General features: G+C 39.1%; 3 protein-coding genes across 6 annotated transcripts; 1 reads left to right on the top strand and 2 right to left on the bottom strand.

Moving 5' to 3' along the window:
* Positions 1-5,838: 5,838 nt before the first annotated feature.
* CNIH4 (cornichon family member 4) lies at positions 5,839-14,006 on the bottom strand. Of its 2 annotated transcripts, XM_066993701.1 has the most exons (5): positions 13,283-13,417; positions 12,004-12,072; positions 10,857-10,969; positions 6,596-6,736; positions 5,839-6,041 (listed from the first exon to the last, which is right to left on the bottom strand). In XM_066993701.1, the coding sequence occupies exons 1-5, from the start codon at positions 13,349-13,351 to the stop codon at positions 6,014-6,016; spliced, it is 420 nt and encodes a 139-aa protein (XP_066849802.1). In that variant the 5' UTR covers positions 13,352-13,417; the 3' UTR covers positions 5,839-6,013. The 2 variants fall into 2 exon arrangements, with proteins under 2 accessions (XP_066849802.1, XP_047913668.2); XM_048057711.2 differs by lacking the exons at positions 12,004-12,072; positions 13,283-13,417 and adding an exon at positions 13,644-14,006.
* Positions 13,410-54,488, top strand: NVL (nuclear VCP like). Of its 2 annotated transcripts, none has more exons than XM_066993694.1 (23): positions 13,410-13,540; positions 14,725-14,798; positions 15,919-15,971; positions 16,057-16,156; positions 17,002-17,062; positions 17,606-17,872; positions 19,303-19,429; positions 19,710-19,786; positions 20,092-20,226; positions 21,835-21,936; positions 23,931-24,048; positions 24,498-24,642; positions 26,472-26,742; positions 28,829-29,047; positions 29,680-29,784; positions 30,555-30,617; positions 32,643-32,762; positions 36,071-36,170; positions 43,892-43,998; positions 47,270-47,346; positions 48,864-48,952; positions 53,023-53,093; positions 54,198-54,488. In XM_066993694.1, exons 1-23 carry the CDS (start codon positions 13,481-13,483, stop codon positions 54,240-54,242), a joined length of 2,586 nt encoding a protein of 861 aa, XP_066849795.1. In that variant the 5' UTR covers positions 13,410-13,480; the 3' UTR covers positions 54,243-54,488. The 2 variants fall into 2 exon arrangements, with proteins under 2 accessions (XP_066849795.1, XP_013029400.3); XM_013173946.3 differs by lacking the exon at positions 13,410-13,540 and adding an exon at positions 13,990-14,022.
* Positions 54,489-55,843: 1,355 nt separating this feature from the next.
* Positions 55,844-63,531, bottom strand: DEGS1 (delta 4-desaturase, sphingolipid 1). 2 transcript variants are annotated; one of them, XM_048057710.2, is made up of 3 exons: positions 63,372-63,531; positions 61,849-62,591; positions 55,844-59,773 (listed from the first exon to the last, which is right to left on the bottom strand). In XM_048057710.2, the coding sequence occupies exons 1-3, from the start codon at positions 63,451-63,453 to the stop codon at positions 59,627-59,629; spliced, it is 972 nt and encodes a 323-aa protein (XP_047913667.1). In that variant the 5' UTR covers positions 63,454-63,531; the 3' UTR covers positions 55,844-59,626. The 2 variants fall into 2 exon arrangements, with proteins under 2 accessions (XP_047913667.1, XP_066849801.1); XM_066993700.1 differs by lacking the exon at positions 63,372-63,531 and adding an exon at positions 62,805-62,923.
* Between the last annotated feature and the right edge of the window lie 497 nt (positions 63,532-64,028).

The raw sequence follows: 64,028 nt of genomic DNA, 5'->3' as shown, positions 1-64,028 counted from the left end.
CCTCCTTTTTACTTCACCCTGTCTTTTCCACATTGGCTCGAGACCATTTTCAGCTGCCATACTTAATTTTGAAAACTGCTACTTTTAACGATATTTAGAAAACAAAAAGATTAACTCTGACACTTTTTTAAACAGGGTGGACTTAATTGAAGTGTGCAGTGTTGAACTACTGCTGCGGTAGCTGCCTCTAGTTGTTGAAATAAACTGTAGACAAGTTTTCTGTTTATCAATCCGGATTATCTGGATTCAATAAAAAGTTTGTGAGAGTGTTCCTCCCATCTGGTATGAATGTGTGTGTGCATGTGTTACATAAACAGGCATAGAACCAAATGTTCTAGGTACTTGTCATGTTTTATTGCATACTTTAAGTCGTGTGTATGTGAAGTGTCCTTTGACCTGAAGGTTTTGGTTAATATCAGTATATTTTTATAAATTTGAAATTCATTGTGCCCCATCTTTTTCTTAAACATTTTTCATTGTTAGGGTATATGTGGTAGATATGAATCTTAACATTTTTAGGCACAGATGGAAAAAGCTATTGGCTCCTTGAAAAAATATGGGACAAAATGGATCCTCAAAGCATGTATGTACTTACAAACCAAGCTGTAGAGATCAAGAAAAGAACGTTATTGTTGATCTCAAGATTTCTAAGTTGTCAAGATTTATATGGAGTTGTGGTGGAACTAGTTTAACACTTAGAGCTTTTGGTATGTAATGACTATTTGCTATGGACTGATATTAAATGTTTCAAAGGATTGCATTCTTAAAACTTTCTGGATTTTTGTTACTCTCCTTGGATTATATTAAGTAGTTAAAATTTCTTTGCTATATTACATTAAAAACATAAGAACTTTGGGTCTCGTATTTATTTTCACTTGTTTTACTAATTATTTACAGAACACCGTTTTAACTTTTTTATTTTATAAATGTGTAGTATTTTAAACATATCTTTACAAATTGTTCAATTGGAACTACATTAACTTCTGATTTGTTTTTATTAGGATTTTTAAAAAAGAATACACTTTTTCCATGTTGGTGCACAGCACTTAACAGAAATGTTTGTATTCCCTTTCTTTCAATTCAATAAACAGAATAAATAACTGGAATGAATAGTTCTTAGTTTCCTAAACTTCACTTACGTGACTATCACTGGAATGTTCATTTCTTGATCACTAATTGTGGAATTCTTCCATGTTTGTAGCATTTTATTTCCTTGAGATGAAAAATCATTTGTGGCAGTTCAGCTGAAGGTGAGCTCCCTCCTGTTGCGTGCAGGCTTTCTGGTTTTTGATGCCTGGCTCTAATCTACCCAACACTTCTGTTTTGACTGTACATTTATGCCATTTAGCACACTACTTGCCTGTGTCCCATTCTGTGCTTATCTGCATTGTTGACCGTCTGCTCCTTTGAGGCTCAGTGAGAACCTTGATTCTTTAATGCTGGAGCTGGCTTAGGTATCTTACGCAGGTTGTTAACTGTAACTCAGTTATACCTACAAAATTCTCTTCCATAATTAACAAGGTGCTTTTAAAGTACTTCCATTTCTTGCTCAGATGTTTCTCGCCAACTACCAGTAACTAGGAATCAGGGACCTCTTTCATCTGAAGTTGACCTAAGCAGCTCTTGCAGCTAATTCTCAGCTGTTGCTTTTTTTGTTCCATCTAACCTTGTCTCTCCTCCTTGTGCAGTAGAATGGAATCTCATCTTTGTCCTGCATTTTGCATATACTGGTGTTGTAGGCATTTTTATTAGCTGATGTTCTGCTAAATGAAAGCTGTGCCTAAATTTGCTTTCAGGTAGGTTTTCCAAACTCAGACCTTTTGGTGAAATGCATTCAGTTCTTTTCAGCTTCTGCATTTGTTTAGAAAAAGGTCTTTATGGCCTCCAGTAGCACCTTTCTATCAACTTTTATTCCCTCCAAGTTATGCAGTGTTTTCATAACCGTGCCTTAAATGCAGCTGCAAACAAGATGGTCATGCCATATCCCTTTCCACATACCTGTTCTTGCTCTTTCCCTCGGGTACTAGTATTTGTAGAAGGGTTGTTAGATTGCAGACCCAATTCAGCCAAAAATTATCCATATAGCAGATAAAGGAAATTTGCTTTTTTGGCTTGAGAAAGGTAAGAAGGTAAGTACATTCACTAATAAAACTAGCTAAATAATCAACAGTCCACAATTGTATTGATTGATTAGCACACTTTCCCCTATCTTAATTAATCCTCCACTCCCAACTGCAGTACTACAACAGCTATCCAATCACTGTAAGCAGTTGAAGTACTGACACTGTAGCAAGCTAATTAGGCTCTAGCCTGTGAGTGTGGAAAAGAGCTTAACAACCTTGCTCAAAAGTTAGAATCTCAATAGTTCAAGGTTTTTTTAGCAATTACATTTTTCTTGTTGTTGACTCTGAGCTCTGTGAAGGTCACTGTTAAGGCAGAAAATGACTTATACAGCAAGGCAGGCTCAAAAATTAGTAGTGTAATGACTCAGCAGAATTGTGGTCTCTAGAATCTGCATCTAAGGTTTTTACAGCAATTGGAAAAAGTTGTTAGAGATGAATGAACAGAGAATTTATTAAAAAAACACAATGGAAAACTTGTATTCATCTAAAAGTATAGTTTGCTTAATGTTTGACAGCATACATAGACGTAAGGCTGTGGCTGTGGACGTGGTCTCAAAGGCTGTGGACGTGGTCTACCTTGACCTCAGTAAGGCTTTTGACACCGTTCCCCACAACATTCTCCTCGAGAAACTGGCTGCTCGGGGCTTGGACTGGCGTACGCTTCGCTGGGTTAGAAACTGGCTGGATGGCCGGGCCCAGAGAGTTGTGGTGAATGGAGTCAAATCTGGTTGGAGGCCGGTCACTAGTGGAGTCCCCCAGGGCTCGGTACTGGGGCCGGTCCTCTTTAATATCTTTATTGATGATCTGGATGAGGGCGTCCAGTGCACCCTCAGTAAGTTTGCAGACGACACCAAGCTAAGTGCGTGTGTCGATCTGCTCGAGGGCAGGAAGGCTCTGCATGAGGATCTGGATAGGCTGGACCGATGGGCTGAGGTCAACTGCATGAAGTTCAGCAAGGCCAAGTGCCGGGTCCTGCACCTGGGCTGCAACAACCCCAAGCAGAGCTACAGGCTGGGAGATGAGTGGTTGGAAAGCTGCCTGGCCGAGAAGGACCTGGGAGTATTGGTGGATAGTCGGCTGAATACGAGCCAGCAGTGTGCTCAGGTGGCCAAGAAGGCCAACGGCATCCAGGCCTGTATAAGAAGCAGTGTGGCCAGCAGGTCGAGGGAAGTGATTGTGCCCCTGTACTCGGCTCTGGTGAGGCCGCACCTCGAGTACTGTGTTCAGTTTTGGGCCCCTCGCTACAGGAAGGACATGGACGTGCTCGAGCGAGTCCAGAGAAGGGCGACCAAGCTGGTGAGGGGTCTGGAGTACAAGTCTTACGAGGAGCGGCTGAGGGAGCTGGGCTTGTTCAGCCTGGAGAAGAGGAGGCTCAGGGGCGACCTCATCGCTCTCTACAGTTACCTGAAAGGAGGCTGTAGCGAGGTGGGGGTTGGTCTATTCTCCCACGTGCCTGGTGACAGGACGAGGGGGAATGGGCTAAAGTTGCGCCAGGGGAGTTTTAGGTTGGATGTTAGGAAGTACTTCTTTACCGAAAGGGTTGTTAGGCATTGGAACGGGCTGCCCAGGGAGGTGGTGGAGTCACCATCCCTGGAGGTCTTTAAAAGACGTTTAGATGTAGAGCTTAGGGATATGGTTTAGTGGAGTACTTAGTGTTAGGTCGGAGGTTGGACTCGATGATCTTGAGGTCTCTTCCAACCTAGAGAAATCTGTGAATCTGTGAATCTGTAATTCTTGTTCTGTGGTGGTTAGCAATTCATTCTTGAGGGAAGCAGAGAAGAATCCACAATAACATCCCTTAAGGTCAGGCATCTGAATTAAGATGCATGCTACCCCTTTTTTTTTCCCCCCAGATATTGCTCTTTTCCTTTACCTTTCCATGTCCCACTCCCATCTCTGAAGAAACATTTCATGAAGTAGCGGGGGATAGGAGCTTTTCAGAGTGAGAGAGAAATCTTTTACTGGTTCCACGGGGGAAGGCGTCTGCCCTAGCTAATGTCATTATTGTAATTGTCTTCAATGATTTCTAACCACTGTATCTTAGAAATATTTTAATTACTAATAAAGTTCTTATCTCAGAATCCATCTTTAGAATAAGATTAAAAAAACCTGCTAGTTTAAGTGAGGGGACTGCAGGTTACTTGTCATGGTTCTCAGTGTGGAACTTATGTTTCATTAATGAAGTTTATGTATCTACTGCTGGCACTACAGCAAGGACTTAACCAGCTTACTGACTTTGCCCTTCTAATACATAAAACAGTGTAGATACGCGGTGGTTTTTTTTCCTCACAGGAATATACAAAAGGCTATAAGTCAATTAAGTTAAATTGTCTTCACCTACAAATAAGATATTTGCCTACCATGTAAGCTGCTACAAACGTTGGTGACTTTTCTCTTTTGAAGTTTTATTTGTTCTCTCCTTTTTACAGACCTACGTCCTGTCTGGAGTAAAGGCAATGTTTGCTGTAGTCTTGTTTTGCAGTGGTGTCAGGTAGTCACTTGCATGCAGCTGTGGTAGCTGTTTTCTAATGAGCATGCTTTTCAGTAGTTTTTGGTCTTTACAACAGCTGAACATGGACTCCATCTATCATAAATTTAAGACCAAACGTATCCTAGAACAAATACTGAGTGCAAGATAGCTACAGAAATCAAGCTTCAGCGCCGTCTTTTTACCACCTGGTCACAAAAGCAAGCTGTTGCACACAGATACCACGTTAAGACCAATACAATATGCTAACTATAGCCGTACAGTAAAGTATGACAAGTTCTTAAAATCTGAGTTTTTCCTTCTTAGGACTTCAATTAAGGATTTGGATTTTTAAGTACTTCACTTGATACATCTGTTTAAAAAAAATCTGTTTTTATGCTCATATAAAAAAGTTGGATAGTGAGGGTACTAACTCAGGTTTGTGTACTTAACAGTGATGTAAGAGCTGCACAAAAAGAACTTAAATGTCTTGGTGCCTTTGAAGCAGAATCACATCAGAAATGTGGGGATATCTGGGTTATGGTTTAACAGATCACCTCTCCTAAGTAGACATTCTTGATTCCCCTCACTGGATATGATTAAAGCAGGTTCATGGAGTAGTGACTATAGATGGTCTTTTGTTCCATTACTGACTCCAACCCTGATGCACTATTTACTCTACAGGGAGGTCTATGATGTATTTCAATGACAAAACAGGAGTTGAAGGGAAAAAAAAAAAACAAGTATTACTTGCTTTACAAGTGTTACATTTATCTGCAGCAACACGTTTTTCCACTCTTACAAGTGTCACAGTGACCTTAATTCTGCCATACACTAGACTTTATACAGGTTGGGGTGGGGGGGAGAGAGAATGGAAAATGAGAAAAAGCACAACTTTTATTCCATTGCTTTTTAGCTGAGAACAAAACAACACAAAGATGCAAGTTGTGCTAGTGTTCTGCTTTGAAATCGATGTTCCAAGGACAGCTTCAAACCAGGCTACTTGGACAGCTTGACTGCCAGAGGCATATCCTGACACTTTCGGTAAGAAATAGGCATTAAGAACTGCTCTTAAATTTGTTCTAGAACTAGTACTATTGTCAGCCTAAGCTGTTGAAATGAGTTTCCCTCTCATCTTTTCATTCCCATAAGATCGGTTCTGTAAGCAAGGATTTCACTTTACAAAAGCAGCAGCTACAGCCATTTGGGTTTTAAGAAGGAACAAAAACAACTGCTACACAAATCCAATGTCTTTTGAAAATATTTTATGTTAAAAATACAGAAAAATATTTCTTGTTCAAAAAGGAAAAAATATACTGCATGACGACACTGGTCTAGGTATATTCAGAAGGTGTCTGTGGCTCCACAACCAGTCACTGGAGTGATGACGCAATTTGGCAGCTAATGGTTCTTTTTCAACTTCTCAATCATTTATCAAAGCCAGAATCATACTGTGACAAAACAGAAAACATGAGACCCAGTGTATTACTGAAGCCTATGCAAGTAGGAACAGCTATCACTTTTAGTAAATTGCACTTGATTCTGAAATAGAAAGTCAAGGCAACTGCTACTTGCGTTACTTATTAAGACAAGGACTGCAGAAGGAATATTGCAGTAGAAGAACAATAGTAGTTCTACCTTGTAGTAAGTGCCCCCATCACAGAACTTAACCAGACCACTTTTATTTCACAAATTCTGTTTTAGGAAATAACTTAGTCCTCAAGATTAGCCCTTGTCTAAATAGGCTGCTTACTCTAGGTGCTAAAATCATGTAACTTTATATTTTTTTATAGTAGTTTTGAGATTAAGTAGTAGTCTGAGTTTTCAAACAATGTTTGATCAGAAAGCATAAAAGCATATAATAAGCATGCAGTTAGCTGTCAAAATCTATTACTGAAGGCTAGCAGAAGAAAAGAATTATGAATACCAGCACAAGCAGAACAGGGGAAATAAAAATAGCGGCAGACAATTCCTTTGTTCCTTGGGAGCAATTTTTGAAACTAACCTGTACAGGTACATGAAGAAACAGAGCAGGTGAAAGCCTAGTTTAATCATGGCTTCCTTCATGTGCGATTTCAGTTGTCCTTGGTTATGGATTTCTGTGGGATCAAATACCCCCATGTTTCCGCTTGGCACCATAATGAACCTGAAAGTTTAAGGAAAAAAAAACAACACAAGTATAATCATCAAAACATTAAGAAGTGTCAGGAGGAGGGGAGAAGAAGAATTTGCACAGAAGTGACTTTTATCTAAAGTGTTGTTTCCTAGTTAAATGTAAGTGAGCTTTTTTTAGATTCTATTTCAGTCTCAGGACATATCAGTACATATCTCTGCCACCACAATCCACAATGAAAATCCAGAGGTCAAGCAGTATTAAAACTGTTAGCTCAGCTTCCCAGGTATAAATGGGAGAATTTCCAGTTTAAAGCCAATTACAGATCATTTTAATTGCTGTTGGTGATTACTCAGTGTTGGGAAGAAAACCTCTACCCACACTGGAAAGATGTTTTAAATGAAAGAGATTGGAAAAAAAAACTTAAGAATTGGTGTTTTCATTACGAAAATTTATATAATCACAAACTCCACTGGTCAAAAGGAGATAGGATAAGACAAAGGATACATGTATTATTTCCATTTTTAGCAAAACTATCCTGTGTTATCACAGAAAATAACACAGCTTTCCTACAGCTGACAGGTTGAAAGACTGGGCAGAACTTGAGTACTTGTTGTCTAAACCCACATAAGAACAGAAGCTGAGTAAAACAAAGTGAAATGTCAGCAAAAGGAAGAATAAAACCAGCACAGTAAATGTTTGTGTCTTGTGAAAATTAAAGCAACAGCATAATCATTCATCATAAGCATTTCTCAAGAGAAGAAATGCAAGCACTTGAAGTTGTCACTCCAGCTGAGCCCAGTCTAGAACAGTATTATTAGTATTATTTCACTTAAATCTCATACAGTTTCCACCTTCCTGGAAGAATGCTCTTTTTCTACAACGCAATTTAACTCCTAGTCCTAGACCTGGAGCAAGAGCAAGGTCTCTGAACAGAACAGATTTTCTTTATATACTTGAAGAATGTCACCAAGCAAAAGAAAAAGCACCCCCCAATATCTTGCAACATTCACTGCAGTAACAGGAGCAATAGAAGGGGAAGAGAGGTTCTATAGCAGCAGAAATAAATACATAAATAAATCCAAAGTATTTTTCTTATTTTCACAGGAACATTAAAAAGTACTGACACATATTTAACTAATAACAAAGACAATTACGTCCCATTAAGAATAGCTCATGAAATAATTACAGTTTCGAAGTCTCTTCTAAATTTGAAGCTTTAAGTGACTGATCTATTGTTAGAATTATAACATCAATTTCCATTTTAGTGGAAATGTAATACATTTTATAGGAATAAAATGAAGTATACAAGTTTCCTGTATCAATTGACCCTAGAAATAAGATATATAGTGCAGTTTTCTTACATCTCTAGGATATGAGTACCATAAAGATAGTATTTATTCAATTTGTGTTTTAAGAGCAGTGACACTTAAATGATACAAATTAAAGCTTCCAGAACTCAGGAGTTATTTTTCCCAAGAGGCCCACAATCTAGTATAGTTTATGTTACACATTCAAGGAACTGTAGTCATGGACACAATGATGCTAGATGCTGACAAACACAAGTCAGTGGGATGCCACCCACTACATCGGGTTGACCAGGGCATTGTCCAACCTGGCCTTAAACACCTCCAGTTATGAGGCATCCACAACCTCTATGGGCAACCTGTTCCGGTGCCTCACCACCCTCTGAGGGAAGAATTTCCTCCTAACATCTAAATCTCCCCTCTTTTAGTTTAAAACCATTCCCCCTTGTCCTATCACTATCTACCCATGTAAAAAGTCACTCTCCATCTTTTTTATAAGTGCCCTGTAAGTATTGAAAAGCTGCAATGAGGTCTCCCTGGAGCCTCCTCTTCTTCAGGCTGAACACCCCCAGCTCTCTCAGCCTTTCCTCATAGGAGAGGTGCTCCATCATCTTCGTGGCCCTCCTCAGGAACCTCTCTAACAGCCCCACATCCTTCTGGTGCTGGGTGCCCCAGACCTGGATGCAGCACTCCAGGTGGGGCCTCTCAAGGGCAGAGCAGAGGGGGACAGTCATCTCCCTCACCCTGCTGCCCACTCCTCTGTTGATGCAGCCCAGGATGCAGTTCGCCTTCTAGGATGCAAGCTTGCACTGTTGGCTCACGCCAAGCTTTTTGTCCACCAGAACCCCCAAGTCCTTCTCTGCAGGGCTGCTCTCAATGAGTTCTTCGCCCAGCCTGTACTCATGTCTGGGATTGCCGTGACCCAGGTGCAGCACCTTGCGCTTAGACCTGTTGCAGAAATTCACTCCAGAAATTATTTCTTGAAATACTGTGACATATGAAGACAATTCAAACACACCCACCTGATGCTGGAAGTTTGCAGCTCTCAGTAACAGGTTTGCACAATCTGTTCCCACTTGATTGTAATTTAGCCATTGACACTTCCTCTCTTCACTTTATTCAAACTACTTTACAATCCACCATTTTTCTGGCTACCATACCCTTTGTCCATTAAATGACTGGGTCAAATATAAGTTCTATCCCACATCATCAGATTCCCTTAATAATACTAAACATACTTGCTTTTGCCAACTTCTAGCTCCTTCACCATGAATGGGATACTCCAGGCTACCAATATGGGTGAAAGTCCCTGATCCTCAGAAATGAGGCAGGATTAACAGTACAGTCTTAACATTCTGACTTCTTGTGGCAGAAAAGGCGAAGTATTATACTGTCATATTCATTTATTACATGCATTGCACATCTAAATTTGAGGAAACGTCAGGATTTTAGGGTATTCTAAATGACAAATACAAAATGAGAGCTGTCAGTTCAAAACATTCAAAGCTTACTGCCTGAAGCATGGAAACATAAATCAATAGCTTTTGAAATTCCTTCTGATCAGATTGAGAAGAGAAAGCAAGTGGCTACTTTAATTTAACATTCCGTTAATATTTATGTTGCTTTAACATATTAGAAGGAAGCAAAGGGGAAAGTCAGGTAAGAAATCCTCAAAATTTCAAAGAAAATACATTCTCTCTCTCTCTCTCCCCCCTCCTCCCCTCAATGTCTCTGTAGAAACGGTCTAACCACGAAAGAAATAGCAAATACTAATACTACACTCACCAGCTACCAAAGGGAACATCACTCATTTTGTGCAACTGTGTTGCACAAACACACATTTGTACATACAGGTGACCAAGCAAAACTACCCCACCTGTGCATCTAGGCAATATGCAGCCATTAACTGTAAAAGTTACACTGTCTCATGTTTCTCCAACTGAGAAACATTTGAAGGCTTTACTAGAAGTTTTGTAGAAAACAAAAGACGTAAGTACATAGTTATTTTGCTGAAGAACAATCAATATCAGGAAAGGAGTCTTCTCTTTCATGAGCTATGAAACCTCTTGTATTTAAAAAACAACTAATCCCTGCAAATAGTTAGTGTTAACAAGGTACAGAGAAAAAAGAATTGTAGCTAACTTTTTATGCCTTAAGTGATATCAAATATTTCACAATTACACAAAATAAAACACACAAGTTTGAACCAACAGTTCCAGTGTTACCTCATGCAAACCTCTAGTGGAAAGCAAACCATTTCAAAGTGGAGGACAGCCCAGGGTGAAAAGACCAGTAACACTGACAGGTATCATAACATGAAAAGTCTGGAAACCTTTCCAAAAATAAACAGGCAAGATGGTGGACCCAAAGGGGGTCCAAACACGCAAGGGGGAGAAACAGGACTGCACACAAAGGAGGGTGTTTGGGATAACACCACAGTCTGATGGCTTTACAACCATCGCTCAGGCTGGTCTAAATGCTTTTGTGCTGGTAACGCTATCAGGCACGTAGGCACAGAATGAAAAACATTAGCGACTGTGTCTGCAGTGCTACCTCAAAATCCCAACTAACATGCCATTATTTCCTACAAACCCAGGAATGACTCACAAATCAAGATTCCTGGGCATTGAGAGAACGCAAGGAAAGGCCAAAAGCTTTATATCATTTACTCCACTGGGTTTCTTCTAACTTTAATTGCAAGGAGAGGAGAGCTTTGTTAACTAGAAGACTGTTAGGAACTGAAGAACACAACTGAAACATCTCAGTATGACATATTATCTTCGTACTACACTTAAAGCTAAACTAGCAACAGGGAATGAAAAGCACACAAAACCCTTCACACTTACCTATATATATTCCATGTTGCTATTGGCAAATTAAGGAGAAAGATGAACCAGTGCAATGAAATAAGCATTAATACAGTTACAACAGCATGGCCAATCACCTCTGGGATGACCCACTGTAAAAAGGGAAGAAAAAAAAAAGGTTATGTGGATAAATATAAATTTCTTTCTAAAAAAAAAATCTATATGGAGTTATCATCTGATTCTAATCACATCAAACTGACAAAGCTCACAGATGCATGTGATTTCATCACAGTGCAGGGAAATTAATACCTTCAGACAGACTGCACATGAGCAAGCCAGAAATCATGCCCTAAGGTATTAAAACAGAGGTACTGTGTTTAACACAGCAATTTCCAGAAAGAAACACAATATGGTTTAAACACAGTTATATTACACACGCACTTAAGAGAGCGAGTTAAGACAGAATACAGTGCGCATTTGAAGTCACTGCAGAGAACATTTAATGTAGGAATGAAAGAAGCACATAAGTCTGCACAGACACAGAACGTATAAACACCCTCAGACTTGGTATGGATAAGAAAACTGATCAATATTAAAATTGACATTGGTAAACCGGGTCAGCCCAAGAGGACGTTTTTGGCTTGAGAGCATCCTGTACTGTTCTCTCTTACATTAAGAAAGAAAAGACCTTTAAATCAAAGGGAACACCCACGTGGGTAGGTCACATGGATTTAAGAACAGCTTCAAGCAGATTTGATTAAAATGGAACTTTTCCTTATCACAGCAAAACTCTCTACTGTTCAGGATGGTAAGAATTATATACAAGTATCAGGGAAAGTAGCTAGAAAGAGTTGAGTTCAGCCAGGAGTAGACATCGCTACTTAATGGCACACATAGAAAAAAAAAAACTTGAGAGCTCTGGGAAGAGTTAAGTGTCAGTCCCACAAATTCAGAGAAGCAGCCCATCTCAGAGCACCAACGATCAGCAGAACAGCCTTTTGTGGCTCATTTTCTGGAAGACAGGAGCCCAAAAAAGACAAGTGGACTGAGGTAAAAGATAAATGCTTTGAATAAGTACTGCCAATCCAAGCTCTTCAGATATACATTAAACTCCCATTATTTGTGATGCTGAGATGATGGATTGTTTTTTTTTAAACCCCGTTAAATGCAAAGAACAATCATTTACTTTATTGAGCTTTGAGCAGCAAGATCTCGCGTTAATATAGTCACATTCCAAATCTGATAGCGTAATTATCTGAAGTTCATGATAAGGAAAAAATTGTATAGGAAGTCAAAATAATCTAAGCTTTATTTTCATCCAGTATGTTGGGGTGAGCACTCTGCTGTCAGCACAGGCTGTCTTGTTCTACAAATCTGCCAAAGGCATGTTTCAGTTAGCCGCTACTCAGTCCTACTTTAGGTGGAAAGACAGGCCATATTTTATTATCAGGCTAAATGATTTTATGGTACTTTTTCCAGCAGCAACTGTTGCACAAGTGCTAAAGTTCAGTTCAACACTAAAAACAGACCAGGAAGGCAAATTCAATATTTTTGGTATCATGATCTTTACTACAGTGCTTGGAGCAAAACCTTAAAAGGAGGAAAAAGTTAATGCACTTTTTAAACTCTCACAGTAAAGCTGGCTATTGCAGCTTCAAGAACCAGATCTCCTTATTTTACATTTAGAGTAGCATTGATTGGGTTATTTCACATTTTGCTACGAAACAAGAGGCCAATATTGTTATCACATGAACTTTCAGCACCTCAAATACAAAGGTTTCAGAGAGTTCTACCAAAAAACGCTTAACATGCAACACGTGCACATTGTCATGTTATAGCCTGTAAGGCTCGTGTTCCTTTTCTTCAAGGAAAGCATGCGATTTTTCTTCCGTTCTTAAGAAGTAGGTGAAAGCTTTCAACTTTAACAAATGACCTATCCGTCTAAGGTGAAATTCTTTCAGGTGCTTCTGTGCTTCTTTCTGCTAGGACAACCAGGTAAATTCTGAAACAGCGCCAGGATTGGAGCACGAGAGCAGATCCCCTTTTAATCCGGAACACATAAATAGATGCATCAGCGCTGTCACGTTCTAACAACACCCGCCAGCGAAGACCGCAGGCGCTTTTGTAGGAATAACGCAGAAATCCTGCTTCAGCCGCTCGGCGTGCCCTTGCCGCGATCCCCCCCCTCAACCAGCAAGTTACCCACCATAATCAGAGGGCACGGCAGCAATTTTTAGGCCCGTGCGGGCATGAAACGTGCTCCCTCCCCCCCCCCCCCAGCAGAGCCGGGTACCCACCACCGCCCCCACCCATGCACAACCCGTTCCTCCCCGCGCCGGGCCGCGGCCACCCGGCCGAACGGGCCCTGGCAGCCCCCACAGCGCCCCCGCCGCCGGGCCCCGGCCCGGCCCGGCCCGCTCCAGCCGCAGCCCCCCCCCCCCCCCCGTGCCGCACGGCGAGGATACGAAGTAGACGGCGAGGAAGATGAGCGCGCAGCAGTCGATGAGCGAGAAGATGAAGACCACCGACTCCATCGCGGCCCGGCCGCCGCCCGCCCCGCCCCGCCCCGCCGGTGTCGCCGCGCAGCACGCCGGGACGTCGAGGCCCCGCGGCCGCCTTCCCGCACGGGGCGGCTGGGACGGGGCCGGCGGCGGGCGGCGGCGATGCGGGTGCGGGTGCGGCCGCGGGCGGCGGACCCGCGGCTGAAGCAGCGCGTGAAGCAGGTGCGGGGCGCCGGGGGGCGGCGGGGGACGGGCCCGCACCTCCCTCCCTCCCTCCCTCCCTCCCTCCGCTCCCGGTGCTGGAGCGGGAAGCGGCCGGCCCTACCATCCGGGCTCGGCGGCGTGAGGAGGCCGCCTCGGTGCGGTTCTCGCTTTCTGCCCCCCTCCCGCTGCCGAGCGTGAGGCGAGTCGCGCGGGGGAGACGCGCGCGGGGCGCGCGCGGCAAGATGGCAGCGCCGGCCCTCCCAAACGCGTGAGGCAGCCGCCGCTCGGCTCCAGGCCGCACAGCCCCGGCTCTCAGCCTCTCCTCGCAGGAGAGGTGCTCCAGCCCTCTGATCGTCCTCATGGCCCTCCTCGGGACCTGTTCCAGCAGGTCCACAGCCTGCTTGGGGGTGGCATCTGCGTTCCGTACCCACCAAATGGCCCACCCTTCACATCCCTCTCTCTCCAGGCTGTCACACGGGACCATGTCGAAGGCCTCACAGGTGTGCAGGTGGATGACATCGGTCGGTCTTCCCTTGCCAGCTGATGCAGTCACTCCATCACAGAAGGAAACTGATTCTCCTTGGCCTTTTTTTTTTTTTTTTCTGACCAATGCACCTGTAGAAACAGTTCTTGTTATTCTTTGCACCCCTTGCCAAGCTCAGTTCCATCTGTGCCTTGGCTTTCCTGATCCCATCCCTGCACATCCAGACAGCATCCCTGTGCTCTTCCCAGGCCCCATGTCCCTGCTTCCCTGCCTGTGTGTTTCCTTCTCTCCTGTGCCTCATTTTGCCCAGCAGGTCCTTGCTCATCCATCCCACTTTTCCTGCCTTCCCTGGTCTCTTTCTTACACAGGGGAAAGAGAACTCTTGTGCTCTAAGAAGAGTTGCCAGCTCTGTTAATTTCTTTGTTCCTAAGGACAGAGTTTCAGGGGATCTCTCATCCACTAAGTCTTTAAACAGGTGGAAGTTCACTCTTCGGAAGTTCAGGGTCCTGACTTGACTCTTTGCCAGGCCCACGTTCCTCAAGTTCACAAACTCAAACAGGATGTTGAGTCTGAAACTGGCGTACTTGAATTTTATTGTTGAATATATGTATGTTTTATATTAAGAATTTGAAACAGGCATATTTGATCTAGATGATATTTGATTCTGATGAAGTTATTGACAAAGATTTTATTTGCTTCTTAAAATTTTTCATTTTAGTACCTTGCAAGTAGTAGATGTGGCCAGTATGTTGACATTGGGATTCTAGCATCTGATTTGCAGAAAACATACAGGTGAGCAAAGATTTGTATCCTTATATTCTACATTCAGAATATGGAATATATTATTTTGCTTTTTTGTATTTGCATAGTGTCAAAATTTTAATTTTGTTACCTTCTTTACTGGCTGTTGAGGTTAACTGAAGCAATAAGATCATTTCCACTCCAATGTTTTCCTCTGATGATATATCTAGTAATTTATCTTTTAAGATCGCATCAGTACTGTGAGATCTAGTTGCTAATTGTTGTTGCAGTTAAACAGCTACAGATACATTATAGCGTTTTGGTCCTTATACAAGTGATGAGTTTAAAATATGAGAGAAAATAACACTTGGATGCAGGCAAATGGGGTGGATAACAGGATTCAGTAAGACACTAAATCTTGCTCAGTTGCTTAGGAAGACAGTCTACCTCACCTAATTATTTGAAGGCTTTCTTTGTGGGTAGAAAGGTTGTGTTTCAGCAGATCATTGATGGATGTGAGAGTAAAGGAACGGAGAGAAGTATATTCATTAATGTTTTCACAATCTATTTTTTTTGTGCATTGTTAGAGAAAAGGTCCCAAACTCTTGCTGTGGATTTTTATGGGTCTCAGGGTTATGTTTTGTTTTTCCTCTGTCATCTGTTGCATAAAAGCAAACAAAATGTTTTCTCGCTAACTGAAAGTGAAAGGTTGATGATGTTTGTTTGCAGGTAAGGGTGCTCATTGAATCAGATTTTCTCATATTGGTTTGTTATTCTTTATTGCAGTTGTTCCTTACTGGACTGTACTTTTTAGACCATACTCTTGTGTCCATATGTTCTTGTTTGAATTAAAATAAGAAAATCGGTGTTGTTGTGCAATAGAATTCATTTGTACATCGCTGCTTCTCCATAACTGCAGAGAGGACCTTAATAATGTTTAGTAAACATCCCTTTAGAGATGAGTAAATTTTAGTGTTTTTTCATCCCAGCTATAGAGGTGTTGTAGGGTTAAGAAAAAACAATCATGTTTTCAAGTTGGTTCTTTATAAGAACTTATATAAAAGCTTGAGTATCAACTTGCGATGTATTTTTTTCACTGTGAATAACAATATGGTGGGAGAAAAGCACCTGGTGTAACCTGCTACTTTGTGTTTTGTTTTTTTTTTTTCAGTGCCGAATATGGACGAAGAAAAAGAAATGCTTTTAGAATACAAGTTGAAAAAGGTAGTTCTATTAGTACTGTGTCCAAGATGCCAAATTCTTTGATTATATTTTGGCTGTTCTGTTAACGTTTGAACTTTTTCTTCAGTGTTTGGAATAATCAGTAATGAAAAAGAACATGAAGATTTAACAGTTTTAGAAGCTGAACATGTGGCAAAAAAAGCAAGACGTGGAGAAGAGAAAAATGAGTAAGAATTTCTACCATTAGCTGACTTCAGTAATGCCATTAATGTTTAACATTTCTTTAAATCTTTCTGTCTTCATATTATTAAATTTTAGTAGTTTTAAGTTTACTGGCATGTCCTTGATTTTCCATACACTTGTCTTCCTCAGGAGTTACCTGTAGTTAATTGAAACATTCTTTTTTTTCAGTTAAGACAAGCAGATATTAAAGAGTATATTGTAATTCCTCTGCTGCGGTGAATGCACAGCCCTGAGTTAGTGGATATCCTTTTGGTTTCCATGATGGTTTTCCATATAAGGCCACAGTCCTGCAAATGGTTCAGTTCCTTTGTTTTGTTCTTAATCTTTCTTGGGTGTGATGGATATTACCTAAATGTGGTGAATAAGACTACAGGACAGGCTATTCAGAGAAAGTCACCACTAGGTATGAGGTCGGAATTAAGATTTCTTAACTCCTAAAGCTATGTGCAGTCTCATGGACCATTCTGGTTTCTCACCTGTGATAGATATCAAGAATCTCATGGGAAGTTAAGACATTGTAAACAGAAGGATTTAGTATAGCTCAGCAGTGAAACAACACAATCAAGTTGGTCCAACATCACTTTTTTTAGGCCTGTCTTTTAGCCAGGTTGTCAAGTTGATCCAACTCATTGCAGCCTTGGAAAGAATTTTAAAACTCTTCATAGCAATAAGTTTAGAGCATGCCAGTTGGGAGTTTGTTTCCAGTTTTATGCCGCATTGCGTGGTTGTGAGGAACCATGTTGTGGAAATTGCATTTGTTCTGTTTTGTGTGTGTTTCACTTGCAGTTTTGTGATACATTAATAGTTTTTGTCTCCCTTCCATGTAAAGGACTGCAGGAAGTACCACAGATATCTCTGATGATGATGATGATGATTATCCAGAAGATCTAGTAAGCTCTATTTTATTATGATTGCTTGTATTTGTGTAACGCGTGATTATGTCTTGTAAAATTGCAGTGCACTTGAAAAGTTTAAACTTGGAGATGCAGATAAGTTACAGACAGCGTTGGCCGTTCCAACTGAGAATCTGTAGTATTTCTGAAAGGTGGATATTTCTGGCATAAAAGGAAGAACCTGTGGTGGGGAATCACTTTCGAGGAAAGAATGCTGGGTACCCAAAAGACTTGGCTAGCAATTGAATGAAGTGATTGAAGGAACTGACACATCTGACTATTACTAAAATGATAACTGTCAGTTAACAGGGGTTATTTTAGGGTAAATCATAAAGGCTGTTGCCTATTGAACCAGCAGATATAGTTTTGTCTGCAGTTATTTGATATGCAGAAGGGTGGGGTAGAAGATAAGTGATTACTTTTTCCAGTGAGGTTGTATTTTCATAACTGACGTTCATGAAATATTTTTCATTGGTATCTTTATACAAATAACCCAAGTTATAACTTGTATACTTTCTTTTAAAATGCATGAATTTGCAGTCTACAAATCATATGAACAATTCCCTGCTGACGTTATACAAGAAAGGAAATCCTGATTCTGTTCCAGCCACTCCAAAAAATGAACCAGTGGAAACCTCTTCTCCTGTGCAAACAGCACCTCAGAGAAGCACCCTTTCATCAGGATCCTGTGCTGAAACTCGGATCTCTGAAGGTGGCTGGTTCATTGATAAAACTCCATGTGGAAAAGACTTTTTCATTGACCTTTCTGAGGATGGAGAAGGAGATGAGAAGAAATTGACTTCTGAGGTATTGTGTTTTTCAAACACAACGTGTTTTAGGTAGCAAGTATGAATATCATTTCCTATGTAATTTAACAGGCTTTTGAAGGCTGATATTATGACCAAAAAGACTGTCTGTTCTTTCTGGATGTTTAAAGTATATCATTTTTATTACCGATATGCATGCTATATTAAATACAGCAAAAATGTTAAATAGAAAAAAAAAAGATTGGCCTAAGCCCAGTAGAGTGCTAACTTTTAGCTTGATTTCTGAAGATGACAAGGCTTAGCCCGTTGTTCTGCCCTATCAGAAGTGATTTTTGAACCTTCTGGTGAATTTCAAGCATGTTTGTCTGAAAGTTAAAAAGTCTTTCTTGTACGTTTTCTTGGGAAAATGTAGTGCTCAGTAGCAGGCCAACCCCAGAGTAGTGCCCCTACTGAGAGAAGGGTAAGTGGAACTTAGCTGTTATTTATTGTTTGCCAGTGATCAGCCTAACTAGTCAACAAACACGTAGCTTGTTGTTGCCATAGCATGTAGTCTCCCTTAGTGGTTAAGTCTCAGTGAACCTGGGGAAAGCTGAAATTTTTTGGGGTGGATAGGGGATAGGGGCTAGGGAAATTGAAAGGCTTGGAAATTGCATTGGTTTATAAACTATTTAAAAATAAGTGTTATCCCCCCCATCCAGATGAATGCCCACTTTTTTTTTGGGGGGGGGGGGGGCGGGGGTTCAATGTGTTTAGCTATTGAAAACTTTAAACTTATTTATGGGAAATAATGCTTATGTTGTTTGGCTGACCAGACTTTTTGCGAGGATGCTTTATTTATGGTTTAGTTTAGTTTAGTTTTTAAGTGAAAGAAGCCCTACATTTACAGATACCTTTCTGATTATGCAAAATGTTTACTGAATAGGCAGATTTAACAAATTATCCCTTTATCCTTTATTGCATCCTCTTATACAGAGAATGGAATAAAAGTGAGATCTTCAAACTAGAATATCATCAGTACTATATTCTAAATAAATAAAAAAGTGTCATTGGACATCCTTTTTCTTCTGTCCTGTATTAGCCCTTTTGTTACACGCAGCTAATTTATGTCAGCACTGCATAATGTATTCTTACAGCACTGTTGACTTACTGGTAGTAACAATTGTTTCCAGTGGAGTAAATATGTTGATGCAATTTTACTCATCCACAGAGTGGTATGCAAATGACTTGTGTCTAATTTTGATTGGTGTGGGTTTTTTTTGTTTTAATTTGGTTACAGATATGTACTCTTAGCAAAAATGTCGCTGGTATTTACAAAAAAAAGGGGGGGGGCTGGAATCCAGAAGGCAAAATCTAAATAAATCTGCATATAATAAGCATTATAGATGCTTTGGTGTTTTCTTCTGTAAAGTATTTGCAAGAATTCACTGACTCTGAAGGTTTTGTCTATACAATTCTGTTTTTATACGCTAGAAGTCAACAGAATTTTCTGTCTTGGAGAGTGAAAAAAAGAAGACAAAGGGTAAGAGAGCAAAAAGAAAAAAAGAAGTAGTTCCAGATGTAGATGGAGAAATTAATTCCATCCTACTTAAAGGGAAAGGTAAGAAGTTATCTTTGGCGTGCCTCTCTAAAGACAGATAGTGACCACGGAATCAATTACCAGAGTACTTCTACTATTCTGAGGTGCAAAGAAGTGTTTGTTTAAGAAATTTAATCTTTTTATTGCTTTAAAAAATATTCCACTCCTGTGTCTGCTACCAAAAATAATACTGCTCTGTGTATTTAGCTAATTGTTCAGGTTGAATTCTTTCTTGTTTGGTATTGGCAACTACCATTATGCTATGTCTAAATTTACGTAACTTATTTTTCCTCCTTAACAGTTACAAGTAAGGGACCAGAGCTTTACCACCCTTCAGTGAAGTTTGAGGATGTAGGAGGCAATGATGAAACTTTGCAGGTTAGTTAGCATGTAGATTGTGGAACAAAATACACTCTGAATAAAATGCCATGTGAAAAACGACAAACAGGAAATCTAGCAGAATTCACTTATGGCACTGAGAATAGTTACTGATACCAATAGCAACAAAGGTTGTTATTTTGTTGTTTGTTTGTTTGTTTTCCCTTTGATTAATCGTTCTGAAACCAGTCAGTGAAATTGTATTAATAAATAGAACCTCTTTTTGTTTTGGCTTGCATATACTATTAACAATTTATAATACTAATTTTTGTCATTTAAATGGAGGTCTGTGTTGTCCATAACAGGAAATATGCAAGATGCTGATCCATGTTCATCATCCCGAAGTCTATAACCACTTAGGTGTGGTTCCACCTCGGGGTTTTCTTCTACATGGACCACCAGGATGTGGAAAGACACTACTTGCACAGGCTATTGCTGGGGTGAGTTAGCTGCAGATTTAGTTTCTTAATTGTATTTAGACAGAAAAGAAATAATCCTCCTTCATTTTTTTCCTCTTTATCTCTTTTTTTTCTGCTTCCTGTTTTAGACTAATCTATGTTCATTTTTACTTCCTTTTGTTTAAATTCTATCTGAATCTGTACTTGATAGAACCTCATATGAAGAAGGGATGTAATGGCAGGGTTTTATGTTTGACTTCACTATGTTGAGGCATTCCCAGGACTGCAATACAGGCATAGGTAGTGAAAAGGCTGTAAGTGGAATATACTTCTGGTTAAAATTACCAAAACATTTTAAGTCTGGTCTCTACCATCTTTTATGAGTTATTACATTAATTCTACTGGGTGACATCCCAATTTACTATTTACTAAAATAGTAAGTTCTGAACTCCAGAACTGAATGTTGTCAAGCTAATGATTCACGAGCATGTGACAGTATTGGTGTAAAACTTGGTGAGTGGTGAAGCTGCTGTACTGCTCTGTGCCTGTCATGAATATAAATCTTGGGGCTATTTGGGGCTATTCGGTGTTAACCAAGGCTGTATTTTTTTCATGGTGTATTTAACGCTGTTTTTCCTTAAGTTTCCTAGATTATTACCTTAGATTTAGGTACTTACATATAAAACTACAAATGTTCATAGTGCAGCTTTAATCTGAAAACACTGATGTTTATTACTTTGATGTTGGTTAGACCTTCTATCGTTATATTTCAAATGCTTTGACTGGAAAGGTTTGCTTATTTTCCTTTTTAATACCTTGCTGTGAAATCATGCCAATTGAATGAATTTGTGTTACAGAATACTTCAGTGAGCATTTGTGTCGTGGTAGGTATCTGGGGGAAGGAAAACAACAAGTAAAAAATTTTCAAGGATGAGATAAATGTAATGAATACTTCTTAAATCATTTTGTTAGGAAAAATACTGCTATATTAATTTCCATAATTGTGTATAGTGTTGTTTAGGGCAAAATATCTCCTCAAGGCCCTATGTGGGGCCTCTGGCAGCTGTGGCAAGTCCGAATTTTTCTTATATGTAGCTCAAAGAGCTTGAAATAGGCACTAATGTGAGAGTTAGTCTATAAATGTTACGGGTTTATTTATTTATTTTTAGTAGGAGAAAACCTTGAATGTGACTTTTGCAAGTATTTTATTGCAAGTATTTTATCCTGCTCATACACTTCTAGAGTAAGGCTAAGGGAACGAAACCTGGTGGGAACTCATCCATACTGATAAGCAATGTTTTGTTATAGATGGAAATAGACAATTTTCTCAAAGGAGACGAAGCATGAACTGAAATATATGTGTTGTGAAGTAGTATTTCAAGGACTTAAGGACTAAGGTGCAAAACTATCTCTAACTGAATCAAGGAAACCTGCCCTTTGTATTCATTTCTGTTCATTTGGCAAAATGTCTTAGACCTGTTGTTAAAAGGAGGATACTACTCGTCTTTTTTTTAAGATAACTTTCAGATTTACTCTTGATTACAAAGTCTTCTGGTATAAAAGATATTATATTGGAAAATATTTGTCCTCTAGGACAGCCAGCATTCCTAACCTCTGGCTATATCATACAACGTTCCTTGTCTCTTTCAGGAACTTGAGCTCCCGATGTTGAAAGTGGCAGCAACAGAAATGGTGTCTGGAGTGTCAGGAGAATCTGAGCAGAAACTGAGAGAATTGTTCGATCAGGCTGTGGTGAGACACCCATGAGAAATAATACTGAATTGTTTGTCCTTTTCTTTGTAAAGATTCAACCTTCGTTGCTGTGGTTTGAATTTGAGTGAATTATTAGTGACTGAATCTTTATATTGCTGCACACAAGTCATAGTGTCTCCCTTGCTGTGACCAGAATTCCATTGTACTAAATGTCATGCCGTCACAGAACACAAAGATTTCTGTTCTAAAATCTTGACAAAAGTTCATCATGTCAAAGTAATGGGAGCAACATAAATTATTTACCTACTTGGAGCTGCTTGGAGTGATTTATAAAAACTAAAAAAGATGTAAGGGCAGTTTACTGTGCCTTTTTTTTTGTTGTTGTTATTTTTGTCTGATTTTGCATTTGAGTTAAGACTTTGGGCCTTTAGGCATAAAGAAAGAAATTGGAACAAATATCAAAGTAAGAGTAAAGTCCTGTTCCAATGTCAAAAGCCATTTGAAGTCTTGCTTTGTCTTAATATCAGCATTAGAAACACAGGAGAACTAAGCTGCTGCTTGACAGACTATCAGATAGATAGTGATTAGCCACTCTTGTAATAAGATATTGATGCAACTTTCAGACTTGTTAAGAAGCAAAGAAAAGCAGACAGGTTAAGGTAATTTTAATTGAAATGAATGCAGATTTTCTTAACGGGGTTAATTTTTTGTTTCATGAGGACGGTTTTGTGTTTCTGATCTCTGAGAATATTCTGGTTTTCCAGCTTTACTTCTTCATTCTATCCTCCCCCACAACTGTATGTTGATGTTTAAACTACGTATGAAAGAATGCTAAACAGGGCAAAATAATTAATTTTGAAGCTGTTAGATTATTATGTTTCAGGTTTCTATTACAATTTAATTTTTTAGAAAGCTTTGATAAGATGTTGTGTTGAAGAAAATTAAATAAGTGAGTATTTAGATTGAAATACCTTTTGTATGTATGGTGGTTGCTATAAAAGTTATTTTTGAATAAATATGTTGTATGAAATATATTTTAAAAAATCAAAACTGTTGCCTTTGTTATAGTCCCTTGCATTTAAGTGGCCTTTCCACTTGTTTTTTGTACTAAATTTTTGTGCAGGAGTAAAAAAGACAGTTCAACCGTACCTTATGCACGTACTGTGGAATGAATCTTCATGGTTTAGTTGTATTTTTTTCCTCCATCAGGTGAAGGAAAAACTGAATGACAGCTAGATGGCGCAGTTGGTGCCTGATAAAACGGCTGGGATTTAAAATGCTTTATTTTTGTATGGAAGTTTAGACTTTTTTTGATGATGATTCTAGTGTTTTCCTTAAGTATTCCTCTGCATCACAAGTACTTTTTTGATGGTATTAATAATCTTATGTCAGTTAAACGCTATTCTGTTAGTTACACTAATTATTATTTTATGTTAGCGTTGGCTTTTTATCAATGTGAAGTGCTTGGAACGTTAGAACACTTGTTAGCGTTGCTCACTGCTGATTTTTACTCTTTGAACATGGTTCATCTCTGCAGTAATCTTGAAGTTGACAGACTTCAAGTTTTCGTGACCACCTGCAGCTCTTTGTTTCATCATGAGTGTCATTAATGCTAGCTCTTGAAGTTCCACAGATCTAATATTAAAACTAATATGAAAAACCAAATACACAAAAGAGACCTTTTTTGTCTGATTTTATTCTTTGGACTTAAGCAAGTAAGCAGTGACAATAGAATAATAATAATGATGGAAAACATGAAGGAACACAGAGATATATTTAATTTGTAATCAGTATATAGGGACATTTTGAATCCCTTTGCCTTAGTTATTTCACAGCCTCAGTTCAGCAGTTTCATAATCTGACAGCTCTCCAGATAGTAAATAACAACAAAATTATTCTGGGAGAGGTTGATTGTTTAGTGCGTGCAGAAGTCTCAGAGTAACAGTTATAAAACAAAATCTCAAAAATTATTTCCCTCTCGTAATACAATATGTCAGCGTAATTTGGTAATTATTAATATTTCTTGTTCCTAGTCCAATGCACCATGTGTCCTTTTCATTGATGAGATTGATGCGATCACGCCAAAAAGAGAAGTTGCATCGAAGGACATGGAGCGGAGAATTGTTGCCCAGCTCCTAACTTGTATGGACGGTCAGTTTCAGGAACTTTTGTACTAAGTTAAACTTTCTAGTTATCAGTCTCATTATGTTCTTTCATTCCATAGTGACTCCTAATTACTTTTGTGGAGATAGCAGTAATCATTTTTCATGTTTTGACACAGTTTACCTCTATGGGGTAGGAGGGGAAAGCTTCTAATAAATTTGAGTGGATATTATTATATTTTCACAGCCTCTCTGTTGTGTAAATAAACATTAATGGAAAATATGTCAAATATTATTTGAAATGCATATTTCTGCTTGAAATATATCTATCCTAGGTAGTAGAAATAAGGATGAGCATCAGCTTAGTGTGCCTGCTGGTTATTTTGTCTGTGCTGTTCTGAATATTACCATGTGCTACCAGAAACACAGTAGCATAGATATCAGAATGAAGTTGAGAAGGTGATTATGGGCATTAACTTCCTTCCTTCCTTCCTTTAGACTTGAATAATTTGGCTGCCACTGCCCAGGTCCTTGTTATTGGAGCAACTAACAGACCTGACTCTTTGGACCCTGCACTGAGACGAGCTGGGAGATTTGATCGAGAAATTTGTTTAGGAATACCAGATGAAGCAGCAAGAGAAAAGTATGTGTTATAAAGTTTAACTTTCTTTATTATTTTAAAAAAATGTATATTAACAACTTAAGGAAAAGTACTTTATTGTGTTTAATCCTTTTTGTGTCTGCACACACATACATATCAGCGCACATTGAAAATTGTAGAAGAAATTAAGTGTGCATCTACTCTTTGTTTTAGTAGCTGTGCCTACATATGGAGGTGACCATCCTCATCAATTATCAGACCAACGTTTGCTCTGGTCCACCTTTTCCTATTAACATACTTCAAAAAGCCTTTTTTATTGTCCCCCACGCTGCTGGCCAGCTTCAACTCTAATTGAGCCTTGGCCACATGAATTCTCTCCCTACAAAGGCAAGCAGCATCCCAGTAGTCCTCCCATGTCACCCAACCTTGCTTCCACCTATCGCTACTTTGCCCACAAGACCCTCTCTGTTAACAATCTAGGTCTAGGAAGGCACCTTTCCTAGCTGGCTCTCCTAGTACCTGTACCAAGAAGTTGTCATCTAGGTGCCTCAGTAACCACCTGGACCTGTTTGTCTCAGCTAGATGATATCCCCAGTTGACATCTGGCAGGTTGAAGTCCCCCGTAAGGACAAGGGCAACTGATCTAGAAGTCTTCTCTCAGTTCCTTAAAGAATAATTCATCAGTGTCGTCATCCTGGCTGGGTGGTCTATAGTAGACTACATTTTCTTTAGCTACATTCCCGTTATTTTCTTTTCCCTTGATCCTTAGCCAGAGGCTCTCAACTGCATTATTGCTGACTGCAAGCTCCATGCAGTCCATTGCCTCTGTTACACAGAGCCTGTCCCTTCTGAACAGCCTGTAACCGTCCATTGCAACACACCAGTCACACGCCTCTTCCCACCAGGTTTTGCTTATGCCAGCAATGTTGTAGCTCTTCGACTGGGCCAAGACTTCTAGTTCCTCTTGCTTGTTTCTCATGCTGTATGCATTTGTGTAGGAATATTTCAGATGTGCTTCATTGAACCCAGTCCCTCATGGGGCGGACTGAAAGGTCTTGCTTGCTGGCTTGCAGTATCTCAATTTTTGGCGTGCAGTCCCATAACTTATCGCTGGCAGGCCTGTTTTCATCCCTTTCCCTGTTCAAATTTAGTTTAAAGCCCGGTTATCTCCTGAGCAAAAATCCTTTCCCCCGTCTGAGAAAGGTGCTTCCCAACAGGAACCATTAGGCCTGGTGTCATGTAAACCATCCCATCATCAAGAAACCCAAAATTACGTTGGTGGCACCAGGCTTGGAGCCATGTGATGATCTGCTGGGTCTGCCTGTTCCCTTCTGTATTGATCCCCACTACTGGAGGAAAGGATGAGAGTTCCTCACACAGTCTGATTTCATCTGCTTCTCACAGAATACTTTGTTGTGGATGATTTTCAATAAATAAAGCAGTGGGATGGAGCAGACAGAATACAGACTAAGGTTGTGTAGGAATACAAGGCAGCTAAATATCTCAATGGATAACCTGTGCATGTCCATGATAGACTCTGACATCTAGTCTGTCAATTTTGAATCATAAGCTAGCGTTTAAAGAATCCATAATGTTTAAAGTCACCAAAACTAGCTTTTCCCCACTCAAATGACATTACATGGTTGATACTGTTGTTTTTCATTTAAGCGCTGAAAGGAAATACATAGCATAGTTTTGTAGATTTCAGTTTAGTAACTTTCTAGATGAGCGTGAACTGTTCCCACTGTACTACTTCAGTTCATGTGAGTTGAAAGAGACCTTAAATAAATGCTGTTCGTCTTTGTATGAAAGTAAGAAAAGGCCACAGCTGCATCTTTGTTTCACTGTTCTTTTTTTCCCTTCTACATCAGAATTCTTCAGACACTGTGTCGAAAACTTAAGCTCCCAGAGTCCTTTGACTTCCTTCATTTAGCCCGTCTGACTCCAGGTTATGTAGGTGCTGACCTGATGGCACTTTGTCGTGAGGCAGCTATATGCACAGTGAACAGGGTCCTGATAAAATCTGGGAAGTGGCAAAAGAACTACGTACAGGCAGGAGGAAACACAGCTGAAGAAAGCGTGGGAATAGGAACAGAAATCCAGGTGGAAGAGGATGCCAAACAGCTACAGCTTCCTTCTAAGGTATTTGTTCTTTGAAATGTTTACCTCTAATGTCTTAAAAATGAACTATTTTAGAACTGTGGAAGCCTTTGCTCATAAATCCTTAAACATGTATGACCAGTGAAATGTTAAATTTAGCTATAGATCTATCAGCTCTGAAGCCAGAAACTTCATTCCTAATGACCCAATTAATGGCTCTGAACAACAGGCTCCCAAAAACTAGGCCTTCTAAAAATGATGTTAATGTTTTACACAAGGTGTGTGGTTTTGTAATTTTTTTTTTTTTTTACCAAGCTGCTTGCTGTGCCCTCAGTGAAATAGCTGTCACAATGCCTCTGTTTCTTTGCTGACCTGTTATACTTACAGCTAGCCAAAGTCTACAAATTTTTATGCTGTCTACATTTTCCCTCCAGCTACACGTTTACATGAATTAAATCGCATGCAGTAGTACCTATAGCAAGTTTGAGGAAGAGGTATTTAAGAACCATCCAAAAGAAAAGTTGGATTAGCAAATGAAACTTGAGCTGCAGAGAAAGTATCTATTAACACGCAGCACAGCTGGAAATCTTGCAAAAAAAAAATATTGTTTGCAATGCCAGAATTATTCTATGCCACACGTGACATGCTGTTGTCAGTGAACCTTAATGTCTTTATATAGAGATTTCTGGACCTACTGTTCAAAATTTTGAGTTTGTATGTGCATATTCCTTGCTTGTGTGTTGTTATATGTTGAATTCTTAAAGGTTTGTCTGAAGAAGTAAAAGAAAGAATTTTTAAATGCACCATGTAATTGGATTCTGTTTTTAGAAGGACTGTCAAAGAAAACTGTTAATGTAATTAACAGAAAAAACAGTGTAAAAACCTTTAGCAAGACTTTTTATTAGAGTAATGTGGTCATACTGCATACCTCTCAGTGTCTCCAGGGGCCTGAAATAGCCAAAAGAAAAGGGGGAGGGACAGGTAGTTGCAGTTTTAAAAACATCACCCTGATCAAAGGAGTTACTAAGGATAAGGAAGTCTAATTGTAACAGAGACATATTTTGATAGCTGGCAGGAGGTTGACATTGTCTAATATAGGGTATTGTCATTAAAACAGTGATATTATATTTATCATAGAAAAATAAACTTACAAAAACCTTTAAAAATAATTCACACAATTCAATAAACAAACCCAGTGGTCTTGGCTATTTCACGGTTTCTCGTAATACTTCTGTTAGGAAGAAGAGGGAGGGCTTAAAGAGGGAATACTGTGCACTGTAAGCACTTGTACCTCAACACTTCATTGTGCTCAGCTACGTTGTGGGCTATCTTAGTTGCATCCAATATAAAATGCTATATCCCATATTCTCCTGTAGGGAAAATGTGGCAACTAAAAAGGTTTTTGCAACTTTTTATTTCCTTTATCTTAATGAAAATCCTGGAGTGGTTTTACTTGAGGTGCAATATCGCATTGCTTTAATAATGCCTTTCCATATTACAGCTGGGTTATATTTATGTCGTGAAGATATAAAGTTCTTTGATCAAGTATTTTCTCAGATAGTTTTTCCCCAACAAGGATCCAATTTTCAGTAATTGGAACATACCTGTCTGTCCCCACGCTTCTTGGCAGACTGTACTTTGCAAGATGGAAAAATTTGAAAAGCATTTTGCTATATCTGTATTGTGTTTCCCAGACTTTATAAGGGCCTGGTTACAAAACCAGGTCTAATCAGCTTGAGGAATTGAGTTGATGACTTGAAATCAGATTGTTTAAATAAACACTTGTGACTGAAAAGTGTATGTTAAGAGTTTTAAAGGTTTATATGTAATCGAATATTCCACAAATTTTTAAGGTTTTGCTGTTTGGCAGAGTTATTTGCTTTCTTCTGAGAGCCATTTCATACTAAAATCAGAATAAATGGTAAATTTATTTAGTCCTTTCCTGGAGTATTTTCATTAATGTTAGTTTTTAATGGTATCTTACACATTCTATGTGTATTATACATAATAATTTCTTTTATAGTAATTAATATTATACTTACAGAAAGTATTGCTCTGAAAAAGCCCTAAAAAAAATCTTAAAATATTACTTGCATAATCTTTTCTCTGCTATTCAATATACCCGCAGGTTGAATTACAGAGACTTTTGGATTTGCTGAAGAAGCAAGACCCTTTGCCTGAGGAGCAGCTGCAGAAGCTGTGCATTGAGATGAATGATTTTATTGTTGCATTGTCATCAGTGCAACCCTCTGCCAAGAGAGAAGGCTTTGTCACAATTCCTGATGTAACATGGGCAGATATTGGAGCCCTGGAAGATGTTCGGGAGGAGCTGACTATGGCAATATTGGTATGTGTTAACATTACTTTCAAAGGTTTTTTCACACCTCCCGCTATGCAGAAAATAAAAATATCTCGGTTTCTTTGTTCAAATTTATTTAAGGTATAGCGTGCTGCCCATGAGTTCTAGCGTGCTACAAAACAGAAATTTTGCAACATCTTCATTTAAAATAGACTTCTGTAACCTGCTTTCAAATTTATTACAAGTCTAGTGCATGTGTTAAACACTTCATTTGTTGTATTCAAGGTTTCATTTTTCAATATGTTCATTATTGCTAAATCTTAAGTATTCTAAACGTTTTGTACCGATAACCCTAGTTAGACAATTGCTACATGAAGAACTTGACACTGCTTAGCTGGACAGTTAGCAGCCTCACTGCTGGTCAGACCAGTACTTAACACTAACACCTTAAGGTGAGAACTTGGATAGATAAAGTCTTTGTCTCTGAATAATGGTGTTTCTCCCATTTTGGAGGTATTTATCAATGCAAGATAAGATGCTGACTGACTGTTTATTCATTTAGCCTGTAAAGAGTTGGAATAAAGAACTTACTTTAAACAAATTTTCATTAATCTCTAACTGAAATCAAAAGTTTAATGTTAGCCTTCTGTCACAGATAATTATGATAATTTCTTGTATAGGCACCTGTGCGGAATCCAGAGCAGTTTAAAGCTCTGGGCCTGACTACTCCAGCTGGTGTTCTGCTTGCAGGGCCTCCTGGGTGTGGCAAAACGCTATTGGCTAAGGTAATAAATTTTTCTAAACATGTTTAAAAACTACTGGAGAATCTTGTTGAAGTGGATGTTTTTGTGGGAATGACTGAGTCTGGATGATACTGTCTGATGGAGGACTTTTGCAATTCTCAGCAGAAAATTAAATTTGAGCCTCTCTGCTGAAGTTGATATTCTTGTATAGAGTTACAATCTTGCTTAAATGAGAAAAAAATATTGTAAAACTTGAAATATTAAATTAATTAAGAAAGTAATAGCAAAGAAAGGAAGAAACTAATTTTGTAGATATGTATTTCTATAGAATACTTCACTATAACTAATGTAGTTGGAAGTAGTCTGCACTTTATGTGTTTTTATTTCTTGTATTTGTCTTACTGTAAATAATTCTCCTTGAGCATTTCAGTTCTTACAGCCTCCCCTTGTAAATATGGATGTAAATCATGCAGATTTCCAGATTGCTGCTTGTCTTTATTTTCAAATGTTATGTATGTAGATGAATTTCTTTTTAACTCTCATTAATCACTGAGAATTCTTCACCTAGTATGTGATAAAAAAAATAAATAAAATCCCACACTGCCTCATTGAAGAGAGAACACCTTGCTAAATCCTTCAACTTCTCCCACTCTTAACTGCATATAGCAATACTTTGTACGGTTTTCTGTGTTTTACACAGTTGACAACTATGCTCCTTTTCTCCTTTTTTTTTTTAATAGCTCCGTGGACAGGACCAAAGAATACATGAAAAAATGCTTTTCTCTGTGTACATCTCTTTCTCTTTTTGACAGGCTGTGGCAAATGAGTCTGGACTGAACTTCATATCTGTGAAAGGTCCCGAACTGCTAAATATGGTACGCACTGATCATTGTGCTTTTGTTATTTATAGAATGCTTGTTGAAAGCCTGGGGCAAACAAAATTCCTAATAATTACACAACTGATACTGGTGCAGCAGAAGTTGTCTTGTTTACCCCACTGCTTAAAATTTTTAGTAGTGAAAATTTTCTCATGAAAGGGAAAAAGCTAACTGGGTAGTTTAAGTATATCTTGGTTTAAATTACCTGTCTAGTGAGATACTAGGCATACTTTACTAGGGTAAAGTAGGATTTCTAAATGATCAACTTCAGACGTCGTTGCTCTTAAGTAGATCAGGAAAAAGAAAAAAAAAAAAAATCAACACTGAGAAGTATTGGTGGTCTGTAACTGCAAATTAGCAGCTTTCAATAATCAAAATTTTCAGTTTTCAAGTTTGGAAATGTGTTTGGTCAGTCACTTTAGCTTCTTACTAGAAAACTGAAACCTTGGAGAGCAATTATTTTAGTTAATCAGAGTAACTTGTAAAGATTGTAAGTGTTAACAGATAAAAGTGCTGTAGTCTGAGTTTTTGAAGCACTGGGCTTAGAATTGTTGTAATGTATATTCAGTGTTTTCTAGAGTTAAGGGAATGTGTTGAACTGAACAAGATGCAGCTCATATCTCAGAAGACTATGACATTTACCTGCTTATCAGTGATAAGGAAACTAAAAATAAAATTAGATTTGATTATTCTTTTCCCAAACTTTTTTGTGTACTTCAAATACTGATATCAGGCAGGAAATAGGACTGTTCATTAACTTTATTTAATCCTCTTTAATATCTTTATTGATGATTTGGATGAGGGAATTGAGTGCATCCTCATTAAATTTGCAAACGACACCAAGCTGGGGGGAAGTGTGATCTGCCCGGGGGTTAGGAAGGCCCTGCAGGGCGACCTGGACAGGTTGGGTCGATGGGCAGAGGCCAATGGGATGAGGTTCAACATGGCCAAGTGCCGGGTCCTGCACTTTGGCCACACCAACCCCATGCAGCGCTGCAGGCTTGGGGGCAGAGTGGCTGGAAAGCTGTGCAGAGGAAAAGGATCTGGGGGTGCTGACTGATGCTCGCCTCAACATGAGCCGGCAGTGTGCCCAGGTGGCCCAGAAGGCCAACGGCATCCTGGCTCGTGTTAGGGACAGTGCAGCCAGCAGGAGCAGGGAGGTGATCGTCCCCCTGTACTCGGCTCTGGTGAGGCCGCACCTCGAGTGCTGTGCTCAGTTCTGGGCCCCTCACTACAAGAAGGACATTGAGGTCCTGGAGCGTGTCCAGAGAAGGGCTACGGAGCTGGCGAAGGGCCTGGGAGGTTCAGGTTGGAAATTATGAGAAATTTCTTCTCAGGAGTAATCAGGCATTGGAATAGGTTACCCAGGGAGGTGGTGGCATCACCTTCCCCGGGGGTGTTTAAGGAATGGTTGGACATGGTGCTTAGGGACATGGTTTGATGGGTGACATTGGTGGTAGGGGGATGGTTAGACCAGATGATCCTGGAGGTCTTTTCCAGCCTTAATGACTCTGTGATTCTATAAGAGAAAATTTTGCAATTCTATAAATGAGATTGCAAAGTGAGATTCTTATAAGTTATATTTCATATTTCAGTTCCTTATCTCCCAATTACCCCATCTTCAGGCAATTACTTAATGAACTTCAGATATTTATTGTGTTCAAATTGCTCACTGGTGTTTTTTAAACAGTTAAGAATAACAAGGTCCTTAGTGAAGATTATATTTGTTAATTCTCATCATCAAAACGATAGCAAGTCAGATTTATTCCCCAGAAAGTAGGAATTCTCTTAAAATCTGTGTATACTGGGAACTGTCAAAAGTGAGCTAATGACAACATTCGTGTTCACATGTAAATCCAGTACAATAAGGAAATAGATACAGTGGAGTTAAGTGAAGTAATTCAGTTAGCAGGTTGTCCTTCTCCCTTGGAAAGTATCTTAAATTGTGTTTAAAACTGTTTTTTTTCCTAGTAAAATCTTCATGTCTTACATTGCTTCACTGTGTTTTGTCATTTGTTTTAGTATGTTGGTGAAAGTGAACGTGCTGTACGTCAGGTATTCCAGCGTGCCAGGAATTCAGCCCCTTGTGTTATATTTTTTGATGAAGTTGATGCTTTGTGCCCTCGGAGATCTGACCGTGAAGTAAGTCTCAAAATATTTCCATAAATAAATTCTTAGTTACAGTTTTTGTGGCATTGTGCTAGCAACAGAAATATTTTATAAAGCTTAATACTTCTGTTAGTATCTGTACGTATATATTAAAAAAAATACTTAGAGAATGTGGCTGGCTATTCACCACCTTGACTGTGTAAAGCCCCAGGAAAAGATGAAGGAGTGCAGTTTAATACCATGATTAATTTATGGCCAAATCCTGACACCTGTATGCAGTTGTAATGCTTACATGAAGTGTGTACTGGTTTGAACAATATGAACTGGGTCATGAAAATATTTGAGACAGGAGCTGGTCTGGAATGCATTAGACTTCAGAACCATTCCACCCATTAAATTTTCTGTCTTGATTTTTGCTTTGGAATAGTTATTACATACATCTAGAATTAATTTCCACTTTTGGAAGCATTTCTAGTGTGAACTGTTAGTGTGTTAAATGGAAAGCTGCTTTTTCTGCAGAGGAAATGCGTCTGTTTTTATGATATTGTACTGGTACATGTAGGTTGATGGCTGAGAGAGAGATGCTTGTTTCAATATATAAGTTGCATACAGTTCTGTTCAGATACTGACATCAACGACTTTAACAGAAGGACTGTATTTCAAATCTGTAGGAAAGAGAAAGTTTGATTAATCCTTTTAATCTATTTAAACTTTTTAAATCTGATTACTGTGTCCAGTACTAGGCACCACAGTAGGCATAGGTGATAGCCAAGGAGTGGAACAAGTGTGCTTTGGCTTTGCTGTGTTTCCTTTCTGTGGCAGCAGCAGGCAGCAACTAGTTGCGTGTACAGCTCACAGAATCACAGAGTGGCCGAGGTTGGAAGGGACCTCTGAAAATCATCTAGTCCAATCCCTCTGCTGATCAGGATCACCTAGAGCACATTGCGCAGGATGGCATCCAGGCAGGTTTTGAATATCTCCAGATAAGGAGACTCCACAACCTCTCTTGGCAACCTGTTCCTGTGCTCTCTCACCCTCACAGTAAAGAAGTGCCCTCTCATATTCAGCCAGAACTTTCTGTGTTTCAGTTTGTGCCCGGTGCCTCTCTTCCTGTTGCTGAGCACAACCGAAAAGAGACCGGCTCCATCCTTTTGACACCCTTCCCTCAGATATTTATACACATCGAGGAGGTCTCCCCTCAGTCTTCTCTTTTCCAGGCCAAACAGGCCGAGTTCTCTCAGCCTGTCCTCGTACGACAGGTGCTCCAGCCCTCTGATAATCTTTGTCGCCCTCCTCTGGACTCGCTCCGGTAGCCCCATGTCCCTCTTGTACTGGGGAGCCCAGAACTGGACACAGTACTCCAGGTGCGGCCTCACCAGGGTTGAATAGATGGGGAGGATCGCCTCCCTTGACCTGCTGGTAACACTCTTCCAAATGTACCTCAGGCTCTTCACAGTCTCCTTTAAACCGTTAAGAAAAGGTTCTTCACTGAGGGATGGTGGTCGGGCACTGGAACAGGTTACCCAGTGAAGTGGTCATGGCAGTAAGACTATTGGAGTTCAAGAAGTGTTTGGACAATGCTCACAGACGGATGGTTTGATTTTTGGGTGGTCCTGTGTGGAGCCAGGAGTTGGACTTGGTAATCCTTGTGGGTCCCTTCTCGCTTATGATATTCTATGATTCTATTGTCTGGGCAGGAGACTCCTGACGGTATTCTTCATGCTGTAATACCAGTAACAATCCTTGGGAATCGTAATTGAGATTCAGTATGTTTGGAGTTTCCACTGGCTTTTTGAAGCCTATGTTCATTTTCACCACATATTCTTCTTATCTGTAGGCAAATGTATATTTTCATATGTTTATAATAATAATGCAACATATATATAATATATGGTATATATTATATGCAACAGATATATTATACGCAACATATAACATTTATTTTTGTATGTTTAAAATAATAGCGCAACATTCTTCAAAATCATCAAGCAGTTTTGCTGTTTAATGAAAACTGTTGTTCCTTAGCACCTGTGTTTTTTCTCTCTGTCTCCCCAGATTTAGAATGAAATTCAGATTAATTTATTCAGTTTGGTTGTAGGATATCTGGGATTTTCGGTTATAGGCATCTTATAGAATCTCTAGGATCTTTGGTTATAGGCATGTGGGCTGGGGCATTCTCAAGCACAAATACAGGCTGGGCAGAAAATGGATTGAAAGCAGCCCTGATGAGAAGGACCTGGGGATGTTGATTGATGAGAAGCTCGACATGAGCTGGCAATGGGAGCTCGCAGCCCAGAAAGCCAACTGTATCCTGGGCTGCATCAAAAGAAGCGTGGCCAGCAGGCCATGGGAGGGGATTCTCCCCCTCTACTCAGCTCTCGTGAAACGAAACCCCACCTGGAATACAGTGTTCAGCTCTGGGGCCCCCAGCACAAGAAGGACATGGAAGTATTAGAAGGAGTCCAGGAGGGCCACAAAGATGATCAAGGAGCTGGAACATCTCTCCTACAAAGACAGGCTGGGAGAGTTGGAGCTGTTCAGCCTGGAGAAGAGGAGGCTACGGGAAGACCTTACAGCGGCCTTCCTGTACCCTAAAGGGAGCCTACAGGAAAGCTGGGGAGGGATTCTTTGTCAGGGAATTTAGTGATAACACATGGGGGAATGGCTTTAAATTAAAAAAGGGTAGATTTAGATTAGATATTAGGAAGAAATTCTTCACTCAGAGGGTGGTGAGGCACTGGCACAGGCTGCCCAGAGAAGCTGTGGATGCCCCATCCCTGGAAGTGTTCAAGGCCAGGTTGGATGGGGCTTTGAGCAACCTGGTCTAGTGGGGTTGGAATTAGATGATCTTTAAGGTTTCTTCTAACCCAAACCATTCTATGGCTCTATGATTTCATTACTACGGAGTTAACATTTGACTACGAGTCATTCCTTTCCAATGAGCTCAGTTGCAGAAACTGCTGTTTCAGAAGTTTAAATATTTATAGAACATCTTTTTTCCAAGCCTGAATATTGGGAACTTTTGGGCCTTTTTGTTGAGGTAGGTGGGAGAGTGATTAGTGTAGTTCTGTAGCTGTATTTAAGTGAGTTCTTCATTTTTAAGGGGGAAGAAAAGGTTTGCCCAGTGTAATATGTGTGGCAAGCATATAGTTAGCATAAATTTGGGGTAGAAAAAGCTGAGAGTATGAAAATAGAAATTCAAAATGCAATTATATTAAAGGTGCTTAAAAGTGTTTTTGAGTAGTATGTAAATGTGGGGAGCTAGTAAATCTTTTGTTTCTTTTATATGAAAATATTCACATTCTCACTTTTTTTTTTTTTTCAAATTTGTTCTTTTAAAGTCAGGAGCCAGTGTTCGAGTAGTTAACCAGTTACTCACAGAGATGGATGGTCTGGAGAATCGTCAGCAGGTTTTCATTATGGCTGCCACAAACAGGCCAGGTAAGCACCCAAAAACATATGGAAGAGAAACAACAAATGAAACATTATTAATTCTCTTGTCATGAAATCACGTGTTCTTACATGTTTAAATTCATTAATTAACCTTGTTCTGTACTTAAAATTACAATACTTCAAATTTGAACCTCTTCTTATCAATATATTTAGTCTGTTCTGCATTCTTGCAAATGACAGCATGAGATAAAGCAACATCTTTAAAACATGTCTTAATTAGAACCTGATACCACTTCTGTAAAATACTTAGAAAGACCTGTGACTTAATTGAACTTCGGAATATCTCTATGGAACATAAAAGATTGCTGGCTTCTCAATTTTTGGTAGCTTTTTTTGGTAGCTTTTGCAATTCCTGTAGCATCTTTAATTAATAAGCTAAACACAGAGATCTACTTCACAAACATCGTGTGTTTTACAGCCAACTTGATACCTCGTTTTGTATTACGGAGAAGTCCCTTGTTTTATCCATAGCAAGAAATTTGTTTATTCCTGAATTGGAACTCCATCTAGATGCCAAGATTTATGAGCAAAGAAACATGTTGTTACTAAAAAAAAACATGCCTGAAGATGTTGCATTTCCTCAATTATTAACGTTGTTCTGAATATTGCAACTGAAATGAAATACATGGTTAATAGTCTATCGTAGTAAAAACGTACTGGTTGGAGGTAGCAGAATTTTGGAATGAGTATTTGTGTATTTGGTAAATTACCCGTAACAACAGGACAAAATTCATTGTTTCATATACCCATGTGTTACATAAGGACAAACCGTAGAATTCTGATAAAAAATACTTAGCAAGGAAAAATAGTAGCATAGCTACTTTGGATGTAAATTTGAAAATGAAGAAGTTAAAATGCTTGAAGTGCTTGGGTCCTATAGATTATGGAAAATTTGGTATGAAATCACTTAGAATAGACAGTTGTGCGGTGGTTTTGTATTTTCCAACAGTCAAAAATTCAAAGATTTTGAGGTAAATCTTTCTGTCTCAAATTCTTTGCATCATGGTAGACTATCAAGCTGTCTACACAGTGAAGTATGAACAGTAGATACTTAATCTGTCTTTGCCTATGGAAATTCTTTGATTTAGAGCAGTAAGTTTTCCTGGCATGAGCATGATGATTCTGAACTACCTAATCCCATGTTGAAAAAAGAATTAAGGTTGTGTAATATAGGAAATCTATATACAGGTACTGTTGAAAGTACCAAGGGTGCTGGTAGTAGTGTCATCATGGTTCCTTAGAAAAGGGATCTCTCACTAAATGAGTTATATTAGTGCAATCATTTGTATTAAGCAGGTTGATTTATTAGTTAGTTTCTTGAGGGCTTCATTAGAAGTAGGTATCTAATTGCTGATTACAGTCAACTTGTAATGATCTCTAACTGGTAACTTGGGCTGAGAATTCCAACCTCTGTAGTTGAGGAAGCATCCGACTTGACTTCCTGCAGTGCCATCTCAGGTGTACCACAAGTGTAAATGAGGCAAATACTTTCAGGGATGTCATGTGGCACTGCTCTGAGCTAATGACTCCTCTCATAGAGACACAATGTTCCTTCTGCATCCTTTAACACCCACATGGTCTGACTGTTCTGTTATCTGGGATAGACTAGTCTTTTATGACTGAAGGTCGTGAAGAACTGACAGATTTTGAAGCAGTTTAGTAGATTTATAAGGGCCAGTTCAGAGTGCATGCCATTCAGATGTTAATTGTAATATATAAAAACTTGTGTCATAGGTTTGTACTAATTCTCAGCTTTGCTTGTGTAGATTTACACTAATTCTGTACATGCTTGTGGGTCTTATTTTCATGCATATATGAAGTATACATCTATGCAATTGTAAATCTGTGGCTTTATAAGCCTCACATGGGATGCAGTTTTGCCTTTGTATTGACATATATTACCCTTGTATATTGGTATGTATAATCTCTGGATTGTTTTTTTTTTTAATTTTTAGTTAGAAGTTACTGTTGTCTTGTTCAGTCTTGTTCAGACTTACTGTATTACAGTACTGGAATAGTTAAAATTACAAAATATTCCTGAGAAACGAAGGTTGAAATAAGGGAAAGCTGGAGATTCGTAAGGCATGAACTAAGCAGTGTATTACTAGCAAATGACCTTGATATAAAAGTGAATATGAAGTAAAAATGCCTTGCATAAAGAAAATCCTAAGGCAAGAATAGCAAATATAATCATCAAATTGAAGGGAATAAATGTATCTGCAAAATTTGTAAATGGAAATGAATTACATAAAGGAGTTTGCCAATGTAATAAATCATTTATGAACAGCAAAGCTTGGGACATCCATCTTTTCCTAGAGGATGCAATTATTTATGTGTTTTGGATAGGATGGATCTCTCGCTTGAGAAGGATATCAGTTATGTATATGAGTAACACTTTGGATACGTTTAGACTACAGACTTCTGCTGTGATACCTGGATTTGTCAGTGTGAAGAAATATAGCTTCCAATTGATGCAGCTTTTACCAGAACATTTTTTACTATAGTTGTGGTTAAACCATGGAAACTCATTTTTTACTTGTGTAGTTTATTTAACAGTTATTGGGCTTAGGAATAGGCAGTGTTCACCAAATGAAGTTTTGATAATATCATCTGTTCACTTAATAGGAGGACAATGCTGGTAGTAACAGTGAAGTCCATGCTCTTACTGCCCTAAGACCTAAATGTCCAAGCAGAGACCTGAAGGGGAACGATAGTTTACGTTGGCAAATGCAGTTAAATAACTCCTACAAACAATACAAGTTGTAGTGTTTGAAAAGCTTTTTCTTTGTAAGTCTGACATTTGTATGAAAGATTTTCTTGACATAGCTGGGTTGAATAGAAATGGTGGGTATTTGTACAGTAGAAATCTAAATAATTTGTCCCCACAGAGCTTCCCGAATTCTCCCACTAGGTCCGTATTATGAAGTATGAGATACCATCCTTTTTTAATCCATGTTAATGTAATTTAATGGGATACAAAACAGCTTTGCAATTTGCTTCTTCTCTAAAATGGTTGCTTGCATGGTAGCTTTTATACTTTATTGATGTAACTGTTCATAACAACTGTGTATGCTGTCAGCATTGTAGTTTCAGAGACAGTGGTACCAAAAGATGAGTCTTACCTCACAGTAATATTGTTATAATGAATAATAGTAACAGGGTGGTAGTGGCTTAGCCAGTTTTAGCATCAACATATGTTCCTAGCACAGTTGTTCTAGTGAGGCGACTCCTGTGACAAGGAGTCCATTGCATAATGGCGGTGTTTTTTATGTCCCATGGCTCAAGACTGACCAAAGAAAAAACTGTGGTTTTTTTGGTAGCTTTTAAGGACCTGGACTGTCTGATTCCCATTTTGTCAAAATGGGCATGTGGTTTGCAAGTGGTAGTTCTTATTCTGGGGTTACTGAAATAAACCTTTAATCAGTGCTTAAAAGAAGAATATTTGAATGTTTTTTGCACTTTCAAAGTGACTTTGAAAGTCCTTTGAAAATCTGTCTTGACTACTGTAAATTAGCAGGGATGTAGTATTATTCCCAACTCAATCTCTTTGCACCTAAATGCAGAACACTGTCAAACTTTGCCTGAGAGGATAAAATATTTAAAGACTTCAATGTCATTGAAAAGAGAGAGAGAAAGAGGCAGAAATGACATGTCCTGTTAGAAACTTTCTGGGTCAGAATAAGTGTATTATTTTTAGTCTACTTCCTTCCTCAAATCCGAGACTAAACACTTAGAAAAACATAAAGCACTACAGTTAAGTAAGGTCTGTAATTTCCCACAATTTTTTAGATACAAGTGTGAGTTGCAATACTGGATACTGCTGCTTTCTCCTCTTTTCTTACTTCTTCAGGCCTTGAATGTTTATAGACTCTTTAGAGAAATGCTGGCCAAGGCATCAGCAGTGGTTACCATGGAATCCAATGAACTGTATTTAACCTGAGAAAACACGAGTAATCAGTGAAGCACCACAAACTGATACTGATTTAAGCTCAGTGTAATTGCAGTGATGTCTTCAGTTATATTCATGGTCTTTTCTCTAGCTTTTTTCAAATTAATTCTTGTAAAATCCCCCTTCTGCTGTTATCTTAAAACATGGTCCCAGTTTCAGTGAGTTCTGTTTCGTTTAGCAGATTTGTTAGTTTTGTAGAGCTGTTCATCTGAACCACAGAAGCATAATAAAATATTAGTCTTTCCTTGCTATGACAATAGTTTTGATTTTTTTTTTGTTGTTTTGTTTATACTTGTTCATAAATGTTACTGAGTTAAAGGCAATATAAGATCTAAAAAACTACTTAATATGTGATACAGGGAACAGTTTCTTTTATGATAGTTTTAATTCACACAAATTATGTTGTATATCTTCTACAGGCTTTGGTAACGTAGACCAAAGATGCTTGGAACATCTTTGTGGAGTTTCTGAAACCCTTTTAGAGCTTCTGAGCTTACATTCCAGAAGATTATGAATGTGAGGACCTAGATCTTGTATACTTTGAATATAATTTAAAATGCTGTAGTGAATATAGGAGAAGTTTGGTGGACTCAACACAGTAGTCTTTTTTGCTGCGATGTGAAAAAATTTCCTTAACTTTGTTGACTTGTGTATAATTAAGATAAAGCATGAATTATCAACTGGAAATGAGTGTGAGATTAATAGATTTTATTATAGGACAACATAATGTCACATTATAGGCCTCCATGCAAAGTAATATTCAATAGAGTTTAATGAAGAAGATGTTTTGCAGTAGTTTGGAGAGCAATGTAGTAATCTGAAATACTACATGATTTTCTGGAGGTTAGTGCCTGTTCTAACCTGCAAAAACAAAGCAAAGGATGGATGTACTCTAAATGTCTTCTCATGCCACTTTGCCAACTTATATGCAAAAAGGATACTACTATCTTCCAGTGGCATAGTCAACATCATTGACTGCATCAGGAAACCAAGACAGAAAGTTACTAACTAAACATTTCTCTTAATAAAAATGCGGCAGTTGTTTCTCCCTGAGACAGCTGCTTGGAAAAGAAGTATTGTGTGCCATCGATTTTCCATGATTTCCTTTCAGACTTGAAAGATAGTATTTTTCACTTTTCAACTTGGAAGATGATAATATGCTTTGAAACAGGTATCTAAAATAATTACCTTAATTTAATTAAAACATTAAATCTAAAGTTGAGTCTATGCTGTCTCGATAAGTTTCCAGATATTAAATATGGAGAGAACATTATAATTTATCAGGATGGAACGCTATGAAATTCCTAAAAAGGCAGCATTACTTATTTGTTTAAACAAATATGAAGTGCATCTAATGAGTGAGTTTGACCAAAGAGGAAGAAGGAATGTCTGTGTTATATGGTTTTAATTTTTCAAGTTTTGCAGAGAACTTCAGTCCCAGAAGCTTGAGGAAAGGCTCAGGTCTGAACCCACAGAGTGACGTGAATTTACTCATAAGAAAATGGAAAGTGTAGATCTGTGTTTTGAATTGGAGGATGGACTTCACTGTGTAAACCTCCATTACTGCGGCTTATTGAGTTAGTGTGAGTTGTAGCTCTCTGAATGCAGGCCATGTTTACATACAGACGGATGAATGTATCTTTAGACTGGATCACTAACTTAAAATTGTTGGACAAATAGAGTGGCAAGTGCCATTTTCTCAGCATGTAAAATGGAAATGATATTTTCCATATTAACATCACTAAGAGCTTTGAATGGAACATTGAAGTGCATGGTGTTGTAATACAGTCCCTATTGAGAGTATTTGTTTTGATGGTTGTAATTGATCTGTTGTGCAAATTCTGTAATCTCATTTTAATGTGTGGCAAAACTTCCTTCCACAGAGATACAGAAACAGGAAAGTGCATTTGTGCTGAAAGCAAGATAACATAACAAATATAGCACTGTGCACAGTAGTACAGGAAAGATGTTCTTGTCTGGGCGTGCCATGGCAGGGATTGTGTTTAACGCACGTTTCATCCGTCTGGATTAAATTAATATATCATCTTAGAGGGTTTTTTTGTTACTTTCCACCATTCTTGTCACGTTCTCAATAGCTGTTTTTGCCTACATAGATGTCTCTGGTCATGACTGCTGTATCTTGGGGAAAAAAAAAAAAAAAAAGTTTTTTGCCCAAGAAAAAGGTAGTAGAGCAATTTTTAATGTATGCATTCATTCTGTGTGTTGCCCTTTAAGCACAGGTATCGGTATAATTTGGACAAAATTCTGTACATATTTAAAAAGGGAAGAAAGATCACATTGTGGTAGGGTCAGATAGCTGGAATCTCAATAGATTTAAGCAAATGTTTTTCTTTTCAGTTTAAAAAAAAAAAAGGACAACTGTGCTTCCGTGTGCATTGTTTTGGTTTTGTTTGCTTTTAAACATCCCTACAACGAGGATCAACAACTTAACCTTTACCAGTTCTTCTGCATTAATATACATAAAAGCATGTGGTTTGTTTATTAGCCACATTTTGTCAAGAGGATCTAATTCTGAGGGTGTTAACAGCTTCATTTGGAGTCCTTGTAGTTTCTACCTTAACACTTAGGTATAACTTTCAACCTTTATTTTTGGATAAGGTTTTTGCAATAGCCGCTGCCCAAGATATCTGTAGACCTTACAAACATCAAAAAAGTTTATGTTAAAAATACAATTTTCTTTGTCTTCTGTGGGTGCTTCTGTGATTTCACTGTTCATGTTACTGTAGTGTGTAGGATGTGGATTTTTAGAATCCCTTAGTGAAACAGATTAGGTTATACTATCGTAATTTTTGTAGATGGGGAAATAGGGCATCAAGAAGTTTAGTCATTTAGAAGCATTGTCCAGGCAGTTTGTGTTAAAACACGGACAGGAATGACAGCAATTTAGGTCATTCCCGTGTTACATGCCCTATTTGTATCTCTTGTACCAGTAGTCCTTAGTATTTACATCCTTGTCTGCTGTTCATGGAAGTACTATATTGAAGCCTGTGGTGCTAAAAGGCTGCTTGAGATTTCTATTATGTTTGAGTTTTGAATGGTTTTTAGAGAACATTTGTGATGACTTCGGTTTCTTACTTCTTTGGATGTAATAAAATCTGGGGTCTGTCGCATTTCCTGGGGAACAAATTCTGTACTTTGCAGCTCTATTTTGTGTTTTCATGGTTGCAGCTCTATTTTGTGTTTTCATGGTTATTCTGTATTACTATGTCGAAAATTAATATGTTGTAGAAATGCAAATGATAAGTAAAATTAAGTTTACATGGGGGGGTGCTTATGATCGGCCCTGTGTACTTCTGAATCTTAGTTTATCATGGTGGCCTTCAAGCAGATTTGCAGGGGTTAATATGGGTAGAGCTCTTTCCAACTCAACAAACTGGAAAGCATTTTTTTTCATTGTTACACATTACCATGGAATTCCTCACTTGACTGTGCTAGGTATGATAGAAAAAAACGTTCTACTACTGTATTTGCAGAGACTTGTCTTCATTTGTGACCAGATGAAACTAGTATTTATGAGCCGTATTTGACCAGATGTGGCTTACCTGTACTGGGTAATAAAGGCTCCTACCGGGCAGAGATAAACTATTTCGGTCAGCTATTTTAATGCTCAGAGCTGCACATTGCACCAATGCTGTTTTGAAGCTCTGTACAAGTATGCATATATTACTTCTCATGTGTACACTTTCCTAAATGTATATATAATTTCTGGATAATTGTGTCGTTTTCTCCCTTTCCCAAGATATAATTGACCCAGCTATCCTGCGTCCTGGTAGACTGGATAAAACACTCTATGTGGGTTTGCCACCGCCTGAAGATCGACTTGCCATTCTAAAGACAATCACCAAAGTGAGTATTTGGAAACAAATCATTATCTTGAACCTTAGTGGAATGATTTAATACAAATGAAGGTTCACAGAAGAATTGCAGTATTCTGTCTCATGAAATGTTTTTTAATATAACATAAAAGTAATAAAAATAAACCATCAGCCACATCTGCTGGTAAATTTGCTCTGAGACTGCAAAGGGTTGATAAATCTTGAGTAAGGCAACCTGTTAAGCATAGAAACTGCTGCCTTTATAGTCACAATTTGAAGAGATTTAATTAAAAGATTCCTATCTGTGTGAGTAATGGGCCTAGAAGTGTTTTGTAAGCTTTTTGAGAGGGGGAGGGGGTTTCCACACACTCAGTAATATGATTCACTAGCTCCAGCTGTATTTGCTCAACACTTAATTGTGACACTTGATAATTCCCTTTAGGACTAATGGGAAGCTTGTGATAGAGGTTGTTTATTTTGTTTTTAAAGGTAACTTGAAGCATTTTTTAAAATTTGGGCTTGTATGATTGTCCTGACTTAAAATAAACAACCTCCTTCTTCTGGAAGAAGTGGGTGGTAATGGTCAGTCATTAGACTTTATAAACAGAGTGGAAGGGTTCTCTGATTCTCTGATTACAAGAGTCTACTCTTGTCTACACCTACTCTCTTCTCTCTCTTTTTTTTTTTTAACATACAGTCGTTAAGTCTCACTCTCCCTATTTTTTGCTGGAGAATCTTTGCAGCTATGTAACTGTCTCAAGTTAGTATACCACTAACTTTAATTAGTGGTGTAGGAAAATAATGCAGCAAAGCTTGGTGCAAGACTGTATGGAAGGAGAAAGTGGTATTAAACAAAATAGATTTTTGGGACTCTCATACATACCACTTGTTCACACCCTCACAGCCCCATGTAGTCACCAAGATGCATGCATCCAAGTGGTAGGGACAGAATCACTTGTGCGCAGCATCGATGATGAGTAATTTTGGGTGTTGTGACCTTGCTTCATCTCTTGGCTTCCTCTTGACTGGCAAAATGGCAAACTGTTAGAGAAAAATGTTTTCTAGGTTCCCTTTAAGAATCAAAAATTCAGAATCTTGCTTACTTCAGCAGAAATAGATCTTGGGCGAGGTTGCTGCAAATTGTCTTTGTTCCCTCCTTCTGGATATTTTTAAGGATGTAGTCTGTCTTCCTGTTGGGATAACACCAAGAGGAGTGGCATGTGTGATGTGGTAACATTGTCATCATCCTGTTATCAGAGCACAGGTCTTCTGCTGACAAATCATCTCTGCTTGGGCCTTATCTGATTATGAGCCTCCTTGTTGTGATATAAGCAACACACATTGCTCAGTGTTTAGGAGCTTGATTCCTGTGGATCCTGTCTTTAGGTATTAATGTGTGTTATTTTTGGAATGCCAGACACTTCCATGCATATTTAATTCATACTAGTGTTAATATTTTGGCTACACATCTTTATAGTGAGTGAGGTATTCAGTTTTTATTTGGTTCTTTTTCTCAGCTCTTAATTTAGGCAACATGAAGATGATCAGAGGGCTGGAGTACCTCCCCTACGAAGACAGGTTGAGAAAGTTGGGGTTATTTGGCCTAGAGAAGATAAAGTTCCTGGGAGACCTTAAAGCAGCCCTCTAATACTTAAAGGGGGCCTACAGGAAAGCTGGGAAGGGACTCCTTATCAGTGAGTGTAGTGATAGGACAAGGGGTAACAGTTTTAAGCTGAAAGAGGGGTAGATTTAGGTAAGATATAAGGAAGAAATGCAATGGGATGCTAGGAAAACAGCATAGATGAGATGTAGACTGAAGTATTGTTGTGAAAGAGTTTTGTTTCAGTTAACTTGTACAAATTGGTCATTTTGGAATTGCATATTAATTATGCAAGAGAAGCATGTCTTCACATGTTAAGTTACTAGCGTACTTACATTCCTGCAAGCTGTATCAGCTTCTCTGGTGCTCGTACCCAGAGCAGGCGGATCATTCCACTCATAAAATGCCCAACATATGTTTCTACTCAAAATAGTTGATAAAATGTTTCTTGTTTAGCAGAGGTGTTTCATTGCCTTGCAGTCTTTTACAACAAATATTAAAATACCCTGTATGCAATTGTATGGAGCCTCCTTGTGTCCATGTTAGAGTCTCTTCTCCTTTCAAGGTGTTTCAAAATCAGGCTGTTCCTTTCTGTCTGTTTCTTCCCTTCCAAACTGGTGTTCTGCTCAAGGTTCGTTCAGTATTGCTCCCTTACTCTGCCTAGGCCACCCTCCTCCACCCTCCTCGATTATTCTACTGTCAGTTCAAGGGTTTTAACTTGCCAGTTACTATACTTTTTATTTCTTTCCTGAAGGTATTACAGGTATGTGGTATTTTAGTTCACCTGAAGAAGTCAGAAAAGGAATATACAAATTTGTGCATTTCTGTCAAACAAGTTAAGTTTCATGGCAGAAGTATATTAATCGTTATCAAAAAGTGTCTTTTCATACCTAAACTCAGGTATTGTTTGATACTAGAGACATCTTGAATCTCTATACTACCATGATACTTACTACTTTACCGTTGTCTAAGGGCGACAACATAGGGAGATCTCCTTGCATACAGCATTCGAAATAATTATGTTGGCTAGTTTCAATTATAATTCATAATGTTGCTGAATATTTTTGTTGCTGGAGATGCAAAAATAATTACTTCTGGGGTCTTCGTGGGGAAATCGGTAGTAATATGTACAAGTAGTGTCAAAAAGTGTGTAGTTCGTAAAAACTAATGAAATCCGGAATGAAAAGCTTCTAGGTTTGAAAAATGTATGTTTATCTAGATAGAACATAAAAGATATACAATTAATTAAGTCTTAAAGGTGTTGAGGCAAGACTAAACCTCCATGAGCTATTTGATTTCAATATGTAATAAAACCAGAGGAAGTTTAGCTAAACAATGCTGTTGATGTAACTAGTTACTTAAGCATGTCTGTGTATGGAAGTGTCAGCGCTACTATGCTGTGACAAGCTGGCCATCATTTTGTTAGAGGAAATATAACCTGTAGGTGGGAAGTTGAAATTTAGCATCACTTATTTCATGATTAAATACTTTTAAGCCTGATCATCCTTCTTGCCAGTTTGAGATTAAAAATAATGCTTACATGTGTGGATAATTCAGGGAACTTGTCAGACCCCTTCATCCAGATTTGATGAAATCAATCACTTTGCAGATGGCATGTGTAAAAACAAATTTAAAAAACAAAACAAACAATCAAAAAAACATAATATTTTATCTTCTCTTTTCATCATCTCAATTTATTTAGGACGGCACCCGGCCTCCACTAGATATGGATGTAAACCTTGAAGAAATTGCTTACAGTCAACATTGTGATTGTTATACGTGAGTAGTTTCTAGTTTTGACTTTAATATTGATGTGCAGTGACGCATGATAATTCATCAAGAGGATCTTGTAACTTTGAGGGTTTATAAGTCTTTCCTCTTAAACTATTTTTCATGCTTTAACTTGTGCTTTTTTCCAAGAGCTCAGTAGTAATATATGGACACTAAAAACTTTGTCATCTGGAATAGCCCTTTTCATCTTGCAAATACAGATCAGTAGAGGCTGCTTTTTCATCTTAGCTTTGCTTGTCTTATTTTATAATGCTTGCATAATCTGAGGATAAAAGAGCCCTCTTTAACTTGTTGATCCATGTACAATGACGATGAAAGCAAATAGGTTAAACGACCAGAACTAACTTGCTTTCTCACACAGCTGAAAGCAATGTGTTTGACACAGTAATAATGAGGGCCTATTCCAACTTGTGCTTTGTGAATACCAAGGTATGTTTTTTTTAGGAAAGCTTGTTAGCCATCTCTGCCAGAGTAACTTGCAAAGTAAGCGTTCTACAGTACTTCAGAAAGTTTTAATCTGTTAAATGATTTATTAATAGTTAATGATTTTCTGGAGGTCACAAAAGGTTTGACATGCGGCTTGTCACATATTGCTTTTTATTTTTCGAAACGGAGGCTACTATTAGTAATGATTTTTCAGTTTGTCCATGTTTAGATCTAGGAAAGAGGAGTGTTTGTTCTCTCCTCATCCTCGAGCAGGGGTGTGGGAACTGTTTAAATACAGTAGTATTCCTAGCATCACCAATGAAGCACAGAAAGTGAACTGTGAACATTTTTCTTTGGTTCATCGACTTGCACCAGTCTGAAGGCTCATGAAAAGTTTAACAGCTGGAAACTGCAAACAAATATTTCAAAAGGCTGATCTGACCAGATTTTGTGAATGCCGTTATTTTAGGAGCATGTTGGTTTATCTACGGATCCAGCTTTTGGCGACTGTCTCTCTTGTAATAATGGGTGATGCCATTTGAATCTTTCATAAGACTAATACCAAAACAATCTACTGTGTTTTCACCAAGTGGCACAATATTGATCAACCCCTTGGCATTTTTGATGACACTGGTTGGGTTTTGCCTCTTCCCTTGCTTCTCATTTGCTTGATCTTAATCTGAGGCTAAAACCTGGAGGACTTAACTCCTTCCTAAGGTACACAATAGGTTTGCTGTGCTCTCTCTGTTGGGTAGATAGAAGAATGCAGCTGTGTATAGGAAAGAAAAGGGAAATGTAGCCCGTTGATGCATTTAGATCTGCACCTAAATGATTTTAGATATCTAACTTAAGTCTGTAAGGTATTATAGGTTTTAAAATGGAACTGTTGTGACTACTTGATTTTTCATATTTTTTAATGTAATAATTTATGCTGTGGATTTTTGAGGAGGTTTTTATAATTTCCCTTGCCTTTTGCCAGTCTCTTACAATTATTTGTAGTGTCTTGCCTACCTATATGCTATTACCAAAAAGACGAGATAAATTTATCCTAAAATAAGTTGTTCTGTTTTTATCTGTAGAGGTGCAGACCTTTCTGCTTTAGTACGTGAGGCTTCCATTTGCGCATTGAGACAGGAAATGGCCCTGTGGGATAGTAAAAGCAAGAAAGGTAAGAAAGCTTTACAAAAATCTTAACTGAACAGTAAGAAGATAATGGAGTATAAAGTGTTTAATGTAATGTAACAACTAGCACAGAGGCATGCGTGCTGTGCGTAAGTGATTGATGACTTCCGATCCAAACAAAAAACAAGTCATATTTGTTTCCAGAAAATGTTAAGTACCTTTGAAGTAGATGAAGAGCAGAGTAACAGGGAAAAAAAAGTTAAGCTGGAGGTTTAGCATAAATTGTTTTACTGAAAAAAATTAACCTTGTAACCTTAAAGAAAAGTCAATGTTAAATAGTAGCGCAAAATGATAATTCTTATGCTAAACTGAATTATGTCTTTGCCTAATTTTCACATAATTATTAAAGACTACTTATACTGACCTATTGGCGTATTTGTGTACAGCTGTTACTGTAAACACACTTATCACATACCTTTGGAACACAATTGTGTTGTGTAATTGAATACACGTATCTAGTTGTAATGTCGCTAGGAAAAGCTGAGAGCAATTTTTGATCTTAGGTGTTTAGCTTATCAGTGGCTCTTGCCAGAACTTTAGCAGGGAGTTGTAAGTTGTTTCAAGTACTATTTATTTCTGCCCGTTCCATATCTCTCAGCACTTCTAAGTTGCTTTTTCCCGTTTTTCTTTTTTTTTTTTTTTTTTTTTTGTGCACACAGATAGGAGAACGTAGTTGGAAACTGGAGCCCTTTATATAATGTGTGCATCTTTTTTTTTCCAGAACGTTCTTTCATTTTTTTTACTTAAAAGTCAAAATGTAAAGCTAAGATGGAATTGAGACTTGTCAGCTGGCCTTGGAAAATGTTCGATTTTCATTACTTTTCTGATTTTTGAGAACCACACTGGATTTTTAATAGTTTTGAGTCATTCCTTTTGATCTAATGTGTACTGTCTTACTTGTTTTTAACAACAGTAGGTAAGCAGAGCAGAATATACGTATTTCTTCTTATAAAGGAGCTAGCATTTTAATTTGGGGGGGGGATGGGACTGGTTGCCCATTTTGCTTGCTGTAGATGGAATAAAAAGCTCTTGGTTTTAGATAGGAAAAAATCAGAAATTTGTTTGATTTTTATAATTATTCTGAGTGTAGGAGGTTTGATTCAAAAATGTCACTCGCTTGAATTCAGCCTTTAAATTTACGATTGTAGCCTGACCTACATTATATGTATATATATATTATACATGTATATATAATATATAATTATATGGATCTGTTGGCAGACAGCAAGTCCATAAATTGTGCACAGATTGATCTGCATGTTTGTAGTGGCTGTTTGTTTGGGATGTTGTTGTTTCCTGTATTCTAAGATGTCAGCCCTGGCTGGTATGAAAGCGCTTAAGGTAGTTTGATTTGAAATCCTGTTCATTTATATCTTCAGAAGAGTAGTGTGCATACACAGACTGGATAGTTTCTTCTGCCCGTGTTACCACAGGACTCACGCAACTGATTCCCCTCCCACACGATGTAATGTGGCTGTAGATGAGTGCTACGTGTCCCTTGTCGTTCAGTTCCTTACAAACACTTTGCTGAGATCAGGGCTGATTCTTTCAATTCTGCAGAAACCTCTGTTGCAACCTCCTTATTTCCTTGTGCCTGAGTTCCCCCCCAGTCCCACCGTTCCGGTGTCCCTCCCCCCACTGCACCCCCTCTCAAAAAGCAAGATCTGATCTTTGTTTGATTCTTCTGAATTAAAAGAAGGGAAGCAGGTATCTTCCACTCATGTAGGTCAAAAAGTCTAACTTGGAATTTCTAAGTACGTAGACTTATTTTAAAAAGACTGCACCTGCTGATATACTTTGATATTAACGCATCATTGAAGAGATGATAAATTGTCTTAAAAAATAAGACATTCATACTTAGTTATCCAGACTAAATAGTTTTGTCTTCAGAAATCAAGGCAAATAATGCAAGCAGCAAAGGTGTAGGTTACTGACAGCCAACTTCACGTTAGCAAGCATTGTGCCTAATTTTATAACACAATACGCATGAAGCAGCCTAACCTACTTTTGTTCAGAGGTAAACTATTTTACCTAGCAGTAGGTAAAAGCATACTTACACCTAGCCATAGTTAATACACTTGAATTTGTATCATACCGTTTCACCATGGCTGTTTCTGATAGTCATGTCCTAATTGTCTTCATAGCTGACTAATGCTGTTTCCTCCTCCCCCTTCCCCCCTCCCTGTAGCTGAGACTATATTACATTTCATAATTTGATTTAAAAGAAACTTAAAAACAAAAGTGAAAGCAATATGAAATTCTCATAGCTTTCTTTTAATATTTAATGGACTTTTGATGAGTCATTGTTAAAGCCATTCGGCTTCTGTGAAAGACCCAAGATGAGGTTTTTCTTACTAATAGTAGGTGTTGCCTTGGGCAAATAAATTAAAATACTTACATTCAAGCTTTAAATGCACACGTTTGTTCTTACTGGTATAACTTTATATGGTAGTGGGAACCTTGAATAAAAGCTTCAGAGAACTGAGATAAAATGCAGCAAGGTTGTATATTTAGTTCAATGAACTTTATCAGCATCTTAAACAAATCATCTTTAGTGACCTTTATCTGCTGTGTAGTCTTTTTGCTACTCAGAAGAACTTAGAATAAAATTTTTCTTACCTCATATATCAACTATATTAACAAATATAATTGATATACTGAATATAATGGATTCGTAAGAATTTTTTCATATCTGCACATCCTGTTCACATTACAAAGCTGTTCATAAAGGTAGTGACAGTACATACCCATGAAAGCTAAAAGCGTCTTAATTGAATGCATAAAAAAATGCACCAAATTGACATTTTTATTTACTTCTAGCATATGTGATACATGAGCTTTAGCATTGTAGTAAATCTGTATAGTGGTAGCTTGGGATTCTTAAGTCTAGACTAACATCTCACTTGTAAGAGCAGAGGGATCCATGATTTATTTGAGGTTATGCTTACCTGTTAGCAGACCAAAACCAAAACAAACAACAGCAATAGCTGCATTAGAATCAAAAAAGGGATTTACAAAAACTTACTTAGAGGCAACTAAAAAAAAAAAACAAAAAAAAACCAGCTTACAGTTCTGTGTGACGTCAAACAAGACAATGATATGAAGTGTATTATTTAGGAATTAAGTATCCTGTGGCAGAATTGGGATTATAATGTTTTCTAGTTACTAAATACAATGCTGTAGAGAAGCTTAATATTAAATGTGTATAGATGATAAAGCACAGAAGTAGAAGAATGAGAAGTTTACTTCTAGAAGGGATGAGGGACGTGAATTCTAACTGAAGTTGATGTTGACACTTTGACAATGAAAGTGTCAGTCTGCAGGTAGAAACATTAATAAATAACTTTCTGAAACAAGTGTCCTTTGTTTCAAGGTACAAGGGATAATGGGGATTAAGCACTTGCCTAAGATACAATATATAAGGAGTGCCTGAAGTCACTTGGTTTGTTCAGCCGAGGGAAGAGAGGAGACCTTACAGTGGCCTACAGCTTCCTCGTGAGGGGGAGCAGAAGGGCAAGCACTGATCTCTTCTCTCTAATGACCACTGCTAGGGCCCAAGAGAACAGCATGAAGCTGCGACAGGGGAGGTTCAGGCTGAATATTAGAAAAAGGTTCTTTACTGAGAGGGTGGTCAGGCACTGGAACGAGCTCCCCAGGGAAGTGATCACAGCAATGAGCCTGCCCGGAGTTCAAGAAGCATTAGGCAACGCTTGCAGATGTATGTTCTGGTTTGGGGTGGTCCTGTGTGGATCCACGAGTTGGACTCGATGATCCTTGTGGGTCCCTTCCAACTCAGGATATTCTATGATGGTTTTACCTTGCTAGGCAGCTGAACTCCACCACAACCACTCTCTCACTCCACCTCCTCAGAAGAGGCAGGATATATTAAATGTAACACTTGAGGTGTTCTTTTCCATTCAGATCTCAATTACTCAGATCTCATGCAACTGATTAGTAAATAGGTTTCATAAATGCTGCATTGAAATACATACAAAAAAATCACTTGTCACTTGCCTGCAGTTTTGTCTAGTAACTTTTTACACATTGTTCTTTCAGGAGAAATCAGGATTTCCCATAAACACTTTGAAGAAGCTTTTAGGAAAGTGAAATCTTCAGTATCGAAAAAGGTGAGAATAACTTCAAGTATGTAAGTACGACCATCGCCCTAGAAGGAATACTCTGTATGTTAGAGTGTGGTGAGAACACTGATGGTCGCAATACACTTGCATGCATTCTAGCAATTGACATTACCTCTGTTTCAGCATACTTCTGATATTTTTGCGAAGTTAAGAAATGAAAGTCTCTTTTCACCTGCAGATGATGCATTGTGGTAGATGGATTACCCTGCTGTCAGTTAGCTTTCAGTGTAGTACCTTGAACTTTTAATTGCCATTTCCAGATTAGTTATTCACCTGATCCTCACATCTTATATCTGTGGAATTTTTAGCTGGAAGTCAAGGCCTTTAGACTTTATCACCACCTTTCTTCTCCCAGATGGATATGCACCCAGAGGTGCTCAGCCACTTCTGTTAATGTGCAAAAGACGTCATTCTGAGATAGGAAAAGACTGATAAGAATCAAGATGGTGATCTTTTTCCTGATTTGAATTTGTCAAAGTTCATGCTTTCAAGGTTATCTTATGGCTAATTATTTTAACATCTGAAATGAAATCTGTTCACTAATCTTACTGTAACTGAGAAGGTAATAAATATAGAAATTGTTATTGTTGCAGAGTTTAATAGGTCTTCATGTACAGCCAAGAGCATACTGCAGTCAAAATACTTTAATATATTCACTTTGAACTATAGCCAGAGAGAACAAGGTAACTATTTTAACCTAGTTAGCCTAGCAATAGATGATCGTCTGCTCCTTTTGGCAGACATGGATGAGTGAGTAGATGGCCAATTTGGTAGCTCACCTGGCTACAGCTGTAGCTTCCTTGTGAAGCTGTGTTCTAAGTCTAGCATGGCAACATGAAGTAGAATAACTCCGCCAAAGGCATCTGTTAATTACATAACATTGGCGACTATCAACAGAGAACCTCATTTACAAGGGCAGTAGAATCTTTTTCACCCTTAGTTAGCTTTCTTGGTCAATAATTTAGACTAGAGCTAGTGGCTTATATTTTAATAGTTTCACATATTTAATATGTATGTAAAGTAACTTATAAGTGCTGCATATGTTTAGAGTTGTCTAAAGTGTTTTTTCCCCTCTTATCTTGGCACTGTTAGGATCAAATAATGTATGAAGAATTGCGTCAGTCACTGTGCAGGTGACACATCTGGACAATTCCTAGAAGAGTCTTATTCTACGTGGAGTTTTTTAATATCTGCACCAGATTTCAAGAGACAGGTTGGAAAGAAGCTGTACCACATCTCCCTCAACTTTTTACGCAGCACCTGAAAAAAGTCATTATAATCAACTGCTGTAAACAATCCTTAATTTAACTACTTACAGAATAAAAGATACAATTTCTACTTATCACCATAAAAAAATAAATGCTTTTAGTGCTCAAGATCAAAGGCTATTTTCATACAATATTTGGTGCCCTCAGAAGCACACAGGCTAACCCTTCAATATTTCTACTGCTCTACTAGCAGTTTTCAACTGTTAATGAACTGTTAATGTTCATTAACAGTTGAGAACTGCTATGTTTTCAAGAACAAGGACTCTGGAAGAATTACACAGGGAAAAGAGCTCTGAAAGTACACTGGGAAGGTGTTGCACTGTTTGTTACCATACCATTAATCATGCTGTTTCCAAATACAGTGACACATGATGAACTTCTGATGAGCATCAGAAGTTCTCAGAGCTTCTGCTGTCTTCTTTTCATGTTATCAAAAGAAATTATCCAGAGCTAAGCAAGCTGTCTCAATTATCTACAAGACAGTAAGTCTGTATAGAGCTATACAGGAACCACCTATGTTAACTAAACTTCTTCTGTTCTACCTCCACAACTGTACAGTTTCTTACATTTAAAAATAAAGTTTTTGCTTTACAGGAAAGCTTCAACTTTTTGAAAGCAAGCTGCAAAGCCTTTTAGTACAATAACTTACTCAATTCACTTGACCATTTGAAAGAGTTGACCAATGGAAAAAAACAAATCCATCTGGAGCCATATGAAAACAGTATATGCTACCTCAAGTATCTAGCTTGAAAGTGCAAGCAGTTCTGCATTTAGGTAGAATTATAGCCTTTTTTTAAACCTGTGGCATACATTGCTTTCAAACAAAAAATACATTACATATAAAAACTTGATCATGAACAGAAGAGAAGTCTTTGATGCAACTTCAGTGATACAATTTAAGAAATATTTGGCATCCTTTCTTGGAAAAATGCATGGCAAGACAGACACTTTTACAATTGAAAATAGCCATAGGAATGTTTTCTCCTTTATGGATATAAAGAGGAAAATCCTGTAGCAGACTTAAGTATAACTGTAGCTGATGAGCTTATGAATGAGTCAGGTCCTCAAGCCCTGACATATCCACCAAGAATTTTCTCATTCTTTCCTCTTACAACGTTATTATTTCTGTATATATGTGGAACAAGTAAGCAGGGTGGGAACAAGACCAAGGAGGTAATACTGTTCAAGCAGTAGTAATATTACTATTCAAGTAGTAATAACAGTATAGCCTTGTCAAAACGTATCTTAATATTAAGAAGAATGATCACAAGACACCGTGAAAATGTGACACTGGGAAAGCAACTGGGGTGCAGGAAGGTTTGAAGTTACCAAAAAAGTTGAAAGATTGAAAGAGATGAGCTATCCGTATCCTGTGTGCTTACCTTGTCTGGGCTATGCTTGTCAAGGAGCAGGAGAGCAGGCAACTGAACTCTTGACTGTTCACAAGAAAGTTCACCACCCACATGACTACTTGTAGGAAATTCTGCTTAGGCTACAATACTCATCAGAAAAAAAACTAGATAAGCAATAAAATGCAAGATTACTTGTGCCTGTACATAGAGAACAGGCATTCATACAATACAGAGACCACTACCTTGTTCTGCATATAGTATTTCTTTACTAGCAGATGGAGCTGGAGGTCTCCCTCTAGTCATCTTGATCTTGTCCCAACAGAAACAAAATGTTCATCTTGTCATTCTTCTCTCACGTCTCCGGAGGCTAGTCACATATCTAAATCACAGTAATGATTATGTAGCAGGGCATGTTAGGTGGTAACTTAAGCATAGATGGCATCAAGAGACAGTCCAGGGAACTGTCAACACAATTCACTGCCTTTGGTTTTGGCTCAATAGGAAACATTTTCAACAGTTCTGTCCTTCCTTACATTGCAGGCTCAATTATGAAATAGAGGATTTGATAGAGCATTGCATACATAGAGCTGCATTGCAGATTGCAATACCTAGGACATATCTGCAATGCTTAGGCACACGTACTTATCGGATTGCTTCTGTTTGTAGACAGTCCCAGGAAAAGTCTTGGTAGACCTAGAAGGGGCTCCATGCTTTGCAGTGTGCAAGGTTAAAAACAAAAGCACTTGCTTTGCCTTAGTTCTTTCAAGACTCTTTCAAAAAATTTACAAACAAGTGCACTTTCTAAAAGCTGCCTTGGACCACTTACCAGGCAAGTTCACTACCTGAAGTGAACTTTTCTTCTCTTCATCCAATAGGATGAGTGTGGTAGAGCCTGCAAGTTACCTAGAAAAGATCAATTTTCCAGTATTTGGAGATTTTTATTTTTACATGTGTCATGTGCTTGACAACTACATAGGAAGAAACCTTAATATAGATACAGAACCAAAAGTCTTAACTACTTTTCAACTGATACTGGTTCTAAGTAATAAGACTTGCCTTGGATCTGAAAGTAGAGCTGCACAGCCAGAAAGGTGCAGCCATTTAATCCATGATAATTGGCTACTGTTCTGGAACAGACAGGTTCAACAACAAAACAAGAAAGCCAGAGGCAAAGATTGTTGTGAAAGGGGAATACATCCACACCTGTCCTGTGGGAAAACTCATGCCAAGTATCATCAGACTCCAGGATGCACTACTTACTCCACTTAAGCAACTTCGAGTAATTTGGGGGGGGGGGATGTTAAAAGCTATGAAGTGCTTAAATGTGTTTGTCTGACAAGCTAGTAAGATGCTTTAGTTACACAGGAAGGAATAAACCCCAACAACCATGTTGAAAAAGGGTGAAGTTAGCCAGTTCCATCTGAATATAGTTTAAAAGACTGCCAAGGTCCTTAGTGCTCTTTAGGTTGAGTTTGGTCTTCGCTTTGTGGTTAGTCAGAGCTTCCTCCAACTTTCAGGTTGCTTCTAGCAAAATCCCTGCTAATGAAGTCAGATGCAGACACGTCTTATGCAATGCATGGGAGTTAAGTTATCTTAAGTGGTGGTTACCAATGCTTGCAAAAATCAGATGACAGTTTAGATCCAAACACAAGTCTTACCGGCCCAGATTAAACTAGTCCAATACACATTCTCCAAATGGTAGCCAGTAGCAGATGTTTCAAGAAAGCCTACAGCAAGCATAGGCATTTCCCTCAGAATTCCCTGCTATTCTGCACCTTTTAAAGTTAAAGTGTTTATAATCAGAATTGGAAGTAGGTAACTAAGCCTAAGGATGGAAGTTCACATCTGATCTGTCTTCCTAGATAAATATTTGAGATAGTTAACTTCTCCACATTATCTTTTAACTGCAAAACATTTTGGAGAGACTTTACATACTTCATTCAGCTATGGTGAGCCATCAACACTGAAGAGATTTAGTACCACCATTCATTTCCTAAGTTGAGGGCTTAAAAAGTTTTGCAATTTAAACCTATTCAAGTCTTCAAAGTCAATTTTCTTCTGAGTAGAAAGAAGAGGCAGCAATTCTTCAGATCATTCCACACCACCACTCATTAGGACAGGCCTTCTAGCAACTGCTTTAGTAATATAGCAGTATCTAAAACTTCAGTCCTTCAGCATTAGGGGACCAGTTAAAAAAACACCCAGTGTTACTTGAATCTTTGCTTTTTAATTACATGTAAAAATACTGGATAAAGTATATTGTGACATTACACTGTACCCTGAGCAATACGCTGACTAGCTACCATATCATTGGCATCACAATGAAGTTGCTTTGTAAGTGGCTGGCATACTTTCATACCATTTCTATTACTTAACCACAGATAAGGGCTCTGCCTTAAAAAAAAAAGAAATCTATTAGAAAACAAGACCACAGTCAGTTGAGGGTCCAGATGTAAATGCGTTCTTCTTAGGTACTCAGCTTCTTTCGAAAATAAAAATGCAGATGTTAGAGACATCTAAAAATTAAGTTACTTACAGCAGACCAGTATGGACAAGAGCCTGATACTTTCACCTTCATCGGGTTCCGTCTTTTAAATAAGTGAAGATGGATATCATAGAAACACCATTTGAAATTTAAGAGTGACTTGTATCCATCTTTCACAGCTTAAAGCTATCACCAACGCGTTATATGATAGAAGACAAATACACTGTGCTGAGGTATGTAGAGATTCTTCTGTGCTCAGTAAGTCTATCCATTTTCTGTTCCCACTTCAAGAACTTCTTAAGCAGGAAATTCAATAGCATCACCTCTGCTCTCACCACATTTTAATATGCATGAAAACCAGTATTTATGTAGGGTACTGTCGATTTAAAAATCAAGAACATTTAGCAACACCTTTCTGTGTACACAAGTGACTAATATACCTAAAGGGTTGAGTTGCCGGTGGCTGTAGCTAGCATTGTTTGCCAGAACAGTATCTGCTTCAACCGATTCAGTTTTCCATACAAGCCAAGTTTCCAAACAAGTGTCAATATTAGCATTTAAAACCACAGTAACAGCAGAAACAACTAGGTTCTACCTAGTCATTTTACTCCACAGATGAGAAAAACACCAAAACATAGAACTGAGATTTTTCCATGTTGCAAAAATCTTGCTCAGTTACGTTGTAGCTTACACAACAAGATGCCAAATGCTGCCTGCTCAAGCTACATGCCAACACAAGCCGTGTAAGGAGTAGATGGAGACCCTCAAAGTTAGTGATACCATCAAATTCCTCAACTTTTCACAGGGATATCACAAGCCACCTATATCATACCGGTTTCATATAAGTGATAGAATGCTCCTTTGAGGTACTTCCTGTAGGACAGGTAGCACTTTCAAGTAATACTTCAAATGGCATTACATATTTAAACAAAAGGGACTTTACATTTGTGTGAATTTAGTTCTACCCATAAATCAGGAAACAAGTTCAACAGAAGATTTAAGTTAACAAATCATGTTAGTTTAGAATTAACAGGTAAGTACAGCATCTTAATACTACAGTCAGCTAAACAGCGTGGTGTGGGCAGTGTGCTACACTGGGAACCTTTAAAATATTGAGAGCCAAACAGGTATTTTGTACAGACTGAACACCTGACGGAGTAAATCCTTTAACAAAGTAATTTAGCATTAAGCATATAACACTGATCTTTAGGCAAACACACATACATTTAACCAATGAATCTGAGGACTGCTAGGAATGTTATAGCTGGTAATAGTCTGCTACAAAATCTTTAAGAATGCATTGCTCTGTTGCTGTAGATCTTAATTCAGGACACTAGTCAACATCTTTAGCAAGAGACCTTATACCAGTCACTTTAAAGCAAGCAGACATTTCAAAGGTTCTTGTTTGCCAGAACTTTAATCTTGTTTCACTTCACCCTTTAATTGCCTCTTCATGCGTGAATATGGGCTGATTGTGTCATCCATCACAAAGTCATAGAGCACTTTTATCCACGAGTTATACTGTGGCAGGTTGTCATAGTATTCAGCCGCTATCTTCTTCACCTGAAGAGAAACACAAGGTTCATTTACTATTTATATTAGTACCAGTCATGACAACTTTACCATCTCAAACCTGTATCTTAATGCAGATAGACTAAAAGTTTTATTCTAGATGTTAGATTCTAGAAGAAAAGCTCTTAGTGCCACCACGTGAAAGTTTTTTTGGTGGTTAATCACCTCCTTCATGCGAGGCTTGCACACTGTGAAGGTTAAGCAGGACAAACTAGCCTAGCACTGACATCCATTCACTGTGCTACCTAAGGAACAATGCAGCTCACCAACTCCAAGCAAGCAAGCAGTTGGATTGCTAGTTGAGGTGAGGGACTCAATTCAGAGCTGACATGTGTATATATATACACACACAAACACGCAGACAAGTATCACTAAAAAAGACTTACTAAAAAAGACTTTGCAAAGTTGTGAGGAGTTCACAGCCATTTTCAGTATGTAGTTTCACACCTCAGCACTCAGAAACAACTTGTTCCTTGGAAGAACATCTTGTTTCTATAGTCATTCTTCAATGCCTGTCCTTCTAAAGCTTTTTACTCCTAGATGTAGATTTTTTTTTAAACAGTATGCTTTTTTAAACTAAGGCTACTGGAGTTTATCAGAAATCCTTAATGATTACCTACAGCCAACCATCTAACACCTTTAAAACCTGAACAGAACAAGACTGAGCTTTCACTAAATTTCAGTTTCAGACAGGAGATTACTATCAATCCCTATAAACAAACAAAATTAATACATTTACATGCTTGGTTCAGAACTGAAGATGCTTTTGATCCATCATCACATGATCAAACAGGTCATCTAACCAGTAAGCTTCAATTCAACAGTAGCTGTTTTTAGTTCACCAGTACCCCCATTAATTCAGCAATTTTCAGCTCACAGCATAGCAGAGTCCAGTCCAGTGAAATTAGCTACACTGTTTAAAGACTGTTTTCTCATCAAACCTGTGGATTAACAGTCCTGTAGCAGAGAGAAGTTTTTACCTCTGCAATGAAATGCTTGAAAAAAAAATAATTCCATATTCAGAACTCCAGTATTGGTGCATGAAGTGAAACTTGGTTTACCAGCAGAGATCTACACATCAATGGTGAGTTAGGTGAGCTCACACAACTTAAGCTATATTTGGAAGATTAAGTCCATGAATAGTTTAAAAAAATGTAATTTCTCTTTAAAAAGAACTAACAGACTCCACTTAAGGCACAGTCTTACCAGGCCTTACTTACCAACCACAAGGACAAAGCTACAAGACCAACACTACAGCTTCTGTCAAACTACAAATTTAGTGTGACAAAAAACACATTTCATTGAATATTACCTTTAGGTGTAGCCCTGGACACCTGTGTTCTCATTGAGAAACAAAGAAAGAATTAAGCTCCCACTTAAAAGAAAGTGACAAAGACTGAAATGAGAGAACCAATTCAAAAATTTACATCTGCTACTTATGCAAATGTCACAGATCTTCGTTTTGAAGCCTTGCCATTGTACAGGTGATACTTATTTAGGGTTCAAAGGTTCTCACTAGAGAAAGACTGAGCTGCTCCAGAACAGAAAGCTATTAAACATTTGTCATCAATACAAACACCAGCCATTCCTCAAACCATATCTCTTTCCCCCACCAGAGAACATCACTGATAAGGGACTGAAGGATAAGCACGCATTACAATGTTTTACTTAGTATTTCAAAAACAGAGCTGACAAAACTCTGAAGGTGCCTGAAACTTAACTAGTTTTCTGCATACTTCCAAACTGAAGAAGAATACTGAAGGCCGAAGGCTGTCCGTAACAGAGGCCTAAAGTTAGTACAAAGCATAAAGCCAAGACAGCAAGACACGCATTTCCTCTCCTTTTACGGAAGGGGTTAGAACAGACAGCACATGAGAAGCTTGTTTGGGACCTCTCCCTGTCAATCTACTCTCATTTTTTGTTTTAGAGAAACAATTGCCATATTCCATTCTAACTTCAGAGGGCTTTTCTAACTTCCTTTCTTCTAACTATCTATGCTCTATCTGATTTTCAAATTAGAGTAGGGCTCATTTGAAGAAAAAGAACGGCCTGGGAAGTAAACTTACCAGTGGGAGGCTCTTGCCAGGAATATTGGGGAAGTCGTGGTGCTCATTGTGATAGCCGACATTAAAAGTGAGCATATTAAGTGGCCCATAATAGGAGTAAGTCTCATGGCCCTTCAGAAACATGTAATGTTCAGCTATGAAGTGTCCTGAAATCGGGTGCAAGCCAAGTCCAAGTACTGAACCAGCAAGCATGTAAAAAATGGATTTGACTCCCCATAAATAATATATCATGACATCGAAGGAAAGCTGAGCCAACAAGTTGATGATTTCAAGTCGAGTAATTGGTTTGGGATTGATGCAGAGGGGTCTAATGGCATAGAAGAACGGCTGAAGAACAATCCATATGAACTTCCTGAAACGGGTACAGAAAAACCAGCCCTCAAAGTTGGTAGGGATGTCCACATCAATTCCATCGCCTCCTAAGTAACGATGATGATCCATGTGGTATCTCTTGAAGGATATTGAATACGGGAGACCAAGAGGGAGGTTGGCAAATATTCCAAACCATCGGTTCCACATTGCTTTGCTATTGCCAAAGGCACTATTGTGAGAGATCTCATGAATTGCCAGAGTCATGGAGTGGCTAATACAGCTCCCGAAAATATATGCCCAGAAGACTACCCATTTCCAGTCCAAGTCTTTAACTAGGTAAAACGCAGTCAGCTGCGCAAGAACCATCAGCACAACCACCCAGATCAAGTTGTAGTCTGGCTTCATCAACGCTTTTATCTCAGGATGCTTAGCTATATGGGAGAGAATTCGATAAAAAAATATTTAGAAGCTCTTATCACAGCATGCTGCCCTAATTAGATGGCACAAGCATATATAATCATTCCTCTCCCTCCTCCTAATTAAGATTTATCCGCAAAGGAAACAGGGAGGCCCCACCATTCCATGTGGCACATTTATAGCTACCACGAACTTTCAGAATTAAGCTTAGAATCAAGTAATTTCACCCTTTTTCCGCTGCCCAGCGGCCAGCCACCTCCGCGACGAGCACCCGTGTCACCCCCAACGGATGCGGGAAGGAAATGACTTCGCGCCGGCGGCCCACGAACACTCCAGAAGCGCTGAGGGAAGCCCGGCTCCTCCGGCCTGAGGACGTGGCCGTGACAGACGCCGCGCGGCTCCCTCCCTCCCTCCCTCCCTCCCTCCCTCCCTCCCTTCCTAGCGGGCCGCGGGCGCCCCCCGGGAGCTCGGCTCGCAGCCGCGGGCCCGGCTCCTCCCGCCCCTTCTCCTTCTCCTTCTCCTCCTCACCCCGACGAGCCGGGGCCGGCTCCGGGCTCCACGCGGGCGGCCAGCGCCGCTCCCCTCACGCGGAGCCGACCCCGGCCCCGCCGCCAGCAGCCCCGAGGGGCGAGGCGCGGCCCCGCCGCCGCCGCGGCTCCTTCCCTTCCCTTCCCCTCCCTCCTCCCCCGCGGGGCTGGCAGCCATTTTGCGGGGATCCCCCCCTCGCCACGCAGCCGGCGCCGAGGAGCGCCGCCGCCACCGCCACCGCCGCCGCCTTCCCCTTCCCTCCTCACCCAGGATCTCCTTGCGGCGGTCGGCGTGCGGCTGGTCCGTGTACACCCACTCAAAGTCCTCCCTGGCCACCGTGTTCCCCATGCCTGCCGCCCTCACGCCCTGCCCGCCCGGCTGCGGGCGCCCCCCGGCGCGGCCCTTTATAAGGCCGAGGCGGCGGCGGCCCGCCCTGCTCGGTGCCGATTGGCGGCGGCTGCTGCCGGCCGGGCCGGGCCGGGCCGGGCGGAGCCGCCCTGAGGGCCGGTGGTGCGGGGGGGGGGAGGCGGCACACGGACGGTGCTCGGCCCCCGCTTCCGCCGCAGGGGCAGGGAGGCCGCCGGGGGTCTGTCAGGCCGGAGGAGCGAGGCACGGGGCGCGGCCGGGTTGAGACGCGGGGGAGGAGTTGGCGTTTCAGACTAGTAACGTCGTCGTCCGCGGTGTTGATTTTTAATGATTAATTACGCGGAGAATTGGAGGCGATTCTTGGCTTGTAATTCTAGCGCCGCTTTTGGGAGCCCTCCAGCGCCGCGGCGGTACGGAAACCGAATCGCCTTCGTTCCCGGTCGCGTAATTCAAAATGGTAGGAACGCCAGAAAGGCACTGACCGAGTCCCACGCGCTTGGTTTTCCCCTAGCCCGCTCCCCCGGCCTTGTTTCCCCTGCTCCTCCGCCCCTCAGCAC

The sequence above is a fragment of the Anser cygnoides genome, chromosome 3 (assembly GCF_040182565.1).
Source record: "Anser cygnoides isolate HZ-2024a breed goose chromosome 3, Taihu_goose_T2T_genome, whole genome shotgun sequence".
NCBI lineage: Eukaryota > Metazoa > Chordata > Aves > Anseriformes > Anatidae > Anser > Anser cygnoides.
The sequence above is the reverse complement of the archived record's forward strand: the minus strand, read 5'-3'. Positions and strand labels throughout refer to the sequence as shown.

Bases quoted from the DNA above. Each gene is read 5' to 3' on its own strand.
- NVL (XM_066993694.1), top strand. From the start codon at position 13,481: ATGCGGGTGCGGGTGCGGCCGCGGGCGGCGGACCCGCGGCTGAAGCAG. The intron at 16,157-17,001 runs GTAAGAATTTCT...TTCCATGTAAAG, and splicing joins CGTGGAGAAGAGAAAAATGA to GACTGCAGGAAGTACCACAG. The intron at 19,430-19,709 runs GTAAGAAGTTAT...CCTCCTTAACAG, and splicing joins CATCCTACTTAAAGGGAAAG to TTACAAGTAAGGGACCAGAG.
- CNIH4 (XM_048057711.2), bottom strand. From the start codon at position 14,006: ATGGTCCCGTGTGACAGCCTGGAGAGAGAGGGATGTGAAGGGTGGGCC. The intron at 6,737-10,856 runs GTAAGTGTGAAG...TTAAACTTTCAG, and splicing joins GCAACATGGAATATATATAG to GTTCATTATGGTGCCAAGCG. The intron at 6,042-6,595 runs GTTAGTTTCAAA...GTTTTGTCACAG, and splicing joins TTCTTCATGTACCTGTACAG to TATGATTCTGGCTTTGATAA.
- DEGS1 (XM_048057710.2), bottom strand. From the start codon at position 63,453: ATGGGGAACACGGTGGCCAGGGAGGACTTTGAGTGGGTGTACACGGAC. The intron at 62,592-63,371 runs GTGAGGAGGGAA...TCTCCCATATAG, and splicing joins CCGCCGCAAGGAGATCCTGG to CTAAGCATCCTGAGATAAAA. The intron at 59,774-61,848 runs GTAAGTTTACTT...GTTTCTCTTCAG, and splicing joins CTGGCAAGAGCCTCCCACTG to GTGAAGAAGATAGCGGCTGA.